The sequence below is a fragment of the Rattus norvegicus genome, chromosome 17 (genome assembly GCF_021556685.1).
Source record: "Rattus norvegicus strain SHRSP/BbbUtx chromosome 17, alternate assembly SHRSP_T2T, whole genome shotgun sequence".
Taxonomy (NCBI): Eukaryota; Metazoa; Chordata; class Mammalia; order Rodentia; family Muridae; genus Rattus; species Rattus norvegicus.
In genome coordinates this window covers 96503-162261 of record NC_141550.1, presented here as the reverse complement: position 1 = coordinate 162261, position 65759 = coordinate 96503, and the positions used below count along the sequence as shown (strand labels likewise).

General features: G+C 39.2%; 1 protein-coding gene and 2 pseudogenes across 3 annotated transcripts; 2 read left to right on the top strand and 1 right to left on the bottom strand.

The window, feature by feature from the left end:
* Positions 1-8667: 8667 nt before the first annotated feature.
* Positions 8668-61763, bottom strand: Slc71a2 (solute carrier family 71 member 2). Of its 3 annotated transcripts, none has more exon segments than NM_001107334.2 (13): positions 8668-9476; positions 9597-10606; positions 11616-11758; positions 13367-13464; positions 18200-18312; positions 19857-19928; positions 21389-21502; positions 22797-23015; positions 25858-25972; positions 29647-29774; positions 34027-34089; positions 49645-49740; positions 61299-61717. In NM_001107334.2, coding segments are annotated over 12 exon segments (1524 nt in total). In that variant the 5' UTR covers positions 61413-61717; the 3' UTR covers positions 8668-9476; positions 9597-10357.
* Tuba4a-ps1 (tubulin, alpha 4A, pseudogene 1) lies at positions 40595-41864 on the top strand (annotated as a pseudogene).
* Positions 43947-44735, top strand: LOC147999917 (large ribosomal subunit protein eL8 pseudogene; annotated as a pseudogene).
* Positions 61764-65759: the final 3996 nt, after the last annotated feature.

Sequence of the window (65759 nt, the reverse complement as noted above, 5' to 3'; positions counted from 1 at the left end):
GAGACTGCTAGTCCTCCTACAGGGGGTGCCCTCCTCCTCAGCTCCCTCCAGCTTTTCCCTAATTCAACCACAGGGGTCAGCAGCTTCTGTTCATTGGTTGGGTGCACATATCTACATCTGACTCTTTCAGCTGCTTGTTGGGTCTTTTTTAGGGCAGTCATGGTAGGTCCCATTTTGTGAATGCCCCATAGCTTCAATAATGGTGTCAGGTCTTCGGGCCTCCCCTTGAGTTGGATCCCACTTTGGACCTGTTACTGGACTTTGTTTTTCTCAGGCTCTTCTCCATTTCTATCCCTGGATTTCTTTCAGACAGGAAGAATTATGGGTCAGAGCTTTGACTGTGAGATAGCAACCCCATCTCTCACTTGATGCCCTGTCTTTCTGCTGGAGGTGAATTCAGTAAGTTCCCTCTCCCCACTGTAGGGCCTTTCATCTAGCTCCCCTCCCTACCTTTGAGTCCTAAGGGTCTCTCACTTCTCAGGTCTCTGGTACATTCTAGAGGGTCCTCCCAACCTCCTTCCTCCCGAGGTCACCTGTTTCCTTTCTTTCTGCTGGCCCTCAGGGCTTCCCCCAACCCAATTCCACATCATGTTCCCCTCTCCCCCACTCCCATCCCCTTTCCTTTGTCCCTCCCTCCCTCCCCCCTTGTGGTTGCTTTCTTCTCCCTCCCAAGTGGGACTTAGGTACCCTCACTTGGCCCCTTCAGCTTGTTGACCTTTTTGAGTTCTGTGGACTGTATTTTTGGTATTCTGTACTATTTTTTTTTGCTAATATCCACTTATTACTGAGAAAATACCATGCAGATCCTATAAGAATCCTAATATTATACTAGTAATTATTAATCCCTTTATAATAAGACTGCTATTAAAGTTCTGATATGAAAACTGCAATGAGTACTGTCACGAGTTAATTCTGAAAAAGAAAGCAGGCATTTACAACTTAGAACACATTCCAAGAAGTTATAAAACAATTAACTAAAGGTCATAATAAAATATTGACTGGGTGTGTCTATACAAAACTTCAGTGTCAACTTAGATACAAAAATTATAATTTTTAACTCTCCATGAACATGTGGAGCCAGTAACAATTAATGTTTAGCCAGACAATTATTCTTAATGAAAATACATGTAAACAGCTCTGTTGTAAACTTCGTATTCAATTTATGATTTGAATTTATGTTTGAACTTTTTAGAGAACTTTTGTAAAACAAAGTGGGGGGAATACTTGGAAAAAAACATGAGATCTATTACCCTAAGAAAGGTACCAAAGACTAGGAACAATTTGCAGGGCATATTACATAAGAGCAGGAGAGAACGAGATTAGGAGGAAAAGGGACAGCTGCGTAGTGTAAATAAAAAATTAAAAGGGGAAAATACACAGAATGCAGAGGGAAAAATGGACAAAGAAGTTACAGAGAGCAGAAAGAGCAGGCAGGCTTTTCCTAGCCCTGGGATGAAACAGGTCAGCAAGGCAGGATTAGTCTTACTAAAGAGGACAAAGTTTTCTTTCTTACAAACTTGGGTTTAATTCATTTAGCAATAAAAGGGTAAAAACTTTTTCTTTATATAATAAAGATTGGAGCTCATTTTTCAACCAGAATTAATGAATTCTTTCTGCATTGGTGCTTGGGCTTTTGCTTCATATGCATATGTAAGTATGTGTGTGTGTGTGTAAGTATGTAATTATGAGGTAAGTATGTAGCTGAGCCCAAATGGCTTAGCTGTATTTGTATTATCGTATGATTATGCATGCATAAATTTGTATATGAATGTATGTGAGTTTATGCATATTTGCTTGTGTAAAAGTTTTCCCTTCTGCAAAGGAGTGTGACTCTCTTCTCCTGGTTCGATAAAAGTTTATTGCTCCAAACCTTTTGCCCACATGGCTTCTGGGCAAGAGAAAAAAAAGTCGTAGTCCTTTACTTAATTCCCCTGCTGTTAGGCTACAGGTGTTAATTGCCCAAGTCAGCAGGTTTTTAACCTCTGAATAAGCAAGAAAGTTATTGGGATTTTGTAGACACCAGTAGCATTCAGGATGCAATGTAGAGATTTTAAAGGCCATAGACCATCGGTCTTTAAAGCTACCCTTACATCCAACTATGTGTCTTGCTTCAGCCCATTCCAAGTTGAGCGGACTCCCAGCAGTGTAGCCCTTTTCTGCTTCATCCAGTGTACATGTGTCTGTGTGTATACCTGACTTTTCTTTTTTCTTTTTTCTCTGTCTCATGAAGAGTTAAGGAACTCTAAGCCTCTGGCCTGGCCAGTGAGAAACCTTAGTCAAAGAGAAAAGAGCCCAAGTAAATAAATTTCTTTTCTTACCTCCTGCTGCTATTTGCAGGAGTTAATTGCCAGAAACCAACAGCTTTTGGCCCCAGAGTAGAAAGGGTTAAATTGCCAAAAAGTCATCAGTTTTTGGCCCCTGCTGATGTCACACTCACTGCCTTCCTCAGATAGCTGAATCCCAAGGTGGATCTCAGCACCTTTCCTTCCCAACTAGATTTAGTTCATGGTGTTTTATCCCAGCAATAGTAACCCTAAGATACAGGGCCTGCTAGATAATAGACTCACCATTCCAGGGCAACTAAATATATTGCTATATTATGAGGCATTGCTGGGCACCCTTCTGTTACTACTGTATATAAACTTCTAAGTAGTAAGTCCTGCTAGGCACCCTACACTCAGGACAACACCCATACTGCTAGATGTTAGGATATCTTAGATACTCATCTACAGTACTGAAACTCCACATACACTGATTTCTAGCAGTGATTGTGTGGTATCCAGCAGGATCTGATATCTAACAGTTTGAAACCCTGAAGAACAGTGGTGATAGTGATGGTGTGTGTGTGTGTGTGTGTGTGTGTGTGTGTGTGTGTGTGCTATATGTGATGTAGCATTATAAAGGTACCCAGCATGGACTGAAAAATAGCAGTATACACTGGGTAGCCACAGAGAACATGTCTATCCAGGTTTCATAATTGATATCATTAAGGAAAAGGGGAGGAACCCAGTCCAATCTAATTTCTAGCAGTGTATGGGGGCTGCTCGTCAATTGTTCAGTGAGGTCTGATACCTACCTGTATATGTGGAGCAAGAGGAAGTGTTGACCAGCAGGTCCTGATACATTTGAGTTAGCGTTGGGTAGAGTGTGCAAATTCAGCAGGACTGTCTTGGGTGGTGCCAGGGACCCCAGTGTTTGAGACAGCCACAAGATGGCAGTGTTACCTTGAAGTGTATACCTGTTGGGAGCTAGTGTAAAGGAGACAGTCTAGGCAAATCTGCCCCAGATGTGAGGGCATCCAGCATGGTTTGAAATCCTGAAGGACAATGGTGATGGTGTGTGTGTGTGTGTGTGTGTGTGTGTGTGTGTGTGTGTGTGTGTGTGTGTGTTCTAGTAAACCCTGTTACTGCGGGATGGAGAAAGATCCAGTTGATATTTAAATGTAATTAGGGCTAAAGGGCAGTGTCCAATAAGATATGGATTCCTACACTTTTGGGGGGTCAAGGTGGGATATGATAGTGCAGGACCTTGTACCTTCCATCATATATGGGTATGAATGGGTATGAAGGTATTCAGCAGGGACTGATAATATTGGGCAGCAGCAAGAGTTGTGGTTAGCATATCCTGTTTAGAACTTTATACGGGATGGGAGCAGGGTCTCCATTTGGTCCTGATACATGGTGCTTTATGTGTTTCTGTAGCTAGGAGTGATCATGTCCAGCAGAATATACCTAGAAGTTAATATGTGTTGGCATCTGTGTTATTTAGTAGAACTTGATAAATATAGTATATGTGAGAGGCTGCAAACGGGACTGTCCAGCAGGATCTGGTATGTAACATTATATGTTGGTTGGGGGTGTTGGGGATGATGTCTAACAAGTACATATGCCCAGAAGTTTATGTGGAGTCATAAAGCTGGGGACTTGGTATATCCAGCAAGATCCGATACATTAAAATGTGGGGTTGGGTAACAGTTGTGCTGCCATCCAGGCCTGCCAGTAAGGGAATGCAGCAAGACCAGTTACCTTGCAATATATTTGAGGGCATTAGTGGGTGGGGGTGTGTAGTGTTTAGCCTGATACCTAACCATGCATGTGAGGCTTTGGCATCAAGGTTACCAAAACCTGATATTTAGCTATGTATATACTAGACTGACCCGAGGCCATGATCCAGTTAGTCCTGATATCTAGGATGTATTGAGACAATTAGGGGTGGTGTGCAGCATGGCCTGAAATCTAGCAGTTTATGTCAGGCTGTGATAGGGGTGGGACTGCATAACCAAAGCAGCCTGATATTAGCACTTTATTTGGAGATAGGGAAAGTTTTAGCAATATATGGGTTAGGGCAGGGGGTGTTAAGTAGGGCCTGATAACTAGCACTGCTACATCAGTGGGGGCGGGGGTGTCTAGCAAGGCCTGAAATCTAGTAGTTCATGTGGGGTTGAGGGATAGTAGGACCTAATAGTGTTTGGGGGAAGCAACAGGGAAGGTGTCCAGAAGCGCATGATTCTTATCAGTACAGCAAGTCGTAGCAAGGTGCTGTCTGGCATAATCTGATATCTAGAATTTTATTTGGAATGAAAATTCAAAGGAGCCTAACACTTGGCAGTGCATGTACCATCTGATATTTATACTCTTATATGTGGCAGCAATGGGGGGATGTTTAGTGGAGCTTGATAAATTACAGGGTATCTTGGATGTCAAGCTCTCACTGCACATAAAATGTGGGACGAAATGGAGGTATCAAGATTGGACTGATATGTACTAGTGTGTACATATCCAAAAGAGGATGGAGTCTCCAGCAGGACTTGCGAATTATTAATTGTATAAGGGTTGGTTGTAGAGGTAATGTCCAGTAGGTTCTGAGAGCTACTGTGTGTGGGACAACAGCCTAGGAGGCTGGATAGAAGGCCAGGTACTTTAGAAGCAAAGGAGTGGCAGGAGCATGCCCAGCATGTCCCTACAACTATAAGTATGTGTGGAATGGTATAGCAGAGAAGAAGGGAACTTGTGTCCAACAGAGCCAGATTCTTAGTACTTTATGTGGAGAAGGGGGAGGGGTTTAGCACAATCATTCTCAACCTTCCTGATGAGACCCTTTAATGTAGTTTCTCTAAGAATGCAAGTCGGGTGGTTGTGGTCTGAAACCCTGAAAGAGTGTATGGCTGGAAGATGCTGGTTGAAGGTCCAGCAAGGCTGGGTTTCTAGAAGTGTATATATGATGGGTGGTCAGATACAATCAGGGCCTAACTGGAAGTCTAACAAGGCTTGATACCTAAGAGTATAGAGAGTCTGCTGTGTGGTAGGGAGTTACATGGCCTAATCCCTAGGAGTGTGAGTTGGGTGGTGGTAATCCAGCCACATAAGGTGTTAGGTATTAAGCCAAGTGATACACTTCCTCCTGACACCAAGGTAACCTACTTGCCACTTCCACATATAAGCTTCTACATTATTAGGCCCTGATGGACACCCCAACTCTTGCCATCTCACACTGTATCTATTGGGACTTGCTTGAACACCACTCTATCCTTCTGCCGTGGAAACCCTGCATACTCTGACCCTAGCAGGGCCTGATACTTAGCAATGTATGATGGTTGTCAGAAACAGTAGTGGGATATACTGTAGAGTATGTTATGTAGTATTGTATGTGAGTTACTATATACAATGTAGGTATTATCTAGTTGGGCCTGATACCCAAACATTTATGAGATGGTGACAGGAAGGTATTTGGCATGGACTTTAAACTGTCAGTGTATGTTGGTCAGCAACAGGTATGACTACTATGACCTGATACTTAACACTATGTGGACAGACGGACTATATCCAGCTGACACCCAGGAATATGTGAAGTGATGGTAGGGTTGGGGGTACCCAGCAGGACCTGATAGAAAGCATTCTTTGTGGGATTTTGGTGCAGGGGAGTAGCATCTAGCAGTGCAGGTGGTGAGCTGTGGAGAATGTTCCACAAATTCTGATGAATAGCAGAGTACACTTCGCAGCAATGGGGGTGAGGTTGTCTAGTAAGGCCTGACACTTAGCACTTTATGTGGGACAGTATTGGGAGGGGGTCCTTTTGGACTTGAAACAGTACTTGTACATGGAGCTTCAGAGGGTTTCTGGGTAACCAGCAGAGCCCTATTCCTAGCAGTATATTTGAGTTGTAATGGTAGTGGTGGCCAAGAGGACATTACAGTGTATGTGATGATGTGGCCGATAGGTTCAGACACTTCTGAACCTAGTGTATGTGGCTTTGGGTCTGATATCCCAAATGTATGTGGTCAGCTACAGTGGTGAGCTGCCCAGTTAAGGCTTAATACTTATATATTTCTATGGGATGCCAAAGGAGGAGTATCCACATAGAATGAAAATCAGCAGTGTATGTGTGCCAGTGATAATGGAAAGTGTGTCCAGAACATACAACTTTTTTTTACTTTATTTTTTAATGCTTTTTTTTCCTCCATCTTTATTAACTTGAGTATTTCTTATTTACATTTCAAATGTTATTCCCTTTCCCGGTTTCCAGGCCAACATCCCCCTAACCCCTCCCCCTCCCCTTCCAATGGGCTTCCCCTCCCCATCCTTCCCCCATTACTGCCCTCCCCCCAAGAATCCCATTCACTGGGGGTTCACTCTTGGCAGGACCAAGGGCTTCCCCTTCCACTGGTGCTCTTACTAGGCTATTCATTGCTACCTATGAGGTTGGAGTCCAGGGTCAGTCCATGTACAGTCTTTGGGTAGTGGCTTAGTCCCTGGAAGCTCTGGTTGGTTGGCATTGTTGTTCATATGGGGTCTCGAGCTGCTTCAAGCTTTCAGTCCTTTCTCTGAATCCTTCAACGGGGGTCCTATTCTCAGTTCAGTGGTTTGCTGGTGGCATTCACCTATGTATTTGCCATATTCTGGCTGTGTCTCTCAGAAGAGATCTACATCTGGTTCCTGTCTGCCTGCACTTCTTTGCTTCATCCATCTTATCTAGTTTGGTGGCTGTATATGTATGGGCCACATGTGGGGCAGGCTCTGAATGGGTGTTTCTTCAGCCTCTGTTCCAAACTTTGCCTCCCTATTCCCTCCCAAGGGTATTCTTGTTCCCCTTTTAGGTATCAGCCCTTGTAGGACACCTCCCACTCCACATATACTTGAGATATCAATCTCTGCTGGACACCATCTTTTGGAGACAGAAGTTTCTAGGTATCAGGCTCAGTTGCCTGCTAGTGCACAACCCATACATGTTAGCTAACAGGCCCTGATGGACTCCTGCTGTCCAGTACCGCAGAAAATCCCATCATCCTGGAGATACTAGATAATGGCTATGAGATGACAACCAACAACAGCAGCAGCAGAGAAGTGGAGCTACCTAGAGCTTAGAAGACAAGCTGTGTGCTGCAGAGGGTGGAGGTGAAGTGACCCAAGCCCCTTGGAGGAGCCCAGAAGACCATAAGTGAATCCCAGACATTTGGACATTGTGTTATGTATTTGGAGTTTTGTTTTGCTTTGATTTGACTGTGCTCTTCCTTCCTGAAGTAAAAAAATAATTTATTTTTGATTTTACAGAAGCCTGCAGTTGAGAGCTTTTGAGTTTTAAAAGACTTTGGATTTTAAGAAGTTGGGTGTTTTAGAGACTGAACTTTTAGTGCTTAAATTTGTAAGGTTTTAAAGTTATTTATATTTTTAATGTGATATCTTGGGGATAAATGAGAAAGGAAAAGGGGTTTAATGATAATAGTAATGTATTTTTATGTCAGTTTGACAAGAGGCCAACTGTACTAGGTGGTTTTGTGTCAACTTGACGCAGGCTAAAGTCATCTGAGAGACGGGAGCCTCAAATGAGAAAATGCCTCCATTAGATGGAACTGTAGGCAAGCCTGTAGTGTGCTTTCTCTGAATTAGTGATTGATGGGGAAGGGCCAAACCCACTGTAGTTGGTGCCATCCCTGGGCTGGTGCATGGGTTCTGCAAGAAAGCCGGCTGAGCAAGCCATGAGGAGTCAGTGAGGAGCACCCTCCATGGCTTCAGCATCAAATCCTACCTCTAGGTTCCTGCCTAGTTTGAATTGCTGTCCTGACTTCCTTCAATAAAAATTAAAAAAAAAAAAAAATTAAAAAAGTGATGTAGAACTGTAAGCCAAATAAATTCTTTCCTCCATAACTTGCTTTGTGGTCATGGTGTTTCATTGTACCAATAGAAATTCTGACTAAGTATCCAGCATCCAGCAGGGCCTGGCATGTAGCAGTGTATCTGTTATAATGGCCTTGGATAGAGGTCTTCAGAAGGCCTTAACATATAGAAGTTTATATATGGGTTGGAGAGTGTCTAGCAGGCCATAAAAAAAATGGATACAGTGCAAACAGTAGGGGTGTGTGAGTGTAGATTCGTGCAAATGAGTACAGCCAGAAGGTGTCACATTTCTTGAAGCTGGAGTTGCAGTGGCTGTGATCCTCCCAATGTGAATGCTGGATGCTGGCAATCGAACTCTCGTCATCAAGAGCAGCAATTGTTTTCTCAAAATTCTGGTTTTTGTTTTTGTTTTGCTTTTGTACCAGCTACCTTTGTTTTGTTCTTAGATACTAGGAACAAGAAATAAAGAGATATTTCTACACCCATAGCAGCATTGTTCAAGTTTCTATAAATATGACTTATATTTGATGAGCGATTTTCAAAAAACTTAGAACTATTTTTTAAAACCATTTTTTAATTAGCTGAAGGATTGATTACTAACTCAGTTATGTTGATAGCAATCCCCCCACAAAGAGCCCAAAAGAGCAATGACAGAAATTGTTTTTAAGCCATACAAGTATCCACTGAAAATTTATTAAGCATTAGGAAGCTTAACCTAAAAACCAACAGCATAGTAAAAAGATATGTTATATCTGTTCACGGCAGAACAGGCTTCAAAATATATTTTCCTTTAAATGTATTCAGTCAGTACATGATCCCTTATAAAAGTTGTATATATTTTTTCTGTCAATACCTTCATTATTTATAAATACAAGATTTACACAGCACCCCCATCAAAAAAAATTAAAATCCTTACAAATATCTACATGTTTTCATACCTATAAAACTTTCAAAGGAGTACTTTGTTGAAGATAGACCCAAGTTAATGGTCCATTTACTGTGCAGCAAAATATAAAATCTGTAGTTTTCTTTGTCCATAAAACATCTCAAAAATTAGCAAGACACTTATCATGAATCTGAGCTTCATTAATCCTCATATTTTAGAAAGGAATCTGACGTGTGCATTCCTATGGGATTCAGAAAGACATACCAAGATACAGATTAGTCAACAACAAACACATCCTACACAACGCTCTACATTAACAGTTAAGGCAGGAGTATGGTGAAGGAAACAGAAGTAGGACAAGGAGACATGGGGAAGAGCATACAGTACATGAGTATGAACTTAGAAATAAACTCCATTGCTATCTCTCACCCTCTCCTCTTTTAGAAATATTTAAATTTTTAAAACAAAGTAATAAAAAACTTTTCTTGAGGGGCTGGGGATTTAGCTCAGTGGTAGAGTGCTTGCCTAGGAAGCGCAAGGCCCTGGGTTCGGTCCCCAGCTCCGAAAAAAAGAACCAAAAAAAAAAAAAAAAAAAAAAACTTTTCTTGAAGTCTACTCTGATTTCTTTGTTGCCACTGGAAAGCTTCCTGGTTGGTTGGTTTGCCTTGAGATGGGATCTTAGTATGCTGCCAAGGCCAACCTCAATCAGGACACAAAGTCCAGAATCTGAGCCGCTTGTTCTATGTAATTTGAATTTTCTAAGAAAAATTTTCTTTATCTGATAAAGGTGATCATTGATCAATATTAATAATGTTCATTTTCGAGAAGCTTAAGAAGTAGAGAAAACAAAAGGAAAGCAAAACTAGGTTTTCATCTGACCTCTGGACAAAGTCAGAAGATCCCTGATACCAAGTGATTCTTATCACCTCATCAACATCTCCAGACTAAGAGGGAATGAGTACAGAAAGACAATGAACGGGAGCAGTTTACATCATTGTCCAAATCTTCTACCAAAAAGGACATAGAAAAATTGCTGTCACTCTTATTCTAGTTACTGAAGGGAAAGACCACCTTTCCTACCACAGACATGATTTTTCTATTAAAATTTTAAAGTCTAGATTCTAGATAACCTTGAAGAATTTTCAATCTTTCCTAGAATATATAAAAAGAAAAAAAGAATGAGAGTAAAAGAACAGAGAGAGACAGAGTGAAGGGCAGAGGCATGAGAAGAGTAACTTATTAAATTTGGCCCAAAGGATGCTACTAGCATCGCCCCTCCAGCACCATGAAGTCTCCATGTGGTGCAGCTTCCTCTACGGCTCTCATAGACGGCATCTGTGGAATCATCATCACTACTGGGTTATAGCTCAGTGCACTGATTTCCAGGTTCTTCAGAGGAAAGCTCCCAGATGTTGCTATCTTGCAATAATGGCTCAATGTCCTCATCACTGCCCCGTTCAGGGGGCGTGCTTAGGCTGCCACTGATGCTGTTGTTATGTTTCTGAACTCCACCGGTTTTGCGGTATTCAGGGATGAATAAGGCAACCAAAAACGACATGAGAACTATACATGCTCCAAATAAAAATGGCGGGCCGGGGATGAAAGCTCCCTGGTGGATAAAAAACAAATGAAGAGAGTAAGGTTTTTTGTTTTGTTTTAAGACAGACTTGTTCTATATAGAGTGGCCTTAACATCACAACCCTTCTGCCAGTGTCTCCCAAATGCTAGGATTAGAGGCATGCGTTCCCATACCCAGCTTGTTTGGCTCTTTTCTTAAACTCTAAACTAGTTTTGAATGATTTTTTAAAAAGCCACTATATGTTAATGGTTTTCTCCTAAGCCTGTATATTTCATTAACCAAGGCAAATTCTAATAATAATACAAATAATACAAAGTAACTAATCCTTATTTTAATTCCATTTCTAATTAATAGAACCTAAGCAATAAATGTTCAAAAGCAATAGTTTTCTTTCTATAATCTCATCTTATGACCTCAGATCATGCATTTCCACATATGAACATAATAATTTCAGACTTGTACAGAACTCTATGTTAACTGTTTCTCTTTTTAAAAATGAAAGCACATTAGTTCAATTTTGATCAAGTTTTTTATTTTATTTTATTGTTTGTTTGTTTGTATTTGTTTATTTATTTTTAAAGACAGTGTTTCCTGTATCCCAGGCAGGCGTCATACTTATGTAACCAAGAATACAAGAAATGACCCACCCTGAACTTAAAATCCCTGGCCTTTACCTTCTGAGCGCTAGAATTACAAGCATGCACCATCACACTTTTGAGTTTTGTACATTTTAGGCTACCAACTGAGCTACATTCCAAATCCCATAAGTTAAGAGTTTTAGGTCACTTCATTTTAGATTGAATTTAGCCAGATGATAGTTTATTATTCACAGTGGCTATGCAGGTGAAAAGAGAATATAAAGTACAGATATATACTTTCCATAAATGACAATAAATCCCTGTTATGAACACTTTATGATTCCAAGTAATAAACATAGACTTTACTAATGTCAAATTCAATGATAATAAACAAATAGAAATTTAAAGTTAAGAGATTATGCTATAGTCAAACACAACCAGAATACAGATCACCAAATTACCTGTAGGGGATCATTATCAGAATCCAACTTTGGGCCCAACTCATTCAGTTCAACATGGAACAGGTAGAATATGAAGCCATACAGGGCTGGCCCTAGGCCATTGCACAGTCCTCGTATTCCAGTTATAATCCCCTGAGCAACCCCTAAACCACAGCAATGAGAAGGAAGTCAGTCTTCTTAGAAAAGTGCTTCACCATAGCTCCACCATATTATGACACACATACCTGACTGGACCAAGTTATCATAGCTTAGGCTAATTATCTTATCGCATCTATTACAGTCATTAGCGTTCATCATGATATTGTCATTCATTATACAAATGTTTTCTTGGATATACAATATCTATTGAATAGGCTTACAAGGAGAAAAAAATGAACTCAGTTTCTAAATCCTTTTGGAGTAGGATCTACCATTTAATGGAAAATAATAAAAGATAAAATTATCATTTCTTTTATGAGGTAATTTCATTTTTTTCTATGGATTAAGACTTCCTTGTCTCATTTAATTGTTCATGTACAATAAAAAATATGTCCTCTCCTCAGACAATTTTGGCTACAAGTGAATACAAACAGGCTCCTCCTGCCCCCAGATTGTCATCTGCAATCTTCCATCTCATGGAGACCTCCACTCAAAAATTCTAGAAGCAATTTCTAGATATCTCTACTTCCTAGTATGGTAAGCAAAACATTAATATGAATATGGATGAATATGAAGTGGATATTTCTGTAAGTCAAAACCAGTCAGGCTTAATAGTATTCACTCTCAGCTGAGTTACTACAGTTAATGGTGACACGCAAAGGCTGTCACTTAAAGTCCATAAGTGTAAGAATGGATATCAGCAAACTCATTATAAGGAAAATAGGTGTAATGATATTGAATAAACTCTTAAATTTTAATTTTGGTTGAAAAATTTAAAAGTCCTCCAAGAGTTTAAAATTTTTCCTTTTAGGGACAGAGGTGTAACTTAGTATATTCTAGGCACTGAGTTTGATACTGGCATGAAACAAAATCAAGCCACTGTGTACATATGTGTTATTTTATACCTATACACGCACAACATTTTATAAATCCTCTAAAATTCTCCATTCTCCTGTAACACAAATGAATATTACAATGAATATTTACAATGACATAATAAATGAAATAAAATCTCCTACTTCCTGACCATAGTAAGGTGGGCATTAGAAGATGGAGAAAAAGGGTTATTTTAGCATCAGAATTTGCTAAAAAAGGAATCAGGCAAAGGAAGAAGAAGTAAAGTCTATTTTCTACACAACAGTTCTAACATATTTCATCTCTCCTTATATCCAACTACTAACAACAGATTTTTCTTCGTCCTTTCAATGATCCATTTCTTAATTTAAGCTTTTAAGACTCTGAATATTTCAACTTAACTTTAGTGACTAAGTGAATATTCCATTACCATTTTGCTATTAATAGAAATCTGCTGAAATAAGACTATAAAATGGTTAATCCTGATGGCAATCTAGAATCAGAACGGAGACTGGAAATTGATCTTTGCCGTTTCTAACTCCTACTAATATAATAGCCTGACTGGCTGAATCTGGATTGCTAAAATGTGAGTGTGAGCAAGGAGGAAAACAGAACTTCTATACTGACAAAATAAGCAGGCATACTCTGGTGACAGGAGCCACTACTGTCAATTGCTATTGTTCTGGAGAATGCAGGATTCCATACTTCAGGGCAGAGAGGTTCCAGAAGGCACGAAATTCAAGGAGTACAAATCTCACCTTGCTGGTCTGACTCTGCATTCCGAGAGATGAGGGCACTGACTGCTGGGAATGTAATGCTGGACATGGCAGCCACAGTTCCTGCTGCCCACATCATCCTGAAAAGATTAGGGGAAGCTTCATCAGGCTTTAAGATGCTTTTAGTCAATATGGTCAGTGGTAAGAGTACAAATGCCTTGTAGTTTCTTCATTTCCATTTTATTTATTTTTCCTTCTTTAAAAATGGATTTCCTGGGCAAGGCATGGCTTTCTCAGTAATCCTAGTAATCTAGCATCCAAAAGGTTCAGGCAGAAGTAGACTGAGTTCAAGGCCAGTCTAGGCTACAAAGTCAGCAAAGTGGCTGGGTATAAAATTAACTCAAATAAATCAGTAGCCTTCCTCTACACAAAAGAGAAACAAGCTGAGAAAGAAATTAGGGAAACGACACCCTTCATAATAGTCCCAAATAATATAAAATACTTCAGTGTGACTTTAACCAAGCAAGTGAAAGATCTGTATGATAAGAACTTCAAGCCTCTGAAGAAAGAAATTGAAGAAGATCTCAGAAGATGGAAAGATCTCCCATGCTCACAGATTGGCAGGATTAATATAGTAAAAATGGCCATTTTTACCAAAAGCGATCTACAGATTCAAGGCAATCCCCATCAAAATTCCAAGCAATTCTTCATAGAGTTAGACAGAACAATTTGCAAATTCATCTGGAAAAACAAAAAACCCAGGATAGCTAAAACTATCCTCAACAATAAAAGGACTTCAGGGGGAATCACTATCCCTGAACTCAAGCAGTATTACAGAGCAATAGTGATAAAAACTGTATGGTATTGGTACAGAGACAGACAGATAGACCAATGGAATAGAATTGAAGACCCAGAAATGAACCCACACACCTGTGGTCACTTGATTTTTGACAAAGGAGTCAAAACCATCAAATGGAAAAAAGACAGCCTTTTCAACAAATGGTGCTGGTTCAACTGGAGGTCAGCATGTAGAAGAATGCAGATGGACTCATTCTTATCATTTTGTACAAAGCTTAAGTTCAAGTAGATCAAGGGCCTCCACATCAAACCAGATACACTAAAACTAATAGAAGAAAAAGTGGGGAAGAATCTTGAACACATGGGCACTGGAGAAAATTTCCTGAACAGAACACCAATGACTTATGCTCTAAGATCAAGAATCGACAAATGGGATCTCATGAAGCTGCAAAGCTTCTGTAAGGCAAAGGACACTGTTGTTAGGACAAAACGGCAACCAACAGATTGGGGAAGATCTTTACCAATCCTACAACAGATAGAGGCCTTATATCCAAAATATACAAAGAACTCAAGATGTTAGACCGCAGGGAGACAAATAACTCTATTTAAAAAATGGGGTACAGAGCTAAACAAAGAATTCACAGCTGAGGAATGCCGAATGGCTGAGAAACACCTAAAGAAATGTTCAACATCTTTAGTCATAAGGGAAATGCAAATCAAAACAACCCTGAGATTTCACCTCACACCAGTGCGATTGGCTAAGATCAAAAACTCAGGTGACAGCAGATGCTGGCGAGGATGTGGAGAAAGAGGAACACTCCTCCATTGTTGGTGGGATTGCAGACTAGTACAACCATTCTGGAAATCAGTCTGGAGGTTCCTCAGAAAATTGGACATTGAACTACGTGAGGACCCAGCTATACCTCTCTTGGGCATATACCCAAAAGATGCCCCAACATATAAAAAAGACACGTGCTCCACTATGTTCATCGCAGCCTTATTTATAATAGCCAGAAGCTGGAAAGAACCCAGATGCCCTTCAACAGAGGAATGGATACAGAAAATGTGGTACATCTACACAATGGAATATTACTCAGCTATCAAAAACAATGACTTCATGAAATTCACAGGCAAATGGATGGAACTGGAAAATATCATCCTGAGTGAGGTAACCCAATCACAGAAAAACACACATGGTATGCACTCATTGATAAGTGGCTATTAGCCCAAATGTTTGAATTACCCTAGATGCACAGAACACATGAAACTCAAGAAGGATGACCAAAATGCAAACGCTTCACTCCTTCTTTAAAAGGGGAACAAGAAAACCCTTGGCAGGGAATAGGGAGGCAAAGTTTTGAACAGAGACTGAAGGGACGGCCATTTAGAGCCTGCCCCACATGTGGCCCATACATATACAGCCACCAAACTAGAGAAGATGGACGAAGCAAAGAAGTGCAGGCTGACAGGAGCCGGATGTAGGTCTCTCCTGAGAGACACAGCCAGAATACAGCAAATACATAGGCGAATGCCAGCAGCAAACCACTGAACTGAGAACGGGACCCCCGTTGAAGGATTCAGAGAAAGGACTGAAAGAGCTTGAAGCGGCTCGAGACCCCATATGAACAACAATGCCAACCAACCAGAGCTTCCAGGGACTAAGCCACTACCCAAAGACTATACATGGACTGACCCTGGACTCTGACCTCATAGGTAGCAATGAATAGCCTAGTAAGAGCACCAGTGGAAGGGGAAGCCCTTGGTCCTGCCAAGAGTGAACCCCCAGTGAACGTGATTGTTGGGGGGAGGGTGGTAATGGGGGAGGATGGGGAGGGGGAGGTGTTAGGGGGATGTTGGCCTGGAAACTGGGAAAGGGAATAACAATCGAAATGTAAATAAGAAATACCCAAGTTAAAACAAGAATCTATACTTTTAAAACTGATCACAGATTACCCCACTGACACTTTCAAGTGTCGGCTCAATAAAGTTTTTAAAAGCATGTCTGGGTTTGCTTTTTTTATTTATTTGTTTTAAATAAGCACCACATCTCTATCCACCCACCTCACATATACTCCCCCCGACTTCCTGTCTTTCACAACTACTCTTGGGCTATGTGGTTTGTCAGCCTCAATACCAATGTCTGCTCCTATATGAACAGACAAAGACTGTTTGCTTCAGATCTTAGTCCTTTCTTCAGTTGGGGGAAAAATGTTTATGGGTGAGTCATAACCATGTATGACAATTAAGGCCTAAGGCTCTTATGTTCCACTGAGCTGTTTGAGGATAGTGAGTTCCACTGAGTTCCTTGGGGATAGTCTTTATTGAAAATGAAAAATATCTCATTATCATAAAGTCTTTTTAACACTTAAAGAGTTTTGACTAGCTAGATAATGAACCAGAGTTCACAGGACCCCCCACCCCCTACCAGAAAAAAAAAAAAAAAAGAAAAGAAAAGAAGGAGGAGGAGGAGGAAGAGGAGGAAGAGGAGGAAGAAGAAGAGTAGCCAAGTTAATCTTAGGCAAATGTAATACAGAACAAGTGGTTCAAATGAAATTCAGCATTTCATATATCTTCTTCCCAACTAATCTCTAATCAATAAAACATTTCTAATAGTTCTACTTATGAATGCAAAGTAAGAATCAATTCATGTCTAAAATGGAGACTGAGATTCTGTAGTTTCTGACAATCAGGTACGTAAGGACACTTGCCATACAAAAAGATGGAACTCGGGAGTCTTTCTGTTCCTTTTTATTAATAGGCCTTAATTTGATCATTCTTCCCATTTACAGGAAGCTAAAATATGAATACTTAAAGCTAATGGGGTTGGAGATTTAGCTCAGTGGTAGAGAGCTTGCCTAGCAAGCGCAAGGCCCTGAGTTCGGTCCCCAGCTCCGAAAAAAAGTAAAAAAAATAAAAATAAAAAAAACTAACAGGATACTCAGGTGACTTTGGAGAAGAGTTGATCACTGATTTATTTTATGATAGTTATATTACTCAGGTAAGTATACCAGCAAAGCATGCTGTAATCAGTTGTTATTCAGTGTCTTTTTGCTTTGATTAAATATCATATCCTGAAACTGTATCAATATGTTTAAGAAGTAGAAGTACAGAGGATAAGACTTCAGTGCTCAGTTTTATCTGACATTTCTATCACACCTCCTTCCCACAAGGCTTAGGGATCATCTAAAAAGAGGGGAGGGGAAACATTTTAAGGGTGAGAGGTAGTGCAGTAAAACAGTATTTGCCAGACATGACAGCACTATTGCACACATGAACTCACAGCAAGACCTGCACAAGACTGGGCCAGCCAAAATACCAGCATGGATGGAGGAGGAGCTTATGAAGTCTCACCCAATCAGAAGAGCTAACTGACAACTGATAGCTTCTGGGGAAAGGGGATTAGGAATGTCAACTTTCTTTAAAGATGCAGCCCCCGAGAAGCTAATCGTGTTCTAGTAAAGGTCCTAATACTCTACGCATAGAAATAGTACCAAGTGGACATAGTGTGTTTAAAAACAAAAGATCACATAAAGTAAGGGGAAAGTGGTAATGGGCATAGAGGAAAAATTAGAAATATATCTAATCAAAACATATATACATATAAGATATTCTCAAAGAGTTAAAAGAGAAAGTGGACACAAAGCCAGATATGGTGGCTCTTACCTATAATACCAGCATTCAGGAGGCCTAGGCAGCATTGCTACAAGTTTGAGAACAGCCTGGGCTACAATGCATGACTGAACAAACCACTCACCCCCAAAAAGAGAGAAAAGGGGAGAGCAAAAGAGGGACAGAAGGAAAACAGAAGAGAGAAAGATATCATGAGCTCATGAGAACTTTATTAGAGGAGTGGTAGATGACAACACACTTAATAAGCAATGACTTCAGATTTAGTAAAAATCTTTATAAGTTATATCAAATCATCTACTTCCACTCTTGCCCATACATGGGTGGAACGCTAAATGAATCAAACTAATGAAATAACCCTTCTTTCAACATGCTCCTTTAAGGCTCATAATATCTTTTAATTCGGTCTTTTTGTTTGTTTTAATAATATGTAAATTAGGGGAGGCTTACCAGGCCTGAGCTCCAAAACCATACCAGGCAAGCTGGAGTATCTGGAAACCCAAGCCAAGGAGGACAGTATTCTTGTTCCCTAGAGATCTCATCAATTTGCTAAGGAAGACTGTCTGCAAAGGAAAGAAGACAACTCTGAGAAGCCATATGAGCACACGAGAATTTGATCACAAACTCAAATTCAGAGCAAAAGCTCTTTTAGTGAAGTCCACTCATTGATCACCAAGGGCCTTTAAGGGAACACTGACTGTCTAAGATCCCTAAGGCCAGGCAGTAGTGATAACTCTTTGGAAATAAGAGTTTCAAGAGCTCCAATGCTGACCAGGTTTGACGCTTTGGACCTCCTTCCAGAGAAGCTATCTAGCTGGCTCTCTGCTAGTACCTCTCAAAAGGTTAAGACAGCTGCACTCCAGTTATCATGGCTGATAGAACTACACCTTAGTCTTCCTTGAAGAATGTCAACAAGCACTTAATGTTCAGCAAAATCCCACACCTGTAAATGTTCAGGATTTATACTGTTAACTCACAGTTAGCAATTTCCCAAAATTAAGAATGATGTGAGCTTTAATAAATATATATTCTGTTAAATACAGCCTGTAGGGACAGTATGAAAAGAAAGATAAAGATACCTAAGGACAAACAGCTAAGGTTAATGTAAAAAACAAAAATCACAATAAACTTGGACGTTTAGCATAATTAGAATTTGCTGATACAGGCAAAACAAAAACAGCAAGGAACACCTTTGCTAGCATGCATCCCCAAGAGCCTTGTCATTCTCTCATTGGGCAGGATAAGTTAGTTTCCCAGCCTTCTCATTTCCTCTGCAGAGAGTTAATCACAGAAGAATATGAAACTTAGCCTAGATGCCATTTCAAGGGAAAGAGGCTCTAGGAAAACCAAAAAAGCTGCAGTGAATGCTTCTGAAAGAAATGGGGCATACACCTTGCCTTTCTGGATTGACAACTGTAATAAGCTTGGAAAGTGTTTACTGCTATTCACTCAATGCATATATTGTAATATACTGATTTTTATTTCTTTAGTCCTGGAGACAGCAGGATCTGGAAAACATTTATTTCTACCTAATTTTTGTTAGTAAGTAAAACACATTCCTCTGGTTAATTTGACAATATCTGGTTATTTTCCTTTAAATAGTTTTTAAACCTATTTGTTCCATGTATATAAATGTCGAAGCAAGTTCATGAAGGTCAGAGGACAATCTTCAAGAATCAGTTTTTTCCTTCTACTGTGTAGATTCCAGAGACTAAACTCAGGTCACTGCTTGTGACAAGCACCTTTTGCTGAATCATTTTACCACCCTCTTATTCTAGTTGTTTTGAAAGTAGGACGACGAATCGATCCAGAGCAAATCACAAACAACATTCTAATGAAATTTGTATGAAGTTCTACTGAATCCTGAGCACCTGAATATCCTGTGAATGACCAGTTTTGTGAGCTGGGTCCCTGTTAGCTACCTGAATTAGGTGAAGTTCTCTACATGAGCAAGATGCAGCAGCAGCAGCAAGAGCTAAGCAGTTGAGGTCACAGTGTGGAGAAACTCTTAGAAACTCATATCCTTGCTTTATTGTAGATCTGAGGTTATCAGAATTGAAAAATAAAAAGCTTTGTCATTTTAACCCACATGTAAAAAAATACTCACCTGAGCCAAAATGGACAGAATTCCTACCATGGCTATGAATGCTACAATTTTCACAGATCCAAAACCTATAACCTGTAAAAATAAAAGCGAAATAAAACAAAAAACACTTGTGTAATATAGGTATTAGAGATATAATTAATAAGAAATTATTGTTTTTCCTATTAATACTGATATGAAAAGTAATTGAGGAAAAGTTCACAAAAAACAGTAGAAATTAGGGCAGAGACAGAAACTGAAAAAAAAAACCTACAATTTATATTTAAATATGACAAAAAAAGGTGGAATTAGTAGGCATGAATTTGTGATTGTTTTTAATGTTATTATACCTGATGCTTAGTATTTCCTCTTAATTAGTCTGTCTCAGTTTGGAGATAATGAAAGCATACAAGGCAGAACTGGACTGTCAATGAAGTCAATGGCTCGTGAGTCTGGCTGTATTTTAAAATTATATGGGCAACAGAGAAAAGGACAGAAGGGGAGGAAAGGGAGAAGCACAACAGGAAGCCAGAATTCACTGAAGACCAATTACATCAGATTTGAGGTATGGGCCTAAGATGGGTGTGCTCTAAAAGGTTCCCACACACTTCTACTAAGTAAGCAGCTGAGTCTGACTTTGCAATTGAGCTCTAAACTTCCAACTATACCAGTAACTATGAAATAACTAACACTTTTTAAAAGGATATATTACTTTATCTTCTACTGAAATTCTATAAAATATAGGAAGATACATTAAAATAACCTTATAACAAGTATCTTTCTTCCAATCACAATTAGACAATAAAAATTCTAAGGCTTGAAACTTTGGCTTTTCTATTACTACTTAATCATATTTAATACAAAATCTGGAACTGGTGGGGTAGTTCATGTCTATGATTTCAGTGCTTAGGGAGGTTGAGGCAGCCTATTGTCATCAGCTTTATTCACAAAAACATGGAAGCAACAGTAACCTTATCACAACTATAGACTGAGCAGTGTTAATATATATAGGCTCTTAAAATGTACCAAATGAACCACTTTGGCACCAACTGTGTACCTGTGGGGAACAGATATGACAGTTCTGTATCTTCTCTTAATTTGGTTCAATCTCAACCCTATTTTAGAAAAGGGTCTCAGAGTCAGACTTGACGGTGGATGACTTTAATTCCAGCACTTGGGAGGCCAAGATAGTTAGATTACTCTGAGTTTGAGCTTGGTCTAGTCTGCACAGTGAATTCTATGTCAACTAAGTATACAGACTCAAAAGTCTCAGAATGTTGTTTCCGATAACTATCTCTGTTAAAGGAACTTTTGCACAGTAGACGTCTTACTATGTTGCCCACACTGTTCTTAAACCCTGATATAAGCAAGAACCTGGGCATGGCCATACACACCTATAGTTCCAGTTACTTATGAGGCCATCACTGAAATCACTGGATCACAAGGTCCCTGCTTTATAAAGTCTCTAGAAACAATGGTTTCCTCAAATTATCTTAGAAAAATCCCAATCTTTGATATTCTACATGTTGGAAGACTTCTAGAGACCTACTACTCACCTGTCGGAGATAGAGAAAAAAGCTTGAGTACTGCCCAGCTTCAGGAAGGTATGAGAGAAACACTGTGATGCAGATGAGTAAGACAGTAGAGTCTTTCCCGACTTTCTTTAATGACTGTGAATAAGCAGAAAGCAAAAACACACGTCAATGTTCTTTCGATACTGACCACTATTTTCATGCATCTTCTGTAAGAGATCCTAACCACCCTACAAACAGACCATGAAAAAAAATTTCTACACAACCCTATAAGAAAAATTGATTATCTCTGGATTTTTAAAGTAACTTAAGTAATTTTAACTGCAGGATTTTCTTTCTTTTTCTGAGACAGGGGCTACTCATGTAGCCAAGGCTGGTTTCAAATTCGATATGCAGCCAAGAATGACTTAAGACATTCTGATCTTCCTTTCTGCCTCTTCCATAGTTTTCATTATACATAAATTCACTCTAGTCTTTATAAACTGTTGATATTCAAGTTGCCTGGAACCAGGAAGACAATTAGCATGTTCTAAAACTTTTATTACTGAATGACAAGTATCACAGAGCTTTTAGGACACCATAATACCCAAAACAACTAACATCTACTAAAACCTTGCTACATAAGATGTTAGACCAGTTAACTTACACATGTTGACTAGAGTCCTTATAGTTGCTCTGAAAAAAAATTTACAGAGAAATTTCTACGTGTGACTTGATCACTACAAAGAAAAAAATTTTACTTGCAAGTTTTCTACCTATTCCTGCTTCCTTTCCCCAACTCCCCTCCTACCATTTTACAATATAATACACAAGAGGAACAGGCAAGATTTCCAGGAAGTAATCTGAGCAATCATTTTAGAAAATAATTTCAAGGGATTTGGGAAGATGATTCAGTTGGTAAGTGCCTGCTATGGTAAGCAAAAGAAGTCAAGTTCGATTTTCAGCACTCGCATAAAAAGCTAGGAATTAGGGTGCTTGCCTATAGCCCTAGTACTAGGAAGGCAGAGACAGGAAGATCCTGGAGCCTGTGGCCTACAGAAGCTCACATATTCTGGTTTACAATTGCTCTATAGAAGTAGGTGTGGCAGACACGGGGGTAGAGATATTTATTCCAGTATTATTTCTTGTTCGTATGATATACTTCCTAATATCTCCCTCTTTGACCATCTTCATTCATTCATCTTATTAAATGATAAAAACAACCATGTCCTTGAGGGTAACCTGAATATTTATTTTGTCTCATGATTTACATGGCGTAACTGCTAAGTCTATATATTTCTCAGTCTCTCAACCCCTTACTTAGAAGACATTTTTCTGTTTTTACTGTAAAAAAATAAATCGACAACTATTGTGAATCCTTGCAGCTGTATATAAAGTCTTTCTTAGAGAAAAGAGATATATAGGAAGTAAATATTTTCAGGTCTTAATTTACCGCAAAAGGGTCCGCTTGTTTCCAAGAAATCTGAGCTCCCCAGGAAGCAGGTCTAATTTTCTCTGGCAGAGATTCTGGAACTGCCACCAAAATGAAGCAGATGTCCAGGAGAGCCACCACTGTGGCTACCAGCACAACAAGACTGTCTCCATAATTTGAAGAGAGGTATGTTCCAATGGCCGGGCTGCTAACCAGACTGGCTGCAAAGGTGGCTGAGACCTATGGGAAAAGTACAGTCATTTAGGATCCTAACAGAAGCAGCAGTGGAGAGAGCATGCTCTTTCCCAGAGTCCCACACACTGCGGAAACACAGTTGCATAGCTGCAGCTAGCCTCTCATTGTTTGTTTGTCTTTTATTTTTTTTAAGATTTATTTTGTGAGTATCCATGCACCATGTACATGCCTGTCACCCACAGAGGTCAGAAGAAGAACTGAAATTATGGTTGGTTATAAGCGGCCATGTGGGTGCTAGAAATCAAACCTGAGTCCTCTATAAGAACAACTGCTCTTAACTGCTAAGCCACCTCTCCAGTCCCCTCTCTTGGTTTCAGCAAGAAAAATGTGCTCCATAAAAATTTTAAGAATAAAAACTAGAAAAGCATTTTTGCTTAAAAATATATTCACACTGGTGAGCAAGGATCAAAATATGATAGAAATTAGCACTGTAGAAACTCTCCTCATAAAACATTCACTTCACCATTTTGTTCATTTAATTGGAAAACAGACATGTGCACAAAAAAATATGAAGACAATTCCTGCAGGGCTAGGACTATAGCTCAGCAGCAATTACCTGGCATGTGATCGTAGTTTATGCCTGTAATCACAGCCACCACTTAGGAGGCTGGCATAGGAATGCTGAGTTCAAGGCTAGTTCTAAGCTAGAGAGTAAGACTGTCTCAAAAAACAAAATCATGAAACTGGTAAGCTTCTGTATGGCAAAGGACATAGTCAATAAGACAAATGAGCATCCTACAAATTAGGAAAAAAACTTCACTAACCCCACATCTGATAGAGGGCTAATATCCAAAATATATAACAAACTCTAGAAGCTAACCACCAAAAAAAAAAAAAAAAAACCCAATCAAAAAATGGAGTATAGAACTAAACCGAGAATTCACGACAATGGAATTTCGAAAGGTTGAAAAACACCTAAAGAAATGTTCAAGGTCCTTAGTGATCAGAGAAATGCAAATCAAAACGACCCTGAGATTCTACCTTATACCAGTCAGAATGGCTCAGATCAAAACCTCAGGTGACAACACATGTTGTTAAGGATGTGGAGAAAGAATAATAGTCCTCTATTGCTATTGGGATTGCAAACTGGTACAACCATTCTGGAAATCAATTCATAGGTTCCTCAGAAAATTGGAAACAGACCTAACTAAAGACCCAGCAATACCACTCTTGAGAATATACCCAACAGATGCCCCACCAAGCCACAGGGGCATGCGTTCCACTATGTTTACAGTGGCCTTATTTGTGATAGCCAGAAGCTGACAACAACCCAGATGTCCCATGACAGAAGAATGGATACAGAAAATGTGGTTCATTTACACAATTAAATACTACTCAGCTATTAAGAATGAAGACATGCTGAGTTTTGCAGGCAAATGAATGGAACTAGAAAATATCATCCTGAGTGAGGTAACTCAGACCCAAAACAACCTGCATGATATGTTCTCACTAATGAGCAGATATTAGCCAAAAAAAAAAAAGAAAAAAAGAAAAAAAGTACAGAATACCCAAGATACAGTCTACAGAACTCAAAAAGGTCAACAGCTGAAGGGCCCAAATGAGGATGCCTCAGTCCCACACGGGGGAGGGGGAGGGGGGAGGAGAAGGGGATGGGGGTGGGGAAAAAGGACCTAAGCCCTGAGGGCCAGCAGAAAGAATAGAAAACAGGTGACCTCGGAAGGAAGGAGGTTGGGAGGACGCTCTAGAATGTACCAGAGACCTGGGAAGTAAGAGCGCCTCAGGACTCAAAGCAAGGTAGGGAGGGGGGCTAGATGAAAGGCCCTACAGTGGGAAGAGGGAGCTTATTGAATCTATCTCCAGCAGAAAGACAGGGTATCAAGTGAGGGATGGGACTGCTATCTCACGGTCAAAGTCTAACCCATAATTCTTCCTATCTGAAAGAAATGCAGGGATAGAAATGGAGAAGAGCCTGAGGAAAACAAAGTCCAGTAACAGGTCCAAAGTGGGATCCAACTCAAGGGGAGGCCTGAAGACCTGACACCATTACTGAGGCTATGGGGCATTCACAAAAAGGGACCTACCATGACTGCCCTACAAAAGGCCCAACAGGTCGCTGAAAGAGTCAGATGCAAATATGTGCACCCAACCAGTGAACAGAAGCTGCTGACCCCTGTGGTTGAATTAGGGAAAAGCTGGAGGGAGCTGAGGAGGAGGGCACCCCCTGTAGGAGGACCAGCAGTCTCAATTAACCCGGACCCCTGAGGTCTCTCAGACACCGGATCACCAGGCAGCATACACCAGCTGAGATGAGGCCCCCAACACATACAGCAGGGAACTCCCAGGTCTGGGTTCAGTCAGAGAAGATGCACCTAACCCTCAAGAGACTGGAGGCTCCAGTAAGTTTAGAAGTCTGATGGGGTGGGTGGGGTGGGAGCATCCTTGTGGAGACTGGGGGAATGGGGGGTTGCGGGGGGAGGTATGGGATGTGGAACAGTTGGAGGTGGACTGGAAGAGGAATAAAATCTGGAGTGTAAAAATAACTAACTAGCTAAATAAATAAATAAATAAAATAATAATTATTATTCTAGTTTTTGGAAAGTCTACAAGCTGGGTATAAAGGTGGATGCCTGCAATCCTAGCACTCTGAAAGTAGAGAAAGGAGGATCCGAAGTTCAAGATACTTACTGAATTTGAGACAGGCCTGTTCTCAAAATAACAAAACCTTCTAAGACAGGTAAATTACTTAACACCCATAACACCAGCCCTCAAGAGACTATACAAAGAAGATTCCAAGTTTGAAATCAACTTGACCTACATTAGTTTTTGTTTCAAAACAAACAAACAAACAAAAAGTTTACTGTCTTACCCATCCATAAGCAGTACTTCTTTCGTGCTCTTGAGTGAAGTCAGCTACATAGGCAAAAATTACAGAGAAAGTGACTGAGAAGACTCCAGATACAGAAATCATGCCAAAATACCACCTATAAAAAGATTGTTTTAAAAAGAATATGATTAGTATATCATCTTTTACCAACTGAAAGACTATTTGAATTACCCAAGAGAATTTTGTAATCAAAGTCAGAGAAAACCAAGTGAATATTATACACTAATGAAAGTAAACTCAAGTATCTGTATATATACTTGAAGGCAAATATAAAATCAACTGGAATTTTGACAATATCCAAAGAAGTACATGTTGGCAAAAAAAAAAAAAAAAAAAAAAAAGAAAAAGGAATGAAGGAAGAATAAAAGTACTATATAAAAATTAAGGTTTTAGGTGTGTAGGTTTAGTCAATACAATAATGTTTCCAATTTCCTTTTAAAAATCAATACAGACACAGAGTATAACAAAAATGTTAATATTATTCAAACCAAAAATTTCTATAATATGCATAAATACATTTTAAGAATCCACTTAAAATCTTACATAACAGTGTAGAGTTTATTCTACACCATAGATACTTTAAAAATAATTACTTTGATATTAATATAACTAATCATATTAATAGTTCTTTAAATTTTTCAAATTTTGTTATTACTGTTATTGCATCTCTATATATGTACAATGTGTGGGAAAGTAGAGACATGCATGAGATATCATGTCTTGTCCAGGTCAGACAGAAATTGATTTTCTTCTTCCACTGTGTGTTCTAGGTATTGAACTGAGGTTCTCATGCTTACACATTAAGTGTTTTTACTCCCTGAGCCATCTCATGGACATCATAACAATTCTTAAGGATCAAAACAACAACGAAAAGCCCCCCCCAACAAAAACAAAAACAAAAGAACATTTATCTGGGGCTGGAGAGACGAATCAGCAGTTAAGAGCAAAGACTGCTCTTCTAGAGTTCCCAAATTCAATTCCTAGCAAACACGCGGTGGCTCACAATCCCTGTAATGGGATCTGATGCCCTCTTCTGGCATGTGTGAAAACAGAATACTCACTTAATTGAATGAACAAATATATGAATAAATGAATAAATAAATAAATATTTTTTAAAATGTAGCTAATAAAATCTGATATGTAATCTTGGTATAAGTAAAATCTGTTATCTATTCAATGAATCTTTATTTTAAAGGAGAAAACCCTTGAATTAGATAGAAATAAAGGGCTGAAGAGATGGTTCAGTGGTTAAGAGCACTGGCTGCTTTTCCAGGACCTGGGCTTAATTCCCAGCACCCATATGGCAGCTCACGACTGTCTGTGACTCCAATCTCTGGGGATCTAACATCTTCTTCTGACCTCTGCAGGCACATGATGCATATAGACATGCATAAAGGCAAAACAGTCAAACGGAAAGAAGAAGAAAAGAAAATGCTAGCTTGAGGCTTAATAAAGAAAAATTATAACTCTTTACAAAATAGAAAAACCCACAATTATTACTTTAATTAAACATTTATTAGCTAATAAAAATTTAAAAAGCAGTGAATATATAAAACTAGAAAGAATGAGATAAAATTATTTTCAGATGACATTAATACATCTAGACAAAAGACTAGCAACATTAATAGAAAAGCTAGCAAAGAGGTTTTTTTTTTTTAAGAAAATCTCACTAGAAAGGTATAACACATTAATATTCTACAAAAATTAATTATGTGGTAGAAGATAAAATCATTATGGTGCCAACAAATTTACAAATATTAACAGGAATTCCCGATAATAATATGAATATATTTTCTCATAGGTAAAGCATTTCAGTATCAGGAATACTTGCAGCCCCAGCATTCATGTACTGAGGTAGTTAACTCTCTTACTGCTCTGGTGGTCAAAAGCTGACAGTTTCTGACAATTTAACTTTTACTGTTCTGGGGCCAAAAATGACTTTTGGCATTTTCAGAGAGAAAGAAAAATAAAGCACAAAAGTCAGGTATGCACACATGTGCACATGCACACACACACACACACACACACACACACACACACACACACACGCATGCTCTGGCTGAGCCTAACCACCTGTTTCATCAATTTCACAAGTGTACATGCATACTTATATACATACACATATACCTACATATGTATGTATGCACATGCATATAGACAGACACATAGAAACAGACAGACATATGTATTTGGTGAATGGAGCAGAGTCCCAAATGCCACATGTATGTATATATATTTGTTGAGTGGAACAGAGTCCCAGTAGCCACACTTTATTTCTCTCTGGCCTTCTTATACCCTCTTAGACAAAAGTTCTTTATGAAATTACTCATGGATAAAATGTTACAGAAAAGGGTAATTACAGAAGGATGTTGATAGTAAGTTCAAAGTAGTACTTTATTCTATAAGCTCATTATAAGGTCAAAGCAGCAGTTTCACATGGCCTTGCTTTATCAGAGTGTACATCTGTGGTTTCATCCTTGGATCTGATGTAGAATAAATGTTTTTCCTTGATCACAAATCTGTGCCAAGACTATTTTTCTCCTTCATGCAATTTATGAAAGCTTATTGTATTCCTTATTATGCAGGCTTTCCTTACTATTCTAGGAGGAGGGGGCATATTCTATTCTTGATTCTAACTATATTATCTCTCTCAGGCAAAACAACTAAAACCATCTCCTTAAACTTTCTTCTTAAAATTATTTGAATCAAATCACGAATTTGATAGTCATTAATTCATCTAAACAGCATCAATTCATCCAAGTTCATCTTTATGTTGATATGCAGGAGATTTGCCCAATAGGGTAGGCTAATGGCCAGGAATCACTAGGCTATCCGATAATGGCAGGAAAGGCGTATCAACAGTGAGAAGCAATCCTAGGATGAAGTCTCTGGGCTACGCCTCTCCATTGCAGCCATGCAAAACGGTGGGCCATCTCAAGGAAACTACTTGCTTGCCATAGCCTTTCCTGGATGGCTTCTATCAAATACTGGCTAAGATATTATCCCACGGTCTAACAAGGAAAAAAAAATAGCTTGAGAAAATCCTAACTCCTCTAAGATAATTAAATTACCTGGATTCATTATACTGAAGGAGAAGAATTGATTAAATTCATATCATGCTTTAGAATAAGCTAATGGTCTTAATGAAGTGTACAAGTGAAAAAATGCTCACTCAGTGCCACAATGCAATGAGATGACAAAAACAGAAAATTCACAAAGTCAACCAAGCCACAGAGGTGAGGGCAGAAACCGTTCGCAGGCTTTCAGCACTGACCCCTACAACTGATGTTTTGGCATACCAGCTGCTCTTAAAGACACCACAAATTTCTTCAAGTGACATAGTTTATTTTGAAATGGTTAAAGAATATTCTATAGATCAAAGTGAAGGTTGAGCTCATAAATGATTGGGATTCAAATACGTTGGATTTTTTTTTTCCTTTCAGAATTCTGAATGTATATGATGAGCTCTCCTAAGCATAGGGCCCAAATATAAAATAGAAATTATTCATATTCTATATATTCCTTATACACATACTCTAAAGTCACTTTATACAATATTTGAAATGTTTTTCATTTTTTAAAATACTTGTTCATTATGAGGTAAAGTCTCTATATATTTGACCCAATCATAACTGTGTTATATCAGTGCTCAAAAACATTGGAATCATTTCACATTTTTGAATATTTGGATTAGGAGCAGTAGCCAACATAATTTTATTTACAGAGGACTCAAAACACACCAGTATGCTAATGAAGAGTTCAGCAACTCACCATGGGCTAATCCTCATTAGTGGAATAGGAAAGCAGGTAAAGAAGACCGTGCCAAGGAGAAAAGGCTTCCTGCCCCAAACATCAGAGAGAGCGCCTATAAGTGGTGCACTCAGGAAAGAGAGCAGGCCCTAGAGAATAAACAGAAGGAAAGGTTAGATTTAAAATGTGACCCCTCTATTACTTATAATTCTTCCTTTCTAGATCTATTGGCTTCAATTCCTCTTATTTCTCAAAAAAGTAACATGTGCTACTGAATGAAGAAGAAGGAAAAGAATCCAACTTAAATAATCCCACCTGTCCTGCCACCTTTATCAGACCTGCTGATCCAGAAGCATACAGGATAGATTCCCTTCATGCGCCCATCTTTCTTGCCTCCAGAATCTTCTGAGGCATCTCCAGCTGTCCAGAGCCATGTGCTATCCTCGATGAACTCCCATTCTCCCACTACCTCTGATCTGACCTGCTGATCTGGAACCACACAGCCCAAGGATACTCATCAGAGGTTTGCCACACCAGAATCATGATGGTTAGGTTGCCTCCCAATACCTACTACAACAGGTAGGGACTAAAGCCATCAAGATGGCTAGGAGCCCTCAAAAAAACACAATCAACAAAAGCCAGGACAATATGACACCTTCAGAACACAGCTACCCTACTACATCCTAACACAACCACAGCCCAAGAAAATGACCTTAAATCCAATCTTGTAAAGATGATAGAGGCCTTTAAAAATAAAATTAATAGGGGCTGGGGATTTAGCTCAGTGGTAGAGCGCTTACCTAGGAAGCGCAAGGCCCTGGGTTCGGTCCCCAGCTCCGAAAAAAAAAAGAACCACAAAAAAATAAAATAAAATAAAATTAATAAATCCCTTAAAGAAATATAAGAAAATATAATTAAATGGGTAAAGGAAATAAATAAAACTGTTTAAAACCTGAAAATGGAAATAGAAGTGAGGGAATCCTGGAGATGGAAAACTTAGGGAAGGGAACAGGAACAACAGAAGCAAGCATCACCAACAAAATACAGGAAATGGAAGAGAGACTCTCAGGCATACAAGATACAACAGAAGAAATTGATACATCAGTCTAAGAAAATGTTAAAACTAAAATATTCCTGACACAGAACATCCAGGAAATCTGGCATACCATGAAAAGACCTAACCTAATAATAGGAATAGAAGAAGGTGAAGAGTCCCAGCTCCAAGGCCCAGAAAATATTCTCAACAAAATCATAGAAGAAAATTTTCCCAATCTAAAGAAAGAGATGCCTATAAACATACCAGAAGGTTAGAGAACATGAATTATACTAGACCAGAAAAGAAAATCCTCCTACCACATAATAATCAAAACACAAAAGGAAGAATATTAATAGTGGCAAGGGAAAAAGGTTAGGAACATACAGAAGCAGAGCTATTGGAACTGCACATGACTTTTCAACAGAAACTCTAGAAGCTAGAAGGGCCTGGACAGATATCTTGCAACCTCTAAAAAAAGCACTGATATTAACCTAAACTCAATCACCATAAATGGAGAAAAAAAGGATATTTCAAAACAAATCAAATTTAAACAATATTTACCCACAAATCAAGTCCTATAGAAAATACTAGAAGGAAAACTCTAACTCAAGGAGGATAACTACATCTAAGAAAACATAGAAAACAAGTAATTCCATACCAGCAAAAACAAGGGAAGCATGCATGCGTGCATGCACGTGCACGCACACACATACACACACATAAACAAATAAACACACACACGCGCGCGTGCGCGCGCGTGAACAACATTAAAATAACAAGAAGTTACAATCACTGATCATTAGTATCTCTCAACATCAATGGACTCAATTCTCCAATAAAAAACAGGCTAACAGAATGGATGTAAAAACGGGATCTATTGTTCAGCTGCATACATGAAACACACCTCAGCAATAAAGATAGACATTACCTCAGAGTAAAGTGCTGGAAAAAAGGTTTCCAAGCAAATGGATATAAGCAGCAAGATCGAGTAGCCATTCTAATGCCTAATAAAATACTTTCAACCAAAGTTAATCAAAAGATTCAAGGAAGGATACTCCATACTCAAAGGAAAAATCTACCAAGATGATATCTCAATTCTGAACATATATGCCCCAAACACAAAGCATCTACATTTATAAAAGAAACACTGCTAAAACTTAAATCACACCTCAAACCCCACATCTTAATAGTGAGAGACTTCAACACCCAACTCTCACCAATGGACAGGTCATCCAGACAAAAACTAAACCAAGAAATAATGAAACTAACACACATTATGAATCAAATGGGCCTAACAGACATCTACAGACTACTCCACCCAAACACAAAAGAATATACCTTCTCAGCACCCCATAGATCCTTCCCCAAAACCGACCATATAGCCAGATAAAACAACCCGCAAGAGTTATGAGAACATTGAAATAACTCCTCGTATCTTATCAGAATACCATGGATTAAAGCTGGTCTTCAACAACAACAGAAACACCAGAAAGCCTATGCACTCTGGAAACTCAACAACTATCTACTCGATGTTCTCCGCACACTGAGAAATAAAGAAGAAATAGAAAAGAAAACTTAAAGACTTTCTAGAATTCAATGAAAATAAAGGCACTCCATATCCAAAGTTATGGCAACAATGAAAGCAATGCTAAGAGGAACATTCACAGGACTAAGTGACTCCATAAAAAAAGTAGAAACTTCTTCTCCCAGCAATTTAAAAGTATACCTGAAAGCTCTTTAAGAAAGGGGGGGGGGGGGGAGAAGAAAAAAAGAAAAAGAAAAAAGAAAGAAGCAAACATATCAAAGAGTACAAGGCAGGAAATAATCAAAATCGCAACTAAAGTCTTTCTGAAGCAAAGAATGTTATACACAGCCTTGTCTAAGGGACTGGTGATTGCACTGATTTAAAACGAACAGTACAAAGAATCAATAAAACCAAGAGCTAGTTCTTTGAGAAAATCAACTAGACAAACCCTTACCCACACTAATCAAAAGACAGAGAGAAAGTATCCACATAAAATCAGAAATGAAAAGGGACATATGACAGAGGAAATTAAAAAAATATCATCAGATCCTACTACAAAAGCCTGCATTCTGCATAAATGGAAAATCTTAATGAAATGGATGGTTTTCCAGACAGATAACACATACCAAAGTTAAATAAAGATAAGCTAAACTAAACAGTCCTATAATCCCTCAGGAAATAGAAGCAGTCATTAAAAGTCTCCCAAACAAAAAAGCCCAGGGCCAGATATGGTTTTAGTGTAGAATTCTACCAGACTTTCCAAAAGGAGCTAATATCAATACTCCTCAGACTATTCCACAAAAGAGGAAACAGAAGGAATGCTACCTAATTCATTCTATGAGGCCACAGTTATCCTATTACCTATGATTGAAATCCATGCTCTTTAATAAGACAAAATTCTGTCTTCTAGAATAACATTACTTCGTTATCATTACAGTCAGAATTCTTAAATCTCAAAAAAAACCCCAAAGACTAATATTATTTTTAATTAATGCTACTCAAGTTACTAAAGAATGATTTTATTTTAAATTATGTTAACATATAGTATAACGCACAGACAAGTATTATATAAGCTGGAAAGGCTAAACAGAACTGCCATAAATTTTAAGGTAAAGTTATAATACATAATACTTTAATCTTATTCATAAATTTCTGATATATATTTTATTAACACTGAAATAATGAAAGGTTAATTATGTCAAGTCAAGGAGAGCTGGGAAAGTTCTGGACTAAGCACTGACCTGGCTAAAAGACTAAAATCTCCAACTGGATTGTTTTTTTCTTCCTCAGTCTCAATGTCCAAGAAGACAGTAGAGCTAATTTATTTTATTTTGTTGCCTGTCAGAGCAATTAGAAGTTTATATAATAATTAAAAGTAAACCATATATATATAGGATATATATATATATATCCTAAGGCCTTTTGTAGGTTTAACTTTTTCTTTCAGCTATTCCATTTGTATCCATTGTCTCCTAACAATATCTTTTCTGGCTCAGCTCAGCTTTCTCCTGTCTGAACTGTTACCAACTATTTTCTCTCACGCCTTTCTGTCTCCTCCTGAATCCTGACTCCTGAATCCTACTCCCCTCCCCATCTCTCAGCCTCTGCTGGCTTTTTATAGTCTCTCCTGTTCCCAGAATTCCAAGAGGCAACTAACACTGAAAAACATAGGGTCTTTTACTGGGCCAAGCACATAAAATATATCATGCTATAGCATGTAAAGAATTCACTGGGCTTTTTAATATTAAATTAGTTATGCCTTATAAGTATTTGTGCTGCATTTGATCTTTCTAGGAATTCCTGGGTTGAGTTCATTATAAATTCACACAATTGTTCTTACCTTTACACCTTGAATGAGACCATTCATGAGGAATGTGTGTTGAGGAAATGTTTCGTGTAAAACCTATAAAAGTAAACAAACATCAAGATCTATTTAAATACAAATTAAAGGTGAAGGTTTTACACTTTATTATTGGAAGGCTAAACAAGTAAGATCAACTATAAAGACAAATATTAAATGTAAATGAAATCTTAAAAAAAATAAAAAAATGAACAAACTGCTTCAGCCAGGGCTACAGAGTGAAACCTCGTCTCCAAAATAAAATAAACACCTTGAAGACATAAAAAGGCAGTGACCTAATAAAACACTATGCAAGAACCAGACATCGTAAGCCCCAGCACTCATAGGTACTTTTGTCATAAACTACAGCTAAAGGAGTAGCCAATAAAGAATATTTTTTTTTGCTGCAACATAAGTGTTTATTCCCAAAAAATGGTATAAAACTCAAAGACAGACTCATGTTCATCACTTGAGGGTAGTCCAGAAAAATATCAAGCCTTAAATGTGTATTATATAGTGTTCCTAATCTAGCTTATAAAACCTCAAAAACAGCTTTGAAGGAAACATTTTTGCCCAAATACAATGATCTAATCAAATATATATGTATGTATGGTATATATATTTGGTGGGTGAGATACTGTGAGTAATAAACACCAAAAATCCAATTTAAGGGAAAAAATTCCGGTGACTTGAGAGATGGCCCAGCAGTTAAGAATACCTGATGCTCTTTCAGAAGATTCAGGCTAGTTCCCAGTAGCCACAAGGGATAATTTATAACTGACTTCAGGGAATACAACACCCTTTAAAGCCTCTGTGGGCAGCTGCACTCTCATGCACATGCTACACTGACACATACTCAACAAATCTTTTCTTTTTAAATCCTCTTAAAATGTGACCCAAATATCAAAGGTATATACTCCCTCATCAAAGTTGACAGTTAGTAAACGTATGAAAAAGTAAAATGTGCCATTTAAAACTGTATAGCTAATCAAGACACCTACAAAACATCTGTAAGACAATCTACTGTATGTATTAGCCAAGATTAAAAAAAAAAAAACATTGATGACATTAAACACAAACAAGGATGGGGCAACAGAAACTCTCATGCAATACGAGTGGAAATACAAAATAATGCAGTTACTTTGTAGTTTCTTATAAAGCTAAACATCCATTTAGCATATGATCCATCTATCATGATGTTCCTTGGCATTTGTACAAAGGACTTGAAAGTGTAGCTACACAAAACTTTCTACAGATGTCTGAAAAGACAATGAGTTATTGTTAAAAGGCAAAAAAGACCCTACAAATTCATAAATTCATACTCCCAAATAAGAGAGACCAATCTGAAAAAGCTGTATTCTGTAATACAACATTCTAAAAGAACACCACAGAGAATAGTAAAAAGATTAGTTTGTCATTGTCATGTGGACTGCCACTATAGTAGCAGATTTTGATAAAGAAAGAGGCTTAAATATGTCGTGGCTGTGGAATACAGAAAATCTACTTTCCTCTCAATTTTTTTATGAAATTAAAACTTTTAATAATGAAATTGAAATATATCACACTGTTATTTCCAATATTGGCATTTAAGCTCTACTTTTTTCTATTGAAAATGATGGTGAACAAAGTTATTAGAAAATTCTTTCAATAGCAAATTTCATCATTTAGAAGGATGTATAACTCTTTAAAAAAAACAAAACAAAACAAAACAGGGGGTCAACCTGCCCATACCCAGAAACAGCTTGATCCACCACGAGTTCTGATACCACCAGGATCACAGGGGAGAACTCCCAACCCCAATACTTGACTTAACAGGGACAGTCCCCTGCCCCACTCCCAGGGCCCAGAAAAGGCAGGACCTCCCACTCTGCCAGAGACACATCTTCATCTATTCCACAAATGCCCCTGGGAGCAGACCAGCCCTGCCACACCCACACACAGAGATAGCTTGACTCCCAGGAGTTCAGGCTCACAGGAGGTCTGCCATAGCCAGGTTCACAGATCAGGCACTCCAGACCACCTCCCATACCCAGAGACAGCCTCACAGGAAGGAAAGACTCCAGTCAGAGACAGCAAGGCCAGTTAATACCAGAGATAACCAGATGGCAAGAGGCAAGCTCAAGAACAGATGCAACAGAACTACCCAATTCCTTCCATGAAGCCATTTCTGCTGATACCTAAACTACACAAAGACCCAACAAAAAAAAGAGAACTTCAGATCAATTTTGCTTATGAATATTGATACAAAAATACTCAATAAAATTCTCGCAAACCGAATCTAAGAACACATCAAAATGATCATTCGCCTCAATCAAATAGACTTCATCCCAGGGATGCTTCAACATACTGAAATCCACCAATGTACTCCATTATATAAACAAACTCAAAGGAAAAAAAGAAATCACATGATCATCTCATTAGATTCTGATAAAGCCTTCAACAAAATACAACACGCCTTCATGATAAAAGTCCTGGAAAAATCAGGAATTCAAGGTCCATACCTAAACATAATAAAAGCAATATATAGCAAACCAACAGCCAACATCAAATTAAATGGATAAACTTGAAGTAATCCCACTAAAATCAAGGACTAGACAAGGCTGCCCACTTTCTCCCTATTTATTCAATATAGTACTTGAACTTCTAGCTAGAGCAATCAGACAACAAAAGGAGGCCAAAGGGATACAGATTAGAAAGGAAGACATCAATATTTGCAGATGATATGATTGTATACATGAGCTACTCCAAATATTCTACCAAGGAACTCCTAAACCTGGTAAACAACTTCAGCAAAGTGGCTGGATTTAAATTTAACTCTAACAAATCAACAGCACTTCTTGCACAAAGGCTAAACAGGATGAGAAAGAAATTATGGAAATGACACCCTTCACAATAGTCACAAATAAGATAAAATTCCTAGGTGTGATCTGTATGAGAAGAACTTCAATTCTCTGAAAAAAGAAATGGAAGACCTCAGAAGATGGAAAGATCTACCATAGTCTAGTAGACAGTTGAACCTCATCCCCCCCACCGTAATTCCTGGAAAGCACACTTATTAAAGAGACAAGACCACCAGTCAAAAGAACAAGCAGCAAACAAAAGAAAATAAATGTTAGTCAAATGAAGAAATGAACGAGCACATTATCTTGAGAGTCAGTTAACAATAAAAGATAAGAGAACAAAATGTCACAAGAAAGTATTCAAAGAATAGTGTGGGTTTTTCAGACCATCACATGAAATAGATAAATGAGTATGGAACGATCAATTCTTAAATGACTACCAAGATTTCAAAGTTACATGAAACATAAATTCTATAAATTAAAGAAAACGAAATTCTTGTTTCTCAGATTATTAAATATAATTTATTAAGTTAAGCAGTTGATTTAAACATACCTAGGGTACTGGTTTAACCAGATTAATCATAACTAATTAAGATTAGGCCCTCAAAGAGCATGTAGATAAGGGAAAGGTCATTTTAATGTACTAATACTACTACTATTTCTAGGAGGTAAGCCCATACTATATGAAGGCAATTTTTTAAAAGTGCTATGACACATTAAGTGATGTAAACTTTACTTATATTATCAAATTAATGAACTGGCACTAAAAGCTAAGGTATGGCAACCTAAGATAAGTAACATATCTCAAAGATTATGGACCAAGAAGTAAACTGCTTTTTATTGCTCCAAGATAATTCTAATAATTCTCAGATGAAGAACTAGTCAAAACTGGTCCAAAAAAATATATTTCTAGGTTTCCATATCATGATCCCATTTTTTTTTAAAGGTTCTTCTGGTTTTGCCTTATTAAAAATAAGGGAATGCTGTCTGCTTGCTACATTAAAGTAAAAAACAAAAAACATATATATGCTATCATCTTAATAGTTATACCACTATGGGTAATGGGTTCAAGATGCCAAAAAATAGAATGATAACATACACAAACAAACAAAAGAAGTAAGTTTTTTCTTAAAGAGGAGTTGATCATCTCCTGAGTCAAAAAACAGAACAGGGATAATGCACTGTGGCCTGAACAGCAGTGGAGATATCTCATGACACAACATATAAAGGGTGAAGAACCTACAGAAGGAAAATTAATGCAGCTACCTATTTGTTGGGATTGAGACATAGGACAAACAGCTGAGGTGCATTATTTTACAAATACTAAAGCAGACCTGGCTTCCAGATTCTCCCTACTTGGCATGCCCTGCCCTCTATCCTGAACTTTCCAGCCCAAGAGCTGGCTTCCCCTCCCCCAGAGGTTTTTTCATATGTATTCCAGACATTTTACTCTCTCTCCCCTTCTCCCTTCTCTCCCTCACTGGACAAGAGTGCTTTCTCTTTCAGTTCACCTCTCCTGTCTCCTTCCCCGTGGCAACTTCTCTGGCCTCATTCTTTGGGACCAATGAACTCAGTTTCCCAATAAACCTGACTCTAATCTGTCTTGAATTGGCTCATCTCACTGATGAAGAGGATAACTCATCACTACTCACTTAGCTATATTTCTTAAATAACAATTAAATTATACTAGCAACTGGGTACTTATGCCTCACACTTAAACATTCACATTTTAAGCAAATTTATACAAGCAGTTTAACTGTTCAGAAATGCAAGAAGCCACAGAGCAGCTTTTCAGCTGGCCATTTCAGAGTTTGCCAGAACATTCTACCACCCCAAAATTATCTTCTTTGGACATTAAAGGAAGATTCACTAGAAATTATAATAGAAAAGCTAGATAAGATATGAGGCAGTGGAATACAGTTGACTGGAGAAAATAGTACAACTGTGGTATCTGCAGTTAAGAGATAGTCTATGTCTACCTCTCCCCAAACACATTTTCGAGGAGAAGCTACATAGGATTATGAAAGTGTCCTGTGTCAGTGTGGAATAAGGAATAAGAAAAACACAGGCAGCTGGGGAAAAGGCCTTAGACCCATCCCCAGAACCTCAGTCACAGTAAGGATGTACCTAGACAAACATCCTAAAACATCAGCGGCTAAGCCCACTGGCTGCTCTTCTAGAGGTCCTGGGCTCAATTTCCAGCAACCACCCTAATCCTGAACATTTATAAAAGGATCTCATGCTCTTCTGGCATACAAGTGTACATGCAGCAGAGCCCTCATACATAAAACAAATAAATAAAACAAAACGAACAAACAAACAAACAAACAAACAAACAAAAATAGGAGCAAGACTAATTCCCAAAACACTGGAGTGAATTTGCAGGGGGTGTGAAAGGTGAGCACATACAAATTCTATCAGAAAGTGAACTTCTAACAGAAACACTGCTGACTTAACTTGTTTGAATTATAGAGACCAACAGTTTTATCCCCACATACAGACAGTATCTCCCCAAATAGGAAGAAACAGAAGTCACATTACTATTTTATTGCTCATTTTTATTTGATTAATTCCCACCCCCACATTTGTTTATACTTTATTCTTCGTGGTTTTAACTTTTATCTTGCTAGGAAAAACTTTTATCTGTTCTTCCTCTACAACGCTGTATACTATTTCACATACCCTAGTTCTACAAATTTTTTTTAACTTGATCTTACTTCATTCTTTCTCAGTAGCTATAAAAAAAAGTACCAATATAAGAAGAAAGAAAGAAAGAAAGAAACAAACCTATAAATAATAGTTTCATTAACCAGTAACCAAGTATAGCTGCCTCTCCACCTTGAAAGGGACACAAATGAAATGTACAGATGCTGCCTGCTATAAAGGCTGTTGTCTAATTGTTGTGTAAATTATTGCAGTTAGCTTCCCCTGAAATAGCAGTCGAAAACAAATATCCAAATGAAGATAGTCAGCAGAAGGATTCATGTAAACAAAACAAAGAAATCAAGGCAACAACAAAGAGTGGAGCCAAGTTGGAAGAGATAAAACTGAAGGACACCTTCATCCCAGCAGACATGCAAATTACGAAAACCAGTCACCTAAATATTGTAAACAAAAGATAGGAAGATGGCTAAAATGCCAGAAATACACTTCACATTCCTACTTTAAAAATGACTCAAATAAGCAGAGAATGAAAGTAAAGGAATCAACTCAAGACGACCTACTTAAGAATTCTATCAATGTAGACAAAATTGCTATCAGAAGAAATTGAACAAGAAGTTCAGCCTCTGAAAGGGAACCAAATTCAAATTCTAGATATGAAAAAAAATCAACTTCTTAAGACAAAATAAATAAAAATAAAATAAAAGAGAGTAGAAAGCATCATAAGCAATGAAACCAAAAAGAAAAGAAAATTACAAGGATGGGTAAGACAGTAGTATATTCAGACATAAGTACATATTAAATACAAAAACAACAACAACCAAAAAAAAAATAACAAAGATGATCAAAACTTACAAGTCTATGACATAGTCAAGAGACCAAAGTTAAGAAATTAGAAAAAGCAGAAGAAAGGGCGATTGAGGACTAAGCATTAGGTGACGACAATTTATATCATGAAAACATTTGGAGATCTCACTGAGAGCTGGGACCCCAACTCTACATGAGACCTACAACCCAAACTCAGCATACGTGAGTGCATTTCAGTCCATGTGGTGCAGGCAGGTGTCCAGATGGGCAATGCCTGCTGGGAGCTCTACTGTCTGAAACATGGGATTCAGCCTGATGGGCAGATGCCCAGTGATAAGACCAGTGATAAGGAGGGGACGACTCCTTCACTGACTTCTGTGAAACTAGAGCTGGAAAACTTGTGGCTCAAGCAGTCTTTATGGATCTGGAGCCTACTGTAATTGATGAGATCAAAATGGCCCATAATGCCAGCTCTTCTACATAGAGCAGCTTAACACTGGGAAAGAAGATGCAGCCAACAATTATGACTGTGATCACTACACCATTGGCGAGGAGATGCTGGACCAGATCCGCCAGCTGTCTGATCAGTGTACAGGACTTCAGGGCTTCCTAGTATTGCACAGCTTTGCAGGGGACAATGGCTCCAGCTTCACTTCCCTGCTAGAGGAGCGGCTTTCTGTTGACTATGGCAAGAAGTCCAAGCTGGAGTTCTCCATCTATCTACCCAGCCCTACAAGTGTCTATAGCTGTAGTGGAACCCTACACCTCCATCCTAACCAACCATACCACCCTGGAACACTCAAACTGTGCCTTCATGGTGGACAAGGCCATTTATGACGTCTACTGCCGTACCCTAAATATTGTGTATCCAACCTATACCAACCTCAATCACCACATCAGTCAAATTGTCTCCTCCATCACAGCTTCCTTGCGCTTTGATGGGGCCCTCAATGTGGAAGTTCCAGACCAATCTCTCATCCACTTCCCCTTGGCTACCTATGTACCAGTCATTTCTGTGAAGAAGACCTACCACCAGTAGCTGTCAGTGGCAGAGATCACCAATGCCTGTTTTGAGCCTGACAACCAGATGATGAAATGTGACCCTCGGCAAGGCAAGTACATGGCCTGCTGCCTGATATACCATGGAGATGTGGTGCCCAAGAATGTGAATGCTGCCATCACTGCCATCAAGATGAAGCGCAGCATCCACTTTGTGGACTGGTGCCCCACAGGTTTCCAGGTTGGTATTAACTACTGGCTACCCACTATGGTGCCTTGGGGTGACCTGGCCAAGGTGCAGCATGCAGTGTGCATGCTGAGCAACACAACTGCCATGCTGAAGCCTGGGCCTGCCTGAACAACAAGTTTGACTTGATGTATGACAAGAGGGCTTTTGTACACTGATATGTGGGTGAGGGAATGGAGGAGGGGGAGTTCTCTGAAGCTCGAGAGGATACAGCTGCCCTGGAAAAAGATTGTGCGGAAGTACACATCAACTCCTATGAGGACGAGGATGAGGGAGAAGAATAGACAGCTACTTGGAGCCTGTTCACTGTGTTTATTGCAAAAATCCTCTCAAAATAAACAGTCTCCTTGCATGATTTCTTGCTCCCTTTGTCACTGCTTGAGCTTCTGCTTGTCTTCCCTTTCAGTTTTGGCTGCTACCTCCTGCTATTTGCCACTCATGACCTTTTATTTTATCTTTACATGGCTGAATGAGACTTGCCAAGGGGGCCCACATTGAACCCCAGAAGGTATAAACCTAAGGACTTTGATGTAAGGTCCTAAGGATGCCCAGGATAGGAAAGAAACAGGGACCAAATCCTGGACCTATCTGTTTAGCTTCAAGTTATTGCAAGATACAAGTCTTCACTTTGAAGTAGGAACTGATAGCTTCTGTGTTGGGTGGTTGGACTACTTTATTCTTCTTGCTGCTACTTCACTCAACAGCTCTAGAAGCAAGACTTGGCCCAGGCTTCATTGACCACTGAGGACTTGGGAATGGGGACTGGGCAGCCCCAAAGTTCCTGGGCATGCAGCCACCTCACAATATCGGGGGATGGGCAGGAACAAGAGCAACCTCCTAGTTGTTTGCGCTTTGCGCCTCTGGCAGCTTTGCATAGCTTGCTGTCTATCTTGTTTTCTGGGGCTGGAGCTATGCTATTAAAAGTCAGGTCTCCGAAAAAGAAGAAAACATTTCAAAACATTTCCCAAACCTAGAGAAAGAAATGGAAGCCTAAATTGATAGGATATATCATAGTCAAGATATTCAAAGTACAAAAGAAATAACATTAAAAAATTAAGGACTGTTGATAAAAGATTTAGGGTTTTTTTTTTCCTTACAAACTTAGGTACCTAAGTATAGACTATTTGAAACTTTCAAAGTAACTATAAGCCAAGATTTTATATGCAGTAAGGTTATTTCTTAAAATTGATGAAGTAATAAGAACTTTCAAGATAGGCACAACAATAAGGTATTTCAGGACAACCAAGAAAACACTGCAAAAATATTTAAAGGAATATTATACGGAGAGGAAGAAGATAGTCCCATCCACAAAAGCACACCAAAAGGATATCTAAGAAACAGATAAAAACAGAAAGCAGGGAAGGAATCCATCCTGTCCAGCACAGTAAACCAGAAAGTTATAATACAAATTAGGAGGAAGAAAAAAAAAAAAAAGAAAGAAAACAACAACAACCAAAAAACCCGTAACTTAAAAAACAAAAACAAAAACAAAAAAAAAAAACAGTTATCAATAACCTAGCCAGCTGGAATACAACCTACCAAAAGATAGAAAACAGCTAACCGGGTTGGGGATTTAGCTCAGTGGTAGAGTGCTTGCCTACCAAGAACAAGGCCCTGAGTTTGGTCCCCAGCTCCAAAAGGAAAAAAAAAAGGAAACAGCTAACCATTGAACCTATTGATGGAACTGTTTGAGAAGGACTGAAGGTAATGATCTTGTTGGAGAAGGTTATCACTAGAGGTATGTTTTAAGGTTTTAAAAGCCATTCCTGTTTGTACATATTCATTCTCATTCATATTCTCTCTCTCTCTCTCTCTCTCTCTCTCTCTCTCTCTCTCTCTCTCTCTCCCTCCCTCCCTCCCTCCCTCCCTCATTCCCTCCCTCCCTCCTCCCACCTGTTTGTGGATCAGGAGGTAAGTTCTTACCTCCTGCTCCAGTGCTATGCCTACCTTCCTGCAGCCATGCTCCCTACTGCATGCTGTAATGGGCAGGGACTCTAACCCTCTGGAAGTAAATGCCTATAAACTCTTTAAGTTGTCTTGATCATCGTGTCTTTTCAAGGTAATAGAAAAGTAACTAAGACATGCTTTAAATGCAAATATCAACTGAGCAAGTAAAGAGGCAGTATGACTAACTAGATTGAAAAACAATATACAAGTATATCTGTTGATTCCAAGAAACATGTCTCACTAGCAAAGATAGCTATAAACTAAGAGCTAATGGTTAAATGTTAATATAATCTAGCAAATGGAAGCTTAAAACAAGAAGGCATAGTTATTCCCAGATATGAAAAAGTAGATGTCAAACCAAAACTAGTTCAAAGATAGAGAATATTACATCAATAGAAGAAATAAATTATCCAGCCGAGCAAGATGCCCAAAGGAAAGAAGGCCAAGGGGAAGAAGGTGGTCCCGGCCCCCGCCGTGGTCAAGAAACAAGAGGCCAAAAAGGTGGTCAATCCTTTGTTTGAGAAAAGGCCTAAGAACTTCGACACTGGGCAGGACATCCAGCCCAAAAGAGATCTCACGCGCTTCGTCAAATGGCCCCGCTACATCAGGCTACAGCAGCAAAGAGCCATCCTCTATAAGCGGCTCAAAGTACCTCCTGCCATCAACCAGTTCACCCAGGCCCTGGACAGGCAAACAGCGACTCAGCTGCTTAAGCTCGCCCACAAGTACAGGCCAGAGACAGAGCAGGAGAAGAAGCAAAGGCTGCTGGCCTGAGCTGAGAAGAAACTTGCTCCAACTAAGAGACCACCTGTCCTCCAAGCAGGGGTCAATACAGTCACCACTTTGGTGGAGAACAAGAAGGCTTAGCTGGTGGTGATTGCCCATGATGTAGACCCCATTGAGCTGGTGGTTTTCCTGCCTGCCCTTTGTCGAAAGATGGGGTGCCCTACTGCATCATCAAGGGAAAGGCCAGGCTGGGGTGCCTGGTCCACAGGAAGACGTGCACCACTATTGCCTTCACACAGGTTAACTCGGAAGACAAGGGTGCTCTGGCTAAGCTGGTGGAAGCTGTTAGGACCAATTATAATGACAGATACGACAAGATCCGCCGCCACTGGGGAGGCAACATCCTGGGTCCTAAGTCTGTGGCTTGCATTGCCAAGCTGGAAAAGGCAAAGGCTAAAGAACTCGCCACTAAACTCGGCTAAATGTACACTTAAGTTTTCTGTACATAAATATAATTATAAAATTTAAAAAAAAGAAGATATAAAAACTATAGATATTTATGCACCTAATGATGGAACTACCAATGCCATAAAGTAAACACTAAGACACACTAAGCTAAGACAGAACTAAAAATAGGAGGTTCACATCCCACTATCATTTTTGGAGTGGTCTTCTAAACATCATTCTCATTTTTACATGTTATATTCTCTTCTGAGTTTTAATTTGGAAGATTTAAGTTAAATCATAGCACCAATGACTTGGATTTAACATATCTATGGAAAACTGTATGTATGTCTACACAGAATATTCCACATAATGGATGGAAAATAAATATTCTTAGAATTTTCCTAAGACCATTTGCAAAAAAAAAGAAATAATTTCCTCTAATCTGGCCCAGACCACAGTACAATAAAACAGTGTGAGAAACCACAGAAACTATACAAATACTTGGAAACTAAACAAAGATCATTGAAAACAAAACAAAACAAAACAAAAACAAAGAAGAAAAGGCTTGTTAGACACAAATGAAAATGATAACTTTTCTGGGATATACCTAAAAGAGGGCTCTGAGAGAAATGATTCATTGTAAAAGCAAACATTGAAACTTTAAATCACAGAGTCCTCTGGAGGAAGCCAAGACGCCTGCCCTCCCTGAGCAGCCTGCTATCCAGGGGGACCCTTTATTCTCCCCACACCTCTCCCCACCTTCATCAAACCTGTGAATTCTGAACCATACAGGTAAGCTTCCCTTCTCCCACTCATTTTTCCCTGCTTGGTAAGTTCTCTGGGCCTGCCAAGGTGCCCTGAGCAGTCTGCTAGCCAAGGTGAACATCCATTCTCCTGCACCTCTCTGCCCACTTGCATTAGACCTGCACCTCCTGAACTATACAGTCCTATGGATCCTGAACCATAAGATGTGCAGATCCAGAGCCATACAGACAAAGGATACCCATCACAGGCCTGCTAAAACAAGACTATCAAGGTTAACCTCCACTCGCCCAATACCTACTACAACAGGAAAATTCAGGGACCACAGCTATCAAGATGGCTAAAGGCTCTCAAAAGAACACAATCAACAAAAGCCAAGACAATATGACACCTTCAGAACACAGCTACCCTACTACTGTAAGGCCTGGATATTCTAACACAACCTAAGCACAAGAAAATGACCTTAAATCCAATCTTGAAAAGATGATAGAGACCTTTAAAGAGGAAACAAATGGATCACTTAAAGACATACAGGAAAATACAATCAAACAGGTAAAGGAAATAAATAAAACTGTTCAAAACCTGAAAATGGAAATAGAAGCAATAAAGAAAACATAAACTGAAGGAATCCTAAGAGATGGAAAACCTCGGGATGTAAACATCACCAACAGAATACAGGAGATGGAAGAGAGAAACTCAGGTGTTAAGAGATACAATAGAAGAAATTGTTACATCAGTTAAAGAAAATGTTAACTCTAAAATATTCCTGACACAAAACATCCAGGAAATCTGGCATACCAGGAAAAGACCTAACCTAATAATAGGAATAGAAGAAGGTGAAGAGTCCCAGCTCTAAGGCCCAGAAGATATTCTCAACAAAATCATAGAAGAAAACTTTCCCAATCTAAAGAGATGTCTATAAACATACCAGAAGCTTAGAGAACACTAATTAGACCAGAAAAGAAAATCCTCCTGCCAGATATAATCAAAACACAAAAATCTACAGAACAAAGAAAGAATATTAATAGTGGTAAGGGTAAAGGTTAGATAACATATGAAGTCAGATCTATTACACCTATTACACCAGACTTCTCAACAGAAACTATAAAAGCTAGAAGGGCCTGGAAAGATATCTTCAATCTCTTGGGGAAAAAAAAAAAAAAAAACCAGATGCCAACCTAAACCTAATCACCATAGATGGAAGAAAAGAGATATTCAAGCCAAATCCAAAGTGAAACAATATCTACAAATCCAACACTACAGAAAACTAGAAGGAAAGTCAAACCCAGTGAGGATAACTACATCCAAGAAAATACCAGAAATAATAATTCCACACCAGAAGAAACAAGGGACACACACACACACACACACACACACACACACACACACACACACACACACACACGAATAAACAAATACACACAGAGAAAAGAGAGGAAGATGACTGACTACTAACACTACTGACATCTAAATAACAAGAAGTTACAATCACTGGTCATTAATATCTTTCAACATCAATGGACTCAATTCCCCAATAAAAAGACACAGGCTAACAGAATGTGTGCCAAAACAGGATCTATGGTTCTGCTGCATACAAGCAACACACCTCAGCAATAAAGATAGACATTACCTCAGAGTAAAGGGCTAGAAAAAAGTTTTCCAAGCAAATGGACCCAAGAAGCAAGCTGGAGTAGCCATTCCCTGGGGCGGGTATACTCAGGGGGTCTCCCACCCAATGCAAGGAGAATAGAAGGGGTTGACTCAGAGGCGGGTAATGATCAGGATATAAAGTGAGTAATTAAAAAAAATTTAGATCACAACCTAATGACATATACCTCAGGAAGACCAACAGAGCCAACTAACCTGGACCCTTGGGGCTCTCAAGAGTCTGAACCAACAACCAAAGAACATACATGGGCTGGATCTAGGTCTCCCTAAACATATGCAGCAGTTGTACATCTTAACCTTCGTGTGGATCCTGAACTGGAACGGGGCTATCCCAAAAGCGGTTGCTTATAGGATATGTTCTCCTAACTGGGATGCTTTGTTTGGCTTCAGTGGGAGAGGAAGCACCTAGCAGAGACCCAGGGAGCCCCCACCCCCAAACCTGCTCAGAGGAGAAGGGAAGAATTGTAGGAGGGGCTGAAATTGTGTGTGTGTGTGTGTGTGTGTGTGTGTGTGTGTGTGTGTGTGTGTGTGGCGGGGGAGCAGGATGTAAAGTAAATAAAAAAAATTTAATTTAAAAGAAAAATAATAAGGCAAACTAAAATGCAGTAGACAGCAAGAAACAACAAATTAGAGTAGGAACTAATAAAGACTCTGTGTGTGTGTGTGTGTGTGTGTGTGTGTGTGTGTGTGTGTGTGTGTGTGTGTGGTGTGGTGTGTATTAAAAAGAGTAGTTCTTTGAAAAGACATCTAATACTGACAAATTCTAGTGAAATGAATGAAAAGAAAGAATAGACAAAATTACTAACAATTAAGATGAAAAGGCATGTTGTAATAGACTATAATGAACTATAAATGGGATTGTCAGGACTTTTAAAAAGTCACTTTTCAATTAGCAAAAACAGATCTAGAAAAAAATGTGGATAAATTCCTAAAAAGATGTAATCTCTCAAAATTAAATCATGTGTATGGAGAGATATAGGCCATGAAAACAAAAGTGGACCATGAGGGGGAAAGGAGGTCTTAAAGGAGATCAAAGACCAAAGGGTTAGTGAAGGAAGAAAGATTAACATAAGGTACTGAGAGAAAAGGATTAATAGCAAGGAGATATATGTGGAAAACATTGTTTTTGCACTGGCTAGTTTCATTTCAATTTAACACAAGCTAGAATCATCAGAGAGGAGGAAGCCTTAACTGAGAAGATGCCTCCATTAAGATCAAGACATAGGTAGATCTGTAGGGCATTTTCTTAGTGATTTATTGGGGAGGGCCCGGCACATTGTGGGTGATGCTACCCCTGGGCTGGTTGTCCTGGATTCTATAAGAAAGCAGGCTGAGCAAGCTATGAGGTGCAAGCCAGCACTATGTATGCTAATTTCAAACCAATGAGTGAAAAAATTAACAACAAAATAAAAATAGGGCCCCTGATAAAAGGTTAAGAGTGTCCCAAAGATATTAACTACTTGGGAGGATTTTGGAATTTATAAATTTGGAATTTTGGTATTCTTTTTCAGTTTTCATTCTCCCACTGTTCTCTGGCCTACAAAAACATATACATGTAGGCACACACACAAAAATTAGTAATAATGAAATATTCTCTAAAAATTCATGCCAAAATCTTCTATAAGGCTAACTGGCTAATGTCTACCTTTTAAACTTCTATATTTTTCAAGAATTAACTATGAGACAAAAATTGAATGTATGAAAGGACCTTTCTGCTATGGCAAAATAACGACTAAGAAGAGAGAACTATTAGTGCTTTTGTTTGTTGTTTGTTTTATTTTTTGAGAGATAAGATTTTTTGTACAGCCCTGGAACTCCTGTAGATCAGGCTAGCCTTAAACGGAGTCTACCTGTCTCTGCCTCCCCAGTGGCATATACCACTACACCTGGCCTATTCGTTATTTTTAAAACTAACTAAAGACAACTGAAACTTAATTTCAAAGACATTTAAAACTTACCATAAGTGTTAAGTAATTCTTAAAATCTGTACCACCCCACACTCCACCCCTGATCCCCACATCTTCTCTGGTACTTGTTTGATGACATATGCATACATCAAACACCTTATTTCTTGGCAAATATATATGCTGCTAGAGAGATGGCTCAGCAGTTAAGAGCACTGCTGCACTTCCAGAGAACCCAGGTTCAATTCTGAGTACCTACATGGTAGTAACTCACAACCACCTGTAATACCAGTTTCAGGGGATATGATGATGTGTGCTTCGCACTAGGCATGTCTCCAGAAGTAGGCATGGCAAGAGGTACATAAATATACATATAAACAAGAGTCATATACATAATGTTTTAAAAGACAATTTTTAAAAAGAAATTCAATATTTGATTTAAAGAAACGGCTGTGTAGAGAAGTTATTAAAACCAAGCATATGTTTAATTTTACATTCATCATTAGGTGCTTAAATAAAAAACCAATAACATCCAAATAAAAAAAAAAACCAACTTCAACAATGCCTTGTATTTCATATACACCATGTTTAAAGGTTCAGTAGTACTTACAGTCAACATTGGAGTTGTTAACAAGCCCCACGCAAAGAATTCAAAGAAGATTACAAAAGCGGCATGGTAAACACTTGGCTGGCCAAAACCTTGTAGCTGAAAAGAAAAGAACGCTGTTAAAAACAATAATAAGCATAATATATTATCTTCAATGGTATGAAGAAATATATAAACTTTGGACCACCTCTATCACTTAAAATAAAACCACACTGGGGACTAGGATACAGCTATGTATTGGTTATTTTTTCATCACTGTGGTAAAAGCCATGACCATAAAGGAATTTATAGAAGTTTATTTTAGCTTATAGTTGCAGAGAGTCTATAATGCCCAGGGATGGCTTCACCCACAGTGCACTGAACCCTACCAATCAGTCACTAACTAGGAATGCTCTACAGGCTCTCCTACAGATAGATCGTACGGAGGTATTTTCATTTGAGGTTCTCTCCTCTCTAATGACTCTAGTTTGTGTCAAGCTGACATAAACTAGCAAATACAACTGACCCAATAAAAGAACTTCTGGGGAAATCACCATCCCTGACCTCAAGCAGTATTACAGAGCAATAGTGATAAAAACTGTATGATATTGGTACAGGGACAAGCAGGTAGATCAGTGGAATAGAACTGAAGACCCAGAAATGAACCCACACACCTATGGTCACTTGATCTTTGACAAAGGAGTTAAAACCATCCAGTTGAAAAAAGATAGCATTTTCAACAAATGGTGCTGGTTCAACTGAAGGTCAGCATGTAGAAGAATGCAAATTGAATCATTCTTATTTCCTTGTACAAAGCTTAAGTCCAAGTGGATCAAGGACCTCCACAGAAAACTAAATACATTCAAACTAACTGAAGAAAAAGTGGGGAAGAGTCTAGAACACATGGGCACTGGGATTTGCAACCCCCATAAGAACAACAATACCAACCAACCAGAGTTCCCAGGGACTAAGCCACTACCCATGGACAAACTAAAGACTACACATGGACAGATCCATGGCTCCAGCTGCATATGTAGCAGAGAATGGCCTTGTTGGGCACCAATGGGAGGAGAAGCCCTAGGTCCTGCTAAGGCTGGACCGCCCAGTGCAGGGGAAAGTCAGGGGTAGTGGGGGGTTGGTTGGGGAGGGGGAAAACCCTTATAGAAGTAGGAGAGGGGAATGGGATGGGGGGCTTATGGATGGGAAACCAGGAAAGGGAATAACATTTGAAATGTAAATAAAAAATATCCAATGGGGGGAAAAGAGAGAGACTGGAGGCCCCAGGGAGTGGGTAGGTCTTGTGAAGTCACAGGGATGAGGGTCACAGTGGGGGGCTTGGGGGGAGGGGTATAGAGGGCGCATCCTCATAGAGATAGGGGTTGGAAGGAAGAGGAGATATGAGATATGGAACAGTCAGAGAGCAGACCAGGAGGGAGATAAAATCTGGATTGTAAAAACAGATTAAATAATTTTTTTAAAAAAGTAAATAACCTACACTTCTATGAAACAGAGATGTAATTATTACTTAAAAATTAAAAACAATACTTTCTTAAAGAGAGAAGAATCAGGACACAGTCACAATCTGAATTAAGCAAAACCAACAATGTAAATCTGATGTGTCCAATTATCTGGGATTCACTCACAATCCACTGGGCTTCTCTAAGGGGTTTGTGTCATTTCACCAGCTGTACCCTCTGCAGCACAGTTTGTCCTTTAGGCCCTGGCTGGTTCCACTCCACTACTGATGCTGTTCTCAATGGTCATCCCACTGTACTGGCATCTCCAAAACTGTAAGGCAAGGGCCCCTTGCTGCAACTGGACTGCACTTCAGTAGCAGTCTCTTCTAGGCTATCTTCAAGGACTCCAGCCCTGCCGCACAGTGACAACACTTAGCTGCTCTTCATGACAACTTCATACCAGCACAAGGTACAAGCTCTATAATATCTGGAGCAAAGGTCTATGTGGTGATTCTCAGGAAACACTTCCCAGAAGATTTCACATCAATAACACTCTTCTCCCTTCTCCTCTTCCTTACCAGGCTGGCCTCAAACTCACAGGGATTCACCTACTTCTCCCTCTAGAGTGCTGGAATTACAACCATATATCACCACAGTCCAGCTGCTACTCTCTTTTTTTCCAACAATATTTTTATTGATTATTTGGCTATTTTATAGAACATACCCTGATCACATTTGCTTCCCATTCCTCCCTTATGCCCTTGGCCAAGATAAAGAAAAACAAAATACCAAGTCAATTTGCGTTGCCTATATACTCACAGGAGCATGATCAAACTCCTAGCGGCCTGCCACTTAAAAGATAACTGAATCCCACACAGACCACCACCACCACAAGCCACTGATTGTGAAGAGCTACATTTCATCATTTTTATCACAACTATTAAGGGCTCACTTCAATGGCTTCCTGTCTAGACTGTTTGGTGGGGGGAGTTCTGGAGGGGTGAGTTTGTCATTGAAGCCTTCATTGTTTCTTATTCTCAATTATGAGTTTGCAGTCATTCGTACTACTGCAAAAGATTTCCTGGCCATAACAGCCAATGGCAGCATAGATCATGAAATACCACATGGTTTGTGGAGGCAGCACAGACCTGGACCTCAACATGACCTTCTGCAGCAGCATGGACCACAAACAACAACACAGCTCATGGCTGAAGTGGACCATAGACACCAACACAGAGCAGTGCGGAATCATGAACCACAGACTTCAACATGCCTCCTTCAGCAACAGGAATCACAAACACCAACATGAACCCCAGCAGCATCATGGACTACCAGACCACTGACACCAGAATGACCATAAACACCAAGAAGCCCCAACCCTAAAAGTGAACCATTCTCTATCTTAGATATCCTACTGTTGCTCAGAGCCAGGGCGACTGTACACTGGGCAGTGTGTTAGGGACAGAACCTGCACTAGCTCCAAACTGCTGAACACTCCCCAGCAACAACGTGTGGCCACACACCGGTTGCCTCCTAGCCATATATCTTGCTCCACCTCTTTCCACTGCTCTATCCCACCTTACCCACCTCTCCACTGCACTTTATCAACGTGGCACTGCAAACTGCTGTGTCACACAGTATATGTTTTTTGCCCAAACAGTTTTACATGCAAATACTTATTACAACGAGTCAGTGGTCTCGTTTAAAGTTTCTGGTTTCTGAAGCACTCCTCTTGGATATTCTGACGCTGCCCAGAGTCAGGGTTACCTTGTGGCTGGGCAGGGCAACTTGGGGCAAGATCCCACAGAGTTCCCAAATCATTTGGCACAACTCTGTGCTTGCAAGCAACAGGCAGAACTAGGACCTGGAGCTGTGCTCTCCCACGCAGGGCGAGCAGTGAACTGCAGCAGCAACAGCAGCTCATGATGTGGGCCAGACCCTGGTCCTCGCCTGGCCCTGTGCAGAAACAATATTCTCCTTTTTGTAAGTCTTTTTTTAAAAAATGTGCTGCAAACATGATTGCAAGCATGGAGCCAACCACTGGAGTGTGGTCAACCTACTAGATGTCATACTCAAAAGAAAATAGATTCTCCATTTCCCCTGAAACCAATTAACCCGAACTGGGGCAATATCTCTGGTTTAATTGTCTTCTCTTACTACTTTTCCTTGTGCCTTCAAATCTTTTTTAACCTTCCACTCACTGATCTTTCTACACTTACCCTATACTCTACTGAAGAGCTTAAAAACATAAATTACTGACATCCTTGGACCTTTTCACAATATGACACTGTGGCTGAATTCTAAGGCTGAAAATGTATGTGGCTCAGTGGCAGAGCCAATGTTTAGCCTGGAGTGAGACCTTTACTTGAATCTCCAGCACAACTTAAAACAGAAAAATAAATTGTGGAAGTTTGTTACCTCTACTTCCTGTGCTTTCTGTTGCTCAGCAACCTGTTCTGACCAACACAGCCAAAGGAAATAACACACACTTGTGAACTTAAACATTTTGAGTCCCCATGTGGAAAAATGTCTTGTATCCACAGGAAAGTGAGTACACAGAAGATTTTTTCCATTAGAGCTTACATTAGCAACCATAAAGCCGCCACACTTTAGAAATGATGATCTGAGATGGCTTACTCTTATTCAACTTCCAGAAAATGTAGAAACACAAGTACTCAATCCCCCACCCCCCACAAAAAAAAAAAAATAGGCTAACAGACTGGATACTTAAACAGGGCCCAGCATTTTGTTGAATACAGAAAATATACATCAGTGACAAAGACAGACACTACCTCAGACTAAAAGCCTGGAAAAAAATTTTCCAAGCCAATGGGCCCAAGAAACAAGCTGGAATAGCCATTCTAATATCCAATAAAATAGACTTTCAGCCAAAACTTATCAAAAGAGATGGGGAAGAACACTTCATTCTCAAAGGAAGAAAAGTTTGCTGCCATATGCTAAGAAATAAAGAGTTGTTTAAAGGACAGAGTTTCTGTTTTTTTCAGATGTAAAAAGTTCTTGAGATTCATTGCACAATATGAAAATATGCAATGCTATTTTAAAAGGTATAAAAGTAAATCTTGTTATATATATTTTACCACAAGCACACACACTCACACACAGAGAGAGAGAGAGAGAGAGAGAGAGAGAGAGAGAGAGAGATTGCTAAAGCTACTCATCTTCAAAAGCAATTGAGGTTAAAGGAAAGGAAGTCTCTATGATTTAAAAAATATAACAAAGCGTTTGTTTGATCCCATTGCTTCAGAACATAACCACCCATAAAAAGAACCGAGAACATCAGTGGGATGGGTGAACCATAAGGGCTTTTGCTTGTTTGTTTTTAGGCAGCAAATCATTTTTTTCAAACCAACAGAACTTTGGAACTCATTTTATTTAAAATGCAAGTCTCAGTGGCTCCTAACTGCCTTATTCTCAGGTATGAGAGCTGTAGTGGGTATAAAGGTTAAGAGGTGGGGGCGGGAGGGAGTTAGAGGAACACGTGCAGCTTGGATGAGGTCACAATGGATAGTAAAAATGAGTGCTTCCATGACCAGTACAGTGAGTATGAACCCTATGTCACTGGGCCCACTATGGAGGAGTACCTACTGCAGGACACTGAGCTTTACTGGAAAGAGCTCCACAGGTTCACGCATCAGCCTGTGGCATGTCAGTTAATATAGATTTGAGTTCTGATAAGAAGTAAAACTAAACAGCAATCTGGGAAAAAACTAAGTTTTTGAACTCCTCATCTGCAAAATGTAAGATTACCAGTTAATTCAGTTGGGGAAATTAAAAAGTCTCTGGCCTATGGACTTCAGAGAAGAAAAGCAGATTTCTGGCAGAGGGAATCTACATAATGTAGATGATGACAGAGGCAAGCTCGTGGGTTGTTACTGTTGGCAAATGGGAATTCTAAAATCCTAGAGGTATTTCATTTCCTTTGCAAGAAATCCACTGCTACATTTCCAAGAAAAAAGAAAGGGGGGAGAGTGAGAAAACTGGGGGCTTTGGGTATCCATAGTCTTCCCTTTATAAATTAAGTGGTACTGGTATTCCCTCCTGATTCTGGTGATATAGGACAGGGATTTCCTTGGGTGGTAGGGTCATCCCATTTTTAGGGAAATATTCGCCAAACACTATTAATGTGTGAGAGAATTAGCCAGTTCAGGGTTCTCCAAATATAACTATTCTATATACATAAAAAATGTAGAACAAAGAGGAATGTTACTGAGTGTGTAAGAGTTCTCAGCAGAACTGGGAAGCACAGGCAAGTTGTAGTGCAAACAACTTCAAAGAAAATTTAGTGAATTTTGTTAAATGTCATGTCACCTCTTTACTGGCTTATCTTCCCAATGTAGCCACAATGTGCTAAGTTTTCTTTTGTTGTTCTGAAACAAGGCTTCACATGAGTACTGGTAGGTCTCAAGCTGGCCAAATATGAATTTAAAATCCTGTTCCTCTGGACCCGAGTGTTTCTGTCATCCTATTTTAGGACTGAGCCTAGATCCTCTGGTATACTAGGCTAGCACTCTATAAATGGAGTAACATCCACAGCACACCAACCCAGCCACAGTGAATCTCCTTTCTCTGTTCTGCATTAATACTCCTATCTTTAATTGGGCTCCTAAGGACCTATTTATTTATTTTATGTTTAACAATTCAACTAATGTATATGGTCTCTGCAATACCATATACAGAGGATTAGTTTTGGAAGACTGCTGACATTCCTTGGCTTTGTCCCAAATTGTAACATTATGTTGGCAAAGTCATCAAAATATTGAACTTCAGGTTTCCAATTAAAAAGAAACAACATTTTGGAGGTCAGAAAAATTCCAGAACTGAAGTAGAGTACTGATACTGTGCTTCCAACATTAAATTCTAACAAAAAAATAGTACTCAGGATTAGAAGCAATTATCTACATTTTACAGATGAGAAAACTCAGATATAAACAATAAATGAGCTGGCATTCAATCAAAAAGGTCACACATCTCCAGTGTGTATTCCTATCAGTTATAATATGCTGGTATCGTTATACAAAGAGAATCAACATATACAAGTGGCAGGCAGCCTGCACCCCAGAAATCTAAGGACTAACAGGAATCAACATTAGCCAGCTTCTCAAGTAAAGCAAAATTCAGATCTTCACTTAGCATCCACCCTTGTTTCCTACACTAAAAAGTTTGGCTTGGCTACTGTGTAGTTCCCAACGGTGCTTTTACCCTTTGGGGTATGCTGTGTCTCTGTCCCTCCTCACCTACCTAAGGCATTCTCTGGTTGGCTTTAAGAAATGTCTGACGGCCAATTAGCTGGGCAGGAAGTGGAAGGTGGGATTTTCTAGGAGGGAGAAAGGAGCTCTGAGAAGAGAAGGAAAGCCTTTCACCAGGCTGGAAGGGACAACAAGCCATGAGGCTGGCGGGCCAGGTGGTCAGGTTAACTTAGATGAGCTGGCTGAGAATCTGCCTAGCTAAGGCCCAAGACTTTGAAATATTAAAAGGTCTCTGTGAAGTGATTTGGGAAAATACTGATTAAGAAATAATTGCTGCCATATTAATTTCCAGCATTATTTAATATATACAAAATTTTAATAAATCATTTAGTCTACATAACCTGAAAAGTTCAGATGAACTAGGGCATTGACTTTTCTCAATCTGATCTGTCTGTCAGAAAAAGACTGTTGTTCCAAACGTGATCCCCTGATCAAAGTACACAGTAAATACCAATTCCTACCAGCATGGAAGTCACTAGAGATGCTGTCATCTTGTCTTGATCTTGATCTAACATGCAGTCACTAGCTATTTGTCCTCCATGTCTCAGCCCACTTTCTTTCTTTACAGGATGGTCAGCACTAAAGAACAGATGGCATGGCCACTTTAATAAATGCATTTTATAAGATAAAAGGTTATTACTTTTTAAGGGGGTAGAGAGGGTACAAATGTGTTACTTGTACCAGATATAATGTTTCAGACCCTTGAAGGAAGACATATTAATTATTTATGAAAAGAAAAAAGAAGAAAAGACTATCCTCAGAACTCTAAATTTAATTTGACTGCCAGTTTTATAATGTAAAATAAAAAGTTAGCTATGGAAAATAAAGTTCTATAAATCTGTTGTAAGCCAGTTGCCTATAGCTAATATCACATTATATAGCCAATCTTCCATAATTTGTAACTTCCACATCCATTCAACAGACTCAACTCACCATACATTGAAAATATTCAAAGATAACTAGAAATTCAGAAATTTTTCTCATCATTATCCCCTAAGTAATAAAGTAACAGCAATGATTTATATAGCCTTTATATTGTATTGCGTATTATAAGTTATTCAGAGATGGTGTATAGACATTTCTTGGCTCAATCAATTGTTAAACAATTGTACCACCAAAAGGGAGGTGTAAAATCAAACAATTATTGACAATATGTCGTAAATAAATTTATTTCAAAATAATTCTTTGACATATATCACTATTAAAGATGAAAGAATACTAAAACATGAATATGCTTTATATTTACTTAAAGAATTAAATATTGTCTAAATATCTGATACTCCATCATGCAGAGTTGGTTTATATTTAGACTTTATAATTCTCAAAGCTGAGACTGATAAACTCTTTACCTGAGTGCTAAGAACATGAACTCAGGTCTGCATGATAGGGCTACAAGAACTTTTTCCTACTGAGTCATCTCAAGAGACATCAAATGTCACTAGAATAGTACTGATTTATGAATCTTTTCATCAGTGCTCTTTACTGAAATCCAAATATTGGCTTCTTGGAGTCTATTCCATGAACAAACCTTGGAATATTACACTGAACAGTCTATTTTCTTTGCAATAAATCATTAACCAGACGCCCAGGTATAAATGGCTACAAAACAGGACTGGAGAGATGGTTCAAGCTGTTAAGAGCACTTACTACTCTTTCAGAAGATCCTGATCTGGTTCCAGTACCCACATGATGGTGCACAACCATTCATCCCTCTAGTTCCGGGGTACCCAATGCTTTCCTCTACCTCTGCAGACACCAAGCACATATGAAGCCTACATACATATATGCAAGCAAAACACTTATGTATAAAATAAAATAATCAAAAAATTATCACTGTAAACCAACTTACTTTACTTGGGTATAAAAAATATATATAACAGCATATATTCAATAATTAAAAGTTTGGATAAAACACCTGAAATTGTATATTAATTCATAGCAAGGAAGAACAGAAAGAATAAAATGTGAGCTTAATTGACAGACTCCCCTCTCATAGACAAAGGATCTCACGGAAGAAATGCCTGATTCCTTGAAGGCTTAGGTCCCTTCTATTTTTCAGATGATATCTTTTTGACAATGTTTTTCAACTTCATATATCTTTTTACTAATGGGGTAGAAAAAAATTGTTGGTTGAATAAGAGTCCTGTGTCTAGGCAGTGACTAGTAGTAATAGAATCTAAAAGTATAAAAGTATTACCAGGAACAAAGAAAAAAGAAAATAACTCATTAGAATAAAATCAAACCATGGATGTTACAGTATTTGAAAATAATTCTGGAAAAAACTATGAAATAAAAAATTTATAATTTAGAAGTATTGGCATATGCCATAAACACCCTCTATTAGGCCTGCACATGCTAGTCATCCCATTAACTATACGGAAAAAAGAAAAAAAAAAAAAAACAGTATTCTCACAATCAAATTTTACTACTGTACCAACTATTCCTAAAGTTGAGAAAAGAATGTGAGAAATTTACCTTTGCCCAAAATTAGATAAGCGTCAGGATCCAAAGAAAAGTAAGGGAATAAACAAGTCTGGGTTTCTTTGAATAAATACACCCACAAAAGTTTCTGCTTTAAGCACATTGTTTCTAGACTGGGGTCTGGCTCCTTTCTAAATTAGAAAACGGGAGAGAACTGAATATTTTTATCACAGTAAAGGTTCACATGTATAATATGACCATTCAGAATTCATACATGAGCTGAGGAAATAGATCATTCTGTAAATACCTGACATACAAGTAACAGGATCTGAGTTCATATCTAACATATATATAAACCTGGGCAAGGTGGATGTGCTGGTAACCGGAGTACCAGGAAGAGGAGGAAGGGATGGGATGAGGCCACAAAGTAGAGATAGGAGGATCCTTGAGACTCACTAACCAGCCAGCCTAGAAAAGCTGTGAGCTCCAAGTTGAGAGAGCTTTTGTTTTAAAAACATAAGGTTTCAAAACATATGTGCTCCTGAACCCACATACATACATTGGCTTGCACACTCCTTAGGCTATTGGCTTGTCCACTAATTAGTACTGTCCATCCACTAGTGGAAGCCAAGAAGGGGAAGTGGTGATTTAGTTTCATTTAAAGGGTAGGAAGAAGTGTATGAACATATATATACAAATATACTATAATCTTAACATGCAAAAAACACAAAGCATATCCCCAAATATTTATTTAGGATTTAGCAGGTTCAGATTACAGCAACCCTCACTACTTATGAGGTACATACTACTATTTGGAGAAGTTATATAACTCCTCTAAAGTAACATAGTAATAAAAATCGAAACTGGAATTCCAAGTATAGTTACCTAATTACAATGCTAAGATGTTAAGTCTTGACAGTTTACTTATTATGTATGCCAAAGGGAGTCAGCTGGGGGAAAGTCTGGGGAAATGGTACTACCAATAATATTAACATGTTCATTCTCACTAACCAACAATGTGGAGGGGGGCAGACTGGTGGTAACAGGATCTCAAGAAGACAGGGGCAAAAAAGCTGAGGACCTGTACCCTAGGGATACAAAAGAGAGAACAAGAAGCTAAAATCTGTCCACACAGATGCAATGTTGTAAGGATGGGAAGAGATAAAGGAAGACACTCCTTAGGCTACTGGCCTGTTCACTAATTAGTACTGTCCATCCACTAGTGGAAGCCAAGAGGGAGAACTGGTGATTTAGTTTCATTTAAAGAGTAGGAAGAAGTGCAACCTATTTAATGAGAAAAACCAGTTTTACAGAACCTATACCGCAAGGTACACTTTCTACATTAGAAAAACCTTTTTACCTTTGGAAAGAAAAATTATCCCCCATGCTTCAATATGAGACCATTTTTTCAGATCAGACACCGAGTGGAATTCCAGAGAGAAAACTCTGGTGGAATCAGGACTAGAAGCTAGCTCTAGTCTAGGTCTAAAACACCAAGGAGATGAACCACAGGGATACAGACAGAACAAAACCTTAAGGTCTGTACTTTGCAGACTTTTAAGGGTGGCAGCAATTTTGTAGCTAGTAAGTGCTTCCTAAAATACTATGTGGTTCTGTTTTACCTCAATATTTTTGCATGTTTGAATTTTGACTTAAGATTCCATTCTGCATACTACTACTTATTCTCTACCCTCTCATTTGTTCCAAAGGTGAATTCACAGTCAAATATGCACTTGTAACCACTTAGTATTCTTTAACAGAAATTAAATATGCAAGCTTAAAAACTGGAAAAACACCTGACTACACATATCTTTATTTAAATTCCTAGTTCTCATTGGACAAACTTTCCCATAGTTATGAGTTTGTACTCAACTCACTGCAAAACTTTCTTAAGTTTTAGGTCCTAAGTAGATCCTTCCCCCAAAAATCCTTTTTATACTTATGACTAAAGAAATGACATTCCCTGTGCTTAGTTTCCCACCATTAAAAAAAGAAAAAGAAAAAGTGGCAGTGATAAGGCCTGTAGTGTGAATCCAGGTCAAGGAAAATAAGCTTTCCTTAGCTGTCAAAGTCATCTCAACTTTATGTGTCACTAGAGGAGATCAGGCTGAACTTTCACCTTCGGTTACAGAGATCTTCAGCTTCCTCTTAGTACACCAGTCTCTTCTGGAAACCCAGAGGAGGAGGAAGTATCAGAAAGGCGTCTCCCACTTTGACCTCCAGCATCCCTGTAGGCTATTCAAGGCAAAACAATTGTTTTAAGACACCTTGCCCACTGCCCCCCAATCCACTGTCTAAATTGCTTTGGACAAACTCGGTGTCCAGAAGATTTTGTCAATTGACACAGAATGGAGAACTCTTGCGCTATCCAAATTATATTTACCGGCCCGTGTCCGTTGGCTTTTGAGTCAATAAGAAGCTCCCAGAGGTTTGTCTAGGGAGGAGTTGCTAGGAATGCTAGCTTCTCAATGAACCTGGCTCTCCTAGAAAAGCCAAATTCCAGAGTCCCTGTCCGAACCCAGTCAAAACTTACCCAGCTGCTGCTCGCGGCCTGAGCGCTCCCGCGCTTCTCAGGCATGGCTGACGCCTTGGGTGAGGCCACCGCCTTCCACCCCGGCTCCTCCGGCGACTCCCCGTCCGTGCTCATGCCGTCCCGCCAGGGCAGATTCGGATCGCTCCAAGACACCGGCGACGCCGCAACTGCGGCGGCGGGGCCCGAGCCTTCATGGGCTCCGCGGTCCGCAGCGGCCCGCCGCTCCGGCGGCGGCGCCAGTGGCGACACCGGCTGCCGAGAGGACGCCGAGGCTGAATCCGTGCAGGAAGTGAACAGGGCCCTCAACTATACGATGGTTGTCGTGAACGCAGGACCCCGACACCGGCAGTGAGTAGTTACCGGTGGCGCCGGAACAGTCGGGAGACTGCGTCCCGCCCAGAGAACTAAGCAAAGGGAGCTCCCGCCGAGAACGCCCACCGGTCTCAAGTAGCTCCAGCAAGCTCCGCCCCGTCTGCGTGGCGCAGCAAAAATGCGTCATCTTCGAGTGACTCCAGGCCTGTGGCTTTTTACCGAGACCGGAAGGACCCAAAGCTTTCCCGATTGGGCTACACTGGCCAGTGAGTCCTCTTGTTTCCTCCTACCGCCCCGGGATAGGATTCCAACTGCACGTCACCACACCTTCCTTTTTATGTGGGTTTTAGGGATCTGACTTAAGTCCTTAGGCACTATAGGAACTGAGCTCTTTCCAGCTCATGTTTATGATTAATGATGATAGTTATAAATGAACAAACTGACACACAGCCCCGGGATCTGGAATCCTGCAATGGGGAAGTGGTCTACAATAGAGAAGGTTTCAGAAGCCTGCAACCATGCACTGGTTAACAGAAAATTCCACAGAGTATACTGCTCAGTGGTAGAGCAATGATAGTGCCTGGTATTCGCTAGGCTCTGGCTATGCTCAGTCCCCAGAGGTAAGCGTGCACTTACAAACCTAGAAGTTTCTCCTCTACAATCTCAGGCAGATTGTCCTCAGGAGCCCTTCTCCTTATATTACCCAGACTGGCCTTAAATACATGATCCTGCCTCAGTCTTTCCATGTGCTGGGTGTAGGTTTAAACCACCACACTGGACATTGTTCTCAACTGTTAAATATAACTAGAGATGGTATGTTAAGTCAAGCCCATTTACAGATTTCTGTCGTTTTTATAAATTATACTGTGACAGACGTGAGGAGAAAGACCAAATTATGGCCAAATTAAAGCAAGATTTACTGTGTACAAACCAGAGCCAAGTCAGCAGCTGTCTCCCCCTAAAATAGGGTACATAATACCAGCCCAAAGCCAACTTCTCTAGCCCTTTATACAGGGCAAAAATCGTAGGGTGGGGGATTTTGCATTACAGAAGTGAGAGCAGGTGGTTAAGGATAAAGTGGGTCATGGAGCAATGGGTATAGGACATTCTCAAGAACGGGGGGGGGGGTACGGTGCAACTCAGCATTGAGAAATATATAAACCTCAAGTTTTATAGTAAACAGAAATTTAACTTGGCTATAGACTCAAATTGAGATGGGATGGCTTTTCAATATCTTTTTAATGAGCCAAAGTTTTCCTTCTGATCCAACCATGTTTTGTTGATTCTGAGTCTGCCCTCTATACCTACCCAAATACATCTAATACAGTTTGGTTAAAATGCCAACCTGGACCTCTGGTCTTTCAGATATTCTTTGATTAAATTCTCAGTTTGTGAAAACCCAAATAAAGATGCAATGATTTAAAACGTAACCTTGAGCACTGGAGGGATGACTCAGAACTAAAAGCACTTGCTGTTCTTGCAGAGGACAGAAGTTTTGTCTTCAGCACCAGTGTGACAACACACAACTGTAACTCCAGTTTTGGGGATCTGACACACTCTCTGGGCTTAGCATATATATGATACATACATAAACACACATGCATGGAAAATACATACACATACAAGTATATATAACCATGTCTGGTGCCTTGATGTGTAGAATTGGGGCATAAAACTCATCAAGCACACCGCCTTTAAGCCATTTTTAATTTTATTTATGTTCATTTTATTTAATTTGTATTTATGTACATAAGTCTGAGTGTTTTATGAATCACATGGATGATCATGGATGCCATTAAAAAACTGCAGATTCCCTGGAGGTAGGGCTACAGGAAGTTGTGATCCACCCTGCATAGATGCTAAGAACCAAACTCCCATCTTGGGAACTAAACTCAAGACTTATGCAAGAGCAGCGTGGGCTCATAATCATTGAGCAGTCTGTACAGATTTGTTTGTTTTTGTTTGTTTATTTTTGGAAATGGAGTTTACTAAGGAGCCCTAGCTATCCTGGAAATGCCTGTGTAGATCAGGCTGGCCTTGAATTCACAGAAGTCTACCTACCATTTCCTCCTGAATGGGGTGATTAAAAAGGTCTACATTACCAGGCCTCACCTCTTCTTATTTTTTTAAGAATAATAAATAAATAATAATAGATTAAATTACATTCATTGTTGGGTATGTTGTCTTACGTATATGTGAGTACACATAGTGCCACAGCACATGTGTGAAGTGAAGAATTTGTAGGGGTTTCTTAATTTCTTTCACCACATGAGTGCCTAGTATTGAACTCAGGCATACAGGCTTGGAATAAATTCCCCTTTTCTCTAAGCCATCTTGCTAGCCCTTTATGAAGTAATTTTTTTAGAGACTGTTTATTGTATGACATTTAAACCATGGGAATTGATTGATTATGTTATAATTCAGGTGGATACCATGTATTCCACATAATTTGGCATCTTATAGACTTAGAAAAATAATGATTCTCACTAACCAATATTGCTATGCTTGATCCAGGAGTGGTTTGTATTGACTCGTGGCTTAAATTCATATTAGTAAAAAGATACACAGAGGAAACATCTGTCTTCGGGTGGAAAATAACTTTGGGTTAAAACACAAAATGAAAATTATTTCTTTTTATTAGATTTCCGCAGTCTTATATGAGTCTCAAAATTATATATATACATATATATATCCAAAATTTACTTGTATACACTACTCTTACTCACAGAACGTGGATTAATATCTTACAGAGTGTGTAAAACATGGTATGGAAAGTAATGCTTGCATTTCTTATTTTTGAAAGATAAGTATTAAGCCTTAGAAAGATACTCATTTAAAATTACAGCATAAAAACTTTGGGGAGACTCCCAGAGTGAGCAATATAGCATTTTATTAGAAAAGATAGGTTGAGTATGATGGTACATGGCTTTACTTTCTAGTACTCTATAGGCAGAGGCAAGTAAAGGCCATCCTGGTCCACTCAGAAAGTTCTAAGACCACCAGGGCTACATAGTGAGACCCTGTCTTTAAAAAAAGAAAGGAAAGATAGACACTCAGGTTGCCCAGGTAGACAAAGTGTTGATTCTCTAGTATGTGTAAACTGTGCAAAAAGTTAGGAACACCTTGCTATTATCCCAGTTTCTCATCTACAAAATATATGCAGCTGTTAATTGCTGTTCCTGCCTCATTTACAATCTAAGCAATACTATCTCTACACCCAAAGAAGAAATTAGTATGAATGTAGGTCAGTGCCTTCTTATCCCAACCACCCCCGCATGATCATTCATCAAATGTTCCGTCTATCTCACTCACCTCCTACCCTTCTTTTCCCACTCCTACTTACATCTAGGCAACCGCTGCGCCCTATTTATTACAAATTGTTCTGTGCCTGCTCTTCACCACAGCATTGCCTTAATCCATGGCCTTCTTACTACTTACCTGTACAATACCTTTATTTTTTCGATCTATTTTCAAATAACCATCCATTCTGAAGACAAAGTAAGTTTTCCTAAAACAAAAAAGGTATCTTATTATATCACATCTGTGCTTTCATACAGGATTAGACTGTTCATTATTATGAGCTGTGCAGCCTAGGCTCTGACTTCTTCCTGTGTTGCAATCTCATTTGAAACCATCTATGCCTATGTCACATTGTTCCCTTGCCTTGCGATGCTTCTTCACTTCAAATCTTGCTTTTCTCTTTCCTCTCCAGCATGGCAGCAGCTCCTGTTACATGAACACTTGGCTCAGGTGTCTTCTCACCATATGGTGGCCATGGTGGCTCTTAGTATCACTTTCTCTTTGTTTGTACCTTCTGGGCACTTTGTGTAAGCCTTTTCTTTAACATTTACAGAATTGCGTTTTGGTAGAAAAAAATGTATGCAAAAAGCGTGAGCATGTGCCTACACTAAATTTATCTCATTAACAAAAGAGCCCAGGCCAGGTGTCTGCTCATGCCTTTAATCCTAGCACTCAAGAGGCAGACAGGTCTCTGTGAATTCAAAGCCCATCAGGTCTACACAGTGAGTTCCAGGACACTCGGAGCTATATAGTGTGATCCAGTCTCAACAAAGCAAAAAATAAACAAAACAAAAAAACAAAGGAACTCATAAAAATAACTTAAAGAGAAAATTTTGAAAATCTAAGATT

Bases quoted from the DNA above. Each gene is read 5' to 3' on its own strand.
- Slc71a2 (XM_087590344.1), bottom strand. From the start codon at position 61,412: ATGAGCACGGACGGGGAGTCGCCGGAGGAGCCGGGGTGGAAGGCGGTG. The intron at 13,465-18,199 runs GTAAGCCTCCCC...TAATCTTTTCAG, and splicing joins GGTTTTGGAGCTCAGGCCTG to GATGATGTGGGCAGCAGGAA. The intron at 11,759-13,366 runs GTGAGATTTGTA...GCTGTGGTTTAG, and splicing joins TGCAGAGTCAGACCAGCAAG to GGGTTGCTCAGGGGATTATA.